At 45.9% G+C, this 72,089-nt stretch overlaps 1 protein-coding gene across 1 annotated transcript; it reads right to left on the bottom strand.

Annotated features, from left to right (window-relative positions):
* Window positions 1–30,606: 30,606 nt before the first annotated feature.
* On the bottom strand, window positions 30,607–41,357 carry LOC109751291 (tau-cadinol synthase). The gene is made up of 7 exons (XM_020310183.3): window positions 41,107–41,357; window positions 38,253–38,514; window positions 33,879–34,251; window positions 32,184–32,402; window positions 31,965–32,100; window positions 31,620–31,868; window positions 30,607–31,477 (listed from the first exon to the last, which is right to left on the bottom strand). The coding sequence occupies exons 1-7, from the start codon at window positions 41,203–41,205 to the stop codon at window positions 31,187–31,189; spliced, it is 1,629 nt and encodes a 542-aa protein (XP_020165772.1). The 5' UTR covers window positions 41,206–41,357; the 3' UTR covers window positions 30,607–31,186.
* Between the last annotated feature and the right edge of the window lie 30,732 nt (window positions 41,358–72,089).

The raw sequence follows: 72,089 nt of genomic DNA, 5'->3' as shown, positions 1-72,089 counted from the left end.
GGGAGTAGTTATGGGTATCCCGGCGTCGTGGTATCAGCCAAAGCTCTTTTTGACGTCAGCGACGGAGCGGCGCGCGCCGGATTGGACTGGAACGCCACTAGGCTAGGTCTGCTTCCGGCCGCCCTCGCAACGTGCAGGTGTGCAATGGGCGATGGGCCCAGACCCCTGCGCGCATAGGATTTAGACCGGCGTGTTGACCTCTCGGTTGAGCCTAGGTGGGGCTGCGACGTGTTAATCTTCCGAGGCCGGGCATGACCCAGAAAAGTGTGTCCAGCCAAATGGGATCGAGCGTGTTGGGTTATGTGGTGCACCCCTACAGGGAAGTTTATCTATTCGAATAGCCGTGTCCCTCGGTAAAAGGATGACCCGGAGTTGTACTTTGACCTTATGACAACTAGAACCGGATACTGAATAAAATACACCCTTCCAAGTGCCAGATACATCCCGGTGATCGCTCTCTAACAGGGCAACGAGGAGGGGATTGCCGGGTAGGATTATGCTATGCGATGCTACTTGGAGGACTTCAATCTACTCTCTTCTACATGCTGCAAGATGGAGATGGCCAGAAGCGTAGTCTTCGACAGGACTAGCTATCCCCCTTTTATTCTGGCATTCTGCAGTTCAGTCCACTGATATGCCCCTTTACACACATACCCATGCATATGTAGTGTAGCTCCTTGCTTGCGAGTACTTTGGATGAGTACTCACGGTTGCCTTTCTCCCTCTTTTTCCCCCTTTCCTTTCTACCTGGTTGTCGCAACCAGATGCTGGAGCCCAGGAGCCAGACGCCACCGTCGACGACGACTCCTACGACACTGGAGGTGCCTACTGCTACGTGCAGCCCGCTGACGACGACCAGGAGTAGTTAGGAGGATCCCAGGCAGGAGGCCTGCGCCTCGTTCGATCTGTATCCCAGTTTGTGCTAGCCTTCTTAAGGCAAACTTGTTTAAGTTATGTCTGTACTCAGATATTGTTGCTTCCGCTGACTCGTCTATGATCGAGCACTTGTATTCGAGCCCTCGAGGCCCCTGGCTTGTATTATGATGCTTGTATGACTTATTTATGTTTTAGAGTTGTGTTGTGATATCTTCCCGTGAGTCCCTGATCTTGATCGTACACATTTGCGTGCATGATTAGTGTACGGTCAAATCGGGGGCGTCACAAGTTGGTATCAGAGCCGACTGCCTGTAGGAATCCCCCTTTCCACACTCCTTGGCCGAAGTCGAATCTAGGCATTACAAAACTTTTACTAACATGGCTGTGTGTCTTACGGGCCCACGTCGCCATTGGGTGGTACTAGGATCTTTTACTCCTCGACCTTTACTCTGGGACTCCGAACTCTCTTCTACTCGGGTTAAACGAATTTACTAACTCTAACACTAGGATCCCGTGACCGCATTCACCCCAAAGTTGGATAAGCCATAGTTGTTTCTTAGAATAGTATTTTGAACAATTCACACACTGTCATTTGACTCCTTTGAAACGTCTTTGCTTTCAGATGGAACCCACGAGGCAGGTCGTGCGCCACACGACGGCCATTGGTGCCTCGGGATCACCTGCTGTGCTAGCTGAGATGATGACCTATCTGGGTTATTGGTGGCACCCTGAGTACACCGTCTACGAGGAGTACCAGGACTTTAACCAGGAGCAGTACCGTGCCATCGTCCACCTCTACTCGCGGGAGTATGACTCCACTACTGTGCTGCACACCGCACATGGTGTTGGTGTGACCATCGATATGGCTGTCCACGATGCTGCCTATGCTGCTCTGACACGTCTTCGTGGAGAGTATCGGGAGTTGGACACCTCCCCTTTCAGGCACATTGCTATCGCATCTGATGTTGGTGCAGAGGGATACTATACTGCTGCCTACTCCACTGTCACCCGAGAGCCCTTCTACCATCAGAACCTGGTTCTGCATGCTGATGGGCTGGATCGAGCTAACCGAGCTCTTCGCCACGAGATGTACACCACCCGTCAGCACCTTTACCGTGCTTTGACGCTACTGCACCCCTTTGTCCGATCTGGACAGCTACCGCGTACTGCGATCTACCCAGCCAGGACCGTGATGCCCCACGGTGTCGGTTGGCCAGAGGTGGGAGGCTACTCTCCCGCACTTGGTCCTCTTCTGCCACCTGAGCGTCGGGCTCTACACCTGAGTATCCGCGGCCCCCAGTCTGCTGACGTGGAGGGCTATCCGTTGCCTCACTACCAGCTGTCGGGCTACGATTACCTCCACAGTACCTCTTGGGACTGATGTAGGCTTGCTTGTAGTGTTAGATGCATTCGCCGCGAGCCTGTGTGCCGCCTATGTTGCTTTAGTCTATGTACTAAACTCTGTGTACTGAACTCTGTGTACTAAACCCTATGCATGACCCCTTTTGTAAGTTATGCCGACTACTATGTAGTAGCTATCGTGCTCCTTTCATTATGCATGTTTCATCATGAATGATTCTTGTCTTTGCAAATTTCTCAATGCTGAACTACCCCTGTTATATATTAGCAGGATGGTTAGACCAGGTGGTCGTGGTCGTGGTGGCAATGCCCCACCACCACCTGAGTACATGGCTGGTATGATCCAACAGTTCGAACTGAACCGCCAATTCATGGAAAATATGATGGCTCAGTTTCCTCGCCCCAATATGGACCAGCAACCAACCCCAGTAACTCTGCAGGATTTCATGCGCCTGAACCCAACTGTGTACCGCAGCTCAACTCAGCCTCTGGATGCTGATGACTGGCTCCGTGACATCACCTATGAGATGGAGTCTGCCGATGTAGCCCCTGCCAGCTATGTCAACTTTGCTTCCTTCTTTCTGAAGGGACCCGCAGCTCAATGGTGGGACAGCCACAGGCGTACTCTGCCAGCTGGAACAATCATCACCTGGCCAGACTTCCAAGCAGCTTTCCGTGCCCGCTTCATTCCTCAGGGAGTCATGGACCGGAAGAAGCGTGAGTTCCGCAACCTCACCCAAGGCAACAAAACTGTTGAAGCTTATCAGCGGGAGTTTCTGGACTTGTCTCGCGATGCTGAAGAGGACATTGCAACTGATGCACGCAGACAGGAGAAGTTCCGTGATGGCCTTCAAGCTGACATCAAGCTCGCACTTCTAGTGCATGACTTTGCTAATTTCGCCACCTTGGTGAACAAGGCGATCAATGTCGAAACTGGCCCGCAGGAATACCAGAGCTCTCACAGGCGTAACCGTGACACGGGCTCATCTTCGGGCTCGCCCTCACAGAAGCGTAAGATATGGATCCCGAACAGCATGTACCGTCCAAATGCATCTGCCCCAAGGGAGACCTATGCTGCACCTCGTCTGCCTCCACCACCATCTAGGCAGTCAAGACTTCCAGCCCCACCGTCCCAAGCCCCTGTTCCCACTCCCAATAATGGCTTGTGCTTCAGGTGTGGTCAACCAGGGCACCGTGCTAGAGAATGCAACCAGAACCAGAATCAACTGGCCCTTCCAGCAACTGGCCGTGGTAACAACCAGCCCCGCAACAACAATGCTAAGTCTTATGGTCGTGCTCATGCCAACCACGTTGATCTCAACGAAGCTCAAGACCAGCCTGCTACTGTGATGGGTACACTCCTCGTAAATTCAGTACCAGCATCCATATTATTTGATACAGGTGCATCACATTCATTCATGTCAGAAGATTTTGCATTCATGCATGGCATTAGAAGCGAAGACATGAATGCTTCACTATTAGTACACACCCCTGCGGGCCAATGTCGAACCTCCATGATTTGCAACGACGTCCCCGTTGAAATCGAAGGACTGGAATTTCTTGTCTCCCCCATCGCACTGAAGTCCTGTAGCATTGATCTCATTCTAGCAATGAATTGGTTAAAAGCGCATACTGCTTCAATCGTTTGCACCACTAAGACCGTCCATCTGCTACACCCTTCAGATGAGATAGTTACTTACCAAGCCCATCTGGTGCAAAATGCCGAGGCAAGGCTCTATGCATTGAATGCATTGAACGCTGCACCACTCGAGGGCATTGAAAACATTCCCGTCGTGCGTGAATTCCTCGACGTCTTCCCTGAAGAACTCCCAGGGATTCCCCCTGCTAGAGCTGTCGAATTCATCATCGACTTGAAACCAGGCACCACTCCTATAGCCAAGCGACCCTACAAGATGCCGCCGCATGAACTCCTTGAGCTTAAGGAGGAAATCGACAATTCTCTTCGCAAAGGATTCATTCGCCCAAGTTGCTCTCCTTGGGGAGCACCTTCTCTCTTTGTCAAGAAGAAGGATGGGACTAACCGATTGGTTCAAGACTACCGTCCTATAAACCAAGCTACCATTCAGAATAAATACCCTCTTCCTCGGATCAATGATCTGTATGATCAACTGGCGGGTTCGTCGGTGTTCTCTAAGCTCGACTTGAGGTTGGGTTACCACCAGATCCGTGTTCGCGAAGAGGATATCCCAAAGACCGCCTTCGTGACTCGCTATGGTTCATACGAGTACACCGTCGTGTCTTTCGGTTTAACCAATGCTCTAGCCACCTTCTCTCGTCTGATGAACTATATATTCATGGATTACCTCGACAAGTTTGTCGTGGTTTATCTGGATGATATCCTGGTATTTTCCAAGAACGAAGAAGAACATGCTGAACATCTTCGACTTGTGCTGGAAAAGCTACGAGAGCATCAACTATATGCCAAGTTCTCCAAATGTGAATTCTGGCTACCGGAAGTAACCTATCTTGGGCATGTCATCTCTAAGGATGGTATTGCCGTCAACCCTGAACGAGTCCAGGCTATCCTTGATTGGACTCCTCCCAAGAACGTTAAGCAAGTCAGAAGTTTTCTCGGTCTCGCCAGCTATTGCCGTCGATTCGTCGAGAACTTCTCCAAGATCGCCAGGCCTCTGACTAACCTGTTGCATAAGGGCGTCAAGTTCCAAAGGACAGATAAATGTCAGGAATGTTTCCAGGCACTCAAAGACAAGTTGACTTCTGCCCCAGTTCTAGCTCCACCTGATACTAAGAAGGACTTCGTCATTTACTGCGACGCTTCCCGTCAAGGATTAGGCTGTGTCCTAATGCAAGACCGCAAAGTGATTGCTTATGCCTCTTGGCAATTGCGCCCTCACGAAGAGAACTACCCAGTTCACGACCTCGAACTTGCTGTTGTCATTCATGCGCTGAAGCAGTGGCGACATTACCTTCTCGGTAATCGTTGCGAGATCTTCACTGACCACCAAAGTCTGAAGTATCTGTTTACTCAGCCAGACCTGAACCTCCGTCAGCAGAGATGGATGGAGCTTGTTGCAGACTTTGACTTGGGTATTTCCTATACGCTAGGCAAGGCTAATGTAATGGCTGATGCCTTGAGCTGCAAGTCTTACTGCAACCACCTCCAGGTTCACAAAGTTCAGCCCTCGCTTGTTGAAGAATTCAGGAAGCTGAACCTCCATATTGTTCCTCCGGGTGCACTCGCTCCCCCTCCTAAGGAGTTTGGCAAGGTGAACCTCCACGTTGTTACCCAGGGTTCCCTCAATACCCTAGTTGCTAAACCAGATCTCGTGGATAGCATCAAAAGGCTACAGAAGTATGACTCTGAAGCCCACAAGATTAAGCGCTACCTCGCAGAAGGAAAGCCCTCATTCTTCACTATTGCTGAAGATGGCACCTTATACTTCAAGGGCCGCCTAGTGGTGCCATGTGCAGAGAAAAACCTGGATATGACACAGGAAGTTATGAAAGAAGCTCATGATACGCCTCTATGTATCCATCCTGGTAGTACAAAGATGTACCAAGACATCCGTCAGAGATTCTGGTGGTCTAATATGAAGCAAGACATTGCTCGTTATGTTGCTGAGTGTGACGTTTGCCGTCGTATCAAAGCAGAACATCAAAGGCCTGCTGGAACTCTGCAACCTATCTCTATTCCTGAATGGAAATGGGACCATGTTGAGATGGACTTCGTCACTGGATTTCCCAAATCACAGAAAGGTAATGATGCTATTCTTGTCGTCATTGACCGGCTTTCCAAAGTTGCACATTTTCTGGCGGTCAAAGAAACGATCACTGCTAGCCAGCTGGCAACGCTCTATATGTCCAGGATTGTTTCGCTCCACGGTATTCCATTGGTTATCAGTTCAGACCGTGGCAGCTTATTCACTTCAAAATTCTGGGCAAGTTTCCAAGAAGCCATGGGAACTCATCTGTCATTCAGTACTGCGTTTCATCCTCAGTCGCAAGGGCAAGTTGAACGCGTCAACCAAGTTCTCGAAGATATGCTTCGAGCTTGTGTTATTTCCTTCGGCAAGAAATGGGAGGAATCTCTCCCGTATGCTGAGTTCTCTTATAATAATAGCTATCAAGCTAGTCTGAAGATGGCCCCCTTCGAAGTGTTATATGGACGAAAGTGCCGAACCCCTCTGAACTGGCCAGAAACTGGGGAACGTCCACTCTTCGGTCCGGATATTATTCAACATGCCGAAGAACAAGTCCGCATTATTCGCGAGAATCTCAAGACTGCTCAGTCACGTCAGAAGAGTCAGTATGACCGTCATCATAAAGACATGGTCTATCAACCTGGCGAAAAGGCTTATCTTCGAGTCACACCAATGAAGGGTGCTCACCGCTTCGGAATCAAGGGCAAACTAGCTCCTTGATATATTGGCCCATTCATTATTCTCGAACGGCGTGGAAAAGTGGCATACCAACTGGAGCTTCCACCGAACCTTTCTCAGGTTCACGATGTGTTCCATGTGTCATAGCTCCGCCTTTGCTTCAAGGACCCAATCCGAGCAGTGGATCATGAAGTGCTCGAATTGCAGCAGGACCTCTCCTATAAGGAGCATCCGGTCCGCTTCTCGACCAAGCTGAACGCCGCACACGTCAGAAGGCGATCAAGTTCCTCAAAGTCCAGTGGTCGCACCATTCTGAAGATGAAGCCACTTGGGAACGAGAGGATCGTCTGCGCAAAGAATACCCCGCATTTTTTTCCTTCTACCTCCTAAATCTCGGGACGAGATTTCTTGTAGTGGAGGAGATTTGTAACGCCCGGGTAATCAAGCCACAGTAATTCCCCGCTAATTATGCCACGTCACCTCGGTTACTGTTGTTAACCGTGCGATGATCCAAAACCGTTTCATAATTTAAATTCAATTAGTGTCAACAATAAAAGTTTTTCAAAATTTAAAACAAAATGTTCAGGCTATGTCAATTATTGCATCGGTAATTATGGTGAAGTAAACACATTTTTATAAAATGCCTAAATACTTTTAAATGAATTAAAACAGAAAAGAAATAATGAAAGAAAATACAAAGGGGAGAAACAAACAGAAAAAAAGAAGAGAAAACCCTCCCCCCACTGGGCCGACTGGCCCAGCTGGCCACCAGGCCGCCCGACCGGCCCACCCCTGCCTCAACCCTCGGGCCGGCCCACCCCGCGCCCCCACTCCCTTATCCCCCCACTCCCCAGGGTCCCGAAACCCTAACCCACCACTCTTCCCCTCCTTCCCCCCGATCCAGATCGGATCGGGGCTCGCTCGCACGCGCGCGCCTCGGGCCCGACGACCCCGCCGCCTGGACCTCGCCGGCGCCTCTTCCCCACCGGCCTGCTTCCTCCTCCCCCGCCGGCCTGCTTCCCCCACCTCGACGGCCTGCCTCCTCGTCGCCCGGTCGTCGCCGTCAACCGCCTCGCGCCCCGCTGCCAATCCCCCTACGGCCCCAGTGAGCCCCGCCTCGCTCCCTCCCTCTCCCTCGTGCGCTCGCGCTCGTCGCCGCGGTCCCCGCCGATCTCGCCCGCGATTGACGCGCTCCGGCCGCGTCCGATGCGCGCTCACCGCGCCGTGCCCGCGCCCGCACCACGCCCGTCCGCCACCGTCGCCGTCCTCGCCATGCCCATCGCTGCGCGTCCGCGGCCACCCGACTGGACCACGCTCGCAAGCCCCCCCTTGTCGTGGCCCCGGCTGGCCGCGCCCAGGTCCAGCGCCCGCGCTCGCCCGCGCGGCGACCGAGCCCGTCTGCGCGCTCGTGCGCGCCCACGGCCGTACGCACGCCCGCTCACCCGTGCGCCCGCGCCCACTATGGCCGAGCCCGGACAAGTCCGGTGCCCAAAGGGCCCGGGCGGACATGTCCGCCCCTGGCCTATGACAAACCTCGCACTGCTCACTAATAATAAAAATAAATAAACTTAATTAACTTATTTAACAGGAAATGAAAAAAATAAATAAAAATAAAATAAAAAAAATAATTGATTAAATAAGATAATTAATTAACTTATTTAATCATGTTAATATTAATTAATTAAGATTAATTAAACTAATAACTAATTAACCTAATTAACTATTGATAATTAACTAACAGTCACTGACAAGTGGGACCCACCTGTCAGGTTGACCAGGTCAACGGTCAACGTTGACTGCTGACGTCAGCATGACATCATGCTGATGTCATAAATCCAAATTTCGAATTAAATTAAATAATTAATTAAATTCCAGAAATTAATAAATTCTTTTGGAAATCATATCTTTTTATCCGTAACCCGGATGGAAATACTTTGTACATGAAAATTGCTCAGAACGACGAGACGAATCAGGATACGCAGCCCGTTCGTCCGCAACACATCCGTAGCATAGCAAACCTGTAACATTTCACCTCCGGTTCATTTGTCCAAAAACGCAAAACATCGGGAATACTTTCCCGGATGTTCCCCCCCTTCGCCGGTACCACCTACTGTCGCGTTAGGACACACCTCGCACTGCTCATTGTCATGTCACGCATCGTCATGCTTATGTTTGCATTGTATTTACTGTTTCTTCCCCCCTCTTCTCTCCGGTAGACTACGAGACCGACACTGCTGCTGCCCAGTTCGACTACGGAGTTGACGACCCCTCCTACTTGCCAGAGCAACCAGGCAAGCCCCCCTTGATCACCAGATATCGCCTATTCTTCTCTATACTGCTTGCATTAGAGTAGTGTAGCATGTTACTGCTTTCCGATATCCTATCCTGATGCATAGCCTATCCTTGCTACTACTGTTGTTACCTTTACCTGCAATCCTACATGCTTAGTATAGGATGCTAGTTTTCCATCAGTGGCCCTACATTCTTATCCGTCTGCTGTGCTATACTATCGGGTCGTGATCACCTGGGCGGTGATCACGGGTATATACTTATATACTATATACATGACACATGTGATGACTAAAGTCGGGTCGGCTCGTAGGAGTACCCGCAAGTGGATCTTTGTGGCGGAGCAACAGGGCAGGTTGAGACCGCCTAGGTGAGAGGTGGGCCTGGCCCTGGTCGACGTTCGCGGTTACTTAACACGCTTAACGAGATCTTGGTATTTGATCCGAGTCTGGCCATTTGGTCTATACGCACTAGCCATCTACGCGGGAGTAGTTATGGGTATCCCGGCGTCGTGGTATCAGCCGAAGCTCTTTTTGACGTCAGCGACGGAGCGGCGCGCGCCGGATTGGACTGGAACGCCACTAGGCTAGGTCTGCTTCCGGCCGCCCTCGCAACGTGCAGGTGTGCAATGGGCGATGGGCCCAGACCCCTGCGCGCATAGGATTTAGACCGGCGTGTTGACCTCTCGGTTGAGCCTAGGTGGGGCTGCGACGTGTTAATCTTCCGAGGCCGGGCATGACCCAGAAAAGTGTGTCCAGCCAAATGGGATCGAGCGTGTTGGGTTATGTGGTGCACCCCTACAGGGAAGTTTATCTATTCGAATAGCCATGTCCCTCGGTAAAAGGATGACCCGGAGTTGTACTTTGACCTTATGACAACTAGAACCGGATACTGAATAAAATACACCCTTCCAAGTGCCAGATACATCCCGGTGATCGCTCTCTAACAGGGCAACGAGGAGGGGATTGCCGGGTAGGATTATGCTATGCGATGCTACTTGGAGGACTTCAATCTACTCTCTTCTACATGCTGCAAGATGGAGATGGCCAGAAGCGTAGTCTTCGACAGGACTAGCTATCCCCCTTTTATTCTGGCATTCTGCAGTTCAGTCCACTGATATGCCCCTTTACACACATACCCATGCATATGTAGTGTAGCTCCTTGCTTGCGAGTACTTTGGATGAGTACTCACGGTTGCCTTTCTCCCTCTTTTTCCCCCTTTCCTTTCTACTTGGTTGTCGCAACCAGATGCTGGAGCCCAGGAGCCAGACGCCACCGTCGACGACGACTCCTACGACACTGGAGGTGCCTACTGCTACGTGCAGCCCGCTGACGACGACCAGGAGTAGTTAGGAGGATCCCAGGCAGGAGGCCTGCGCCTCGTTCGATCTGTATCCCAGTTTGTGCTAGCCTTCTTAAGGCAAACTTGTTTAAGTTATGTCTGTACTCAGATATTGTTGCTTCCGCTGACTCGTCTATGATCGAGCACTTGTATTCGAGCCCTCGAGGCCCCTGGCTTGTATTATGATGCTTGTATGACTTATTTATGTTTTAGAGTTGTGTTGTGATATCTTCCCGTGAGTCCCTGATCTTGATCGTACACATTTGCGTGCATGATTAGTGTACGGTCAAATCGGGGGCGTCACAGCTGCACAGCCGACACCTCCGTCACATTCAGCGAATGAACCGGAGGAGCCGGAGGAAACCGCAAAGGCCTTCCTGGAAATCTTGGCCTCGTCAAAGAAACCTCTCTATGAGGGTGCCAATCTGTCTATGCTGGATGCCATCTCGTAACTGATGCCAGTCAAGGCTGAGTACGGCTGTAGCCGAGGTTGCTTCGAAGCATTTCTGGGAGTATGGGCTAACAGCCTGCCTGAGGGCCATGAACTGCCAAAAAGCATGTACGCTACGAAGAAAATCATGAAGGCGCTCTCCATGGACTATGAGAAAATACATGTTTGTCCAAAGAATTGCCTTTTATTTAGGCATGAGTATGCGGATGACAACTACTGTAGGAAGTGCGGTTCCTCTCGGTATATTGAGGTGGTCGATAAGCATGGTCAGAAGCAGCAACTAAAAATCCATGTGAAGGTTCTTCGGTATCTTGATTTTATAAAAAGACTGCAGCGCCTTTTCATCACCGAGGAGTCTGCCAAAATGATGAAGTGGCACAAGGAAGGGAAAAGGTACAATCCAAAAAAATTTGTACATCCATCAGAAGGTGAAGCATGGAAGTCATTCGATATAGAGTACCCGGAGGAAGCAGCCGAGGCTGGGAATGTCAGAATTGCTATAACAGGTGATGGGTTCAATCCATATGGTATGTCATCTAATCCATACAGCTGCTGGCCCGTATTTGTTATAACGCTCAATCTCCCTCCCGGCGCCATAATGCAACGCAAGACCATGTTCCTGTCGCTTATAATTCCGGGGCCTGAATATCCGGGGAAGAATTTGAGTGTGTTTATGCAGCCGTTGGTGGATGATTTGCACCATTCTTGGTACTTCCCGAGGTTGACATACGACCGGCATCTGCAGAAAAATTTCTTGATGGAAGTTTGGCTACAGTATTGCATGCATGACTTTCCCGGCTATGCCCTGTTCTGCGGATGGTGTACAAGTGGAAAGATGCCTTGCCCAGTGTGCATGCAAGCCTTGATTTTCATTTGGATGAAGAAGGGTGGCAAGTATGTTGCCTTTGACCTGCATCGACAGTTCCTCCCTCCAGACCATCCTGATAGGGAAGACAAGAAGAACTTCACAAAAGGCAAAGTTGTCCATGAAGTAAACGAGATTCCAACATTTTATGGTGCGGGTGTGCTTGCTCAGCTGAAAGCTCTTAAGCCTGCCGGTGAAGGGAAAGGCAAAGGCAAAGGCAAAGGCAATGACAAAGGCAAAGCCACAGGCGAAGACGAGGGCGAGGGCAAAGGAAAAGGTAAAGGGAAAAATGTTTTGAAGGATATGGTGAGACGCACAACTGGACTCACATTACCCCCTTCACGCAGCTTCCCTATTTTAAGGACCTCAAACTTCCATACAACATCGACGTGATGCACACCGAAAAGAATGTCGCAGAGTCCCTTTTTCGCACGATCCTCAACATTCCTGATAAGACAAAGGATAATGTTAATGCTAGAGTGGATCAACAGAATATTTGTGATAGACCACGTCTACACATGCAGCCTCCCACAGGCAGTCGAAAATCTTGGTTCAAGCCAGATGCTGACTTCGTACTTAAAAAGGATCATAAGATGGAGGCATTCAAGTGGCTGAAACACGTCGTGAAGTTCACTGATGGTTATGCGTCGAATATAAGTAAGGGGGTCAATCTTTCAACGGGCAGAGTGACCGGGCTCAAGAGTCATGACTATCATGTATGGATTGAGAGGATTATGCCGGTGATGGTTCGGGGCTATGTTCCCGAGCGTGTCTGGCGTGTGCTTGCGGAGTTAAGCCATTTCTTCCGCACGCTTTGTGCTAAAGAAGTATGTCCTGAGAAGATAAAAGAAATGCATAAGAAGGCGCCGGAGTTGATATGCAAGCTAGAGAAGATCTTCCCGCCAGGCTTCTTTACTCCAATGACACATCTCATTTTGCACCTCGCGAATGAGGTATTGTTGGGGGGCCCTGTGCAGAATCGTTGGCAGTACGGCCCTGAGAGACAGAACAAGCATCTGAGACAGAAATGTGGAAACAAAGCTAAGATTGAAGCTTCCATAGCTGAGGCAGTTATCCTAGAGGAGGTGGCAGACCTCAGGACAGCCTACTATCCGGACCATGTTCCCACGTTGCACAATAAGGTGTCTCGATACAATACAGAAGAACCCAAGTATAAACCCAAGTTGCCTCTATTCATCGGGCAAGGTGGCAGGGCTGGATGCTCGACAACTTATCTCATGCCACGAGATGAGTGGGAGGATGTCATGTTCTATATCTTGCACAACATCAAGGAAGTTGAGGATGAGTGGCTGCGTGGTAATGCCGGACTACCTACACCACCTTCTATCGAGGCGCACAAGTGGCTCATTGAACCCGCGGGGACAGAGTAAGTGCCTCTCAATCATATTTTCAACACAAGACAACATTTTCTTATTGTACACATGGCAATCCTTTGATTCTTTTGCAGTAACTGGATCCTTCGCGGAAAGGGCCGTAAACCGAACGGCGTTATCACTGTCCTGTTGAAGGAGTTTTGGCCTGGCCTATTCTGCCCGCGGCCATACAGGGACCCGCAGCTGCGGGTTTTGGCCATGAGCTGGGCCCACTACGAGGCTCGCAGCAACGCGGAGTATGGGACGACCGCTAAGGCCGTGATCACCAAATTTTGGGTAAGTTCTCTTCTGAATCACTTGTCTTCAGTTTCGTTCATAGTTTATCATTGAATCACTCAACTCATGCCTTGTTTGCTTCTGGTTTATGCATGATTGCAACAACTCTATAGAGTTCTTGATGAGCACAAGGCCAGAGCCGACGTGGTCTTGCTTGCGGCTGCGAAGAAAAAAGCTCGCCAGTTGCAGTACGAGGTGCGCTGGGTTGCCGTCTCGCAGTACTACCACTCCTACCTGCACCAAAAGATGACCAAAACTCAAGCGCAGAAGCAACGACTTACCTTGAATAGGGAGCAGTTCATGATGGTAACTATTACTAACTTTTCATTGTTTCAAGCAGTCAACTATATGTTTCGTGCTCACATGTCATGCTTCCAAAATTTGCATAGGTTGTTCCTCGTTGGTGCTACGGAAGGCATGACGGATGGGCGAGTTTGGTGGATAGGTGGCTCGGCGATGATGCAGAGTTTGCTGCCAAGAGCATCAAGGCCCAGGCTAACCGTGGAAAAGACGGGACACACGGCCAAGGAAACAGGAACCACCGGGGCTTCAAGGCCATGAAGGTATATCTATATGCATGATGCATTTTTGTTCTTCTTTACCGTCATGTTCTTATGTATGGCTAACTTCTGTTTGACGTTGCAGGAGGACAAGTTGAAGAGGCCCCTCTCAGACATTGAGTCGTGGAAGCTGGCCCACGAGCGGAGTGATCCCAAGGAGGGCGAGAGCCAGTACTACGGCAAGACCGAGGAGCACCTAGAGTCTTACACTCAGCACTTTCAGAAGTTGCATCCGGATGTTCCTGTTGCTGAGGTCGCCCAGTCTCAGATCGATGACACGGCGGTGGTGGCCATCCAGGGGAAGTCACATGGCCGGTATCCGTGTTTCGTTGGCTTGATCACTCCTTCGATCTCGTACACACGACTTCGGTCTACCTACTCGAGCCAGTTAGAGAGCACGGGGCGTTCACAGACTCCCTTAGCCCGCCAGCATGCTGTAAGTACTTCCCCTTTATCTTTTTCTCTCTAGCATTCTCAGTTTATTTTCAGCATTGCTCACTTAGAAACAACCTAAATTATGTAGGCATATAAGGCCTTTGTCGAGCATAGGAATCTCGAGGTGCGAGAGTACTTGCAACGAGTGAAGGCAAACGATGATTACAACCGTCAGATGATGGCGGTTAGTTTTGGCCTCTTAAAACCAAGCTAAATTTTTGCACTTTCATTCCTTCTGACCTTCTAGTTTGCTTGTTTAACTAACATCCAGGCTATGTTGGCGTCTTGGAGTAACCGCACGGATCCACCACAAAATGGGACCCCCACCACCACCTGCGGGAGAACCCCCACACATGCCCACGTTCGATGAATGGGTGGCACTAGGCAGTGATAGTCCGGTTAGTACATTTGCCTAACTACTGACAAACTAGTTCTCATTCATTCAACACTATCATATCATATTTACCGTTAGGATCTTCTCTCAAACATGTAGGGGACCGGTGGCTCGACTCCTGCTCCATCGACCCCAGTCACTCCGATCTTCCAGAGTGATGGTGGTCGCGGTGGCGGTTTTGGCGGTGGCGATTTTGGCGGATGTGGTCTTGGCGGTGGTGGTCTTGGTGGTGGTGGTCTTGGCGGTGGTGGTTTTGGCGGAGGTGGTCTTGCTTGATGTCGATGATGATTCCGTGCATGTGGCCGTCGTGCCATACCTTTCATGTTCCTACTTTTATGATGTTCCATGTCTTGCACTACTTTTATGTTCATGAACTTTCGCCGGTGATGAGTTTAGATGATGAACTTGACTATGTTTAAATGATGATGATGGACTTGAGTATGTTTAGATGATGAACTGTCATATTTCTGCATAATCCCATATTATTGTGCTTTGAAATGCTGTCAAATGAATTGAAAAAGAGAAAACAGGGAAAATAAAAAAACAAAAAAAAACTATGCCTACGGCAAAGCTGTCGGCATATATAAGCCCAGGACTTCCCAGGACGCGCCACGTGGCAGAGCTATGCCTACGGTAAAGCCGTCGGCATAGATGGAAACATATGCCGACGGCTTTGCCGTAGGCATAGCCCTGCCGCCAAGAGGCACCAGGGGACGACACGTGGCACGGCTATGCCTACGGCAAAGCCGTCGGCATAGATTTCATCTATGCCTACGGCTTTGCCGTAGGCATAGCCCTGCCACCAGGAGGCACCACGGAGTGCCACGTGGCAGAGGTATGCCGACAGCCAAGCTGACGACATACCTCTGCCACGTGGCATTCCGTGAATCGTTAGCTCTTTAGACGGCGCCGTCCATTGCCGCCAGGCGAAAAACACTGCCGACGGCTAAACTATGCCGACGGCTGACGCCTGGCCGTCGGCATAGGCCCCTATGCCGACGGCTATACTACGCCGACGGTCTGACAGGACTACGCTGACGTGATCTACACCGACGGGGCTATGCCAACGGCAGCCGTAGACATAGATCTATGCCGACGGCAAAGGACCTATGCCGACGGCCCTGGGCTGTAGGCATAGGGCGCGAGTCCGGTAGTGATATCAATTATATCCTCTTCCATTTATACTCGCTGCAGAAAATATATCCACGTATGACAGAGGTGATGTCATGATCACCAGAGAGGAGAGGAGCACCATTCACTGCCACTGCAGCTCAAGATGCTCTTCAAATGATGAGCCATCGACTGTAGGATCTTGTCTACCAGACTTGGTAGCACTGTGTGTCGATCGGCGATGGGAAGATGACCAAGGTGGCTTTACAAGGTGATGAGAAGATGTGCCGGCCTCTCTTCATTGCTGGCGTGCTTCTCTAGTCCATTGCTCATGTTCGTGCGTTTATCTGTTACAGTGTCATAATGCATCATGTTTGTAAGAACGGATTTAGGGGCTGTTTCATTCAAGCTTTCCTGAGTGTTGTTTCTCGATCACAAAAACAGAGCATCCAGAGAATTTTGTAACTATATATATATATATTATGTGATCTTGTACCATGCGCAGAGTTTGCAGAGCACGCCGGGCGACTGGCCGGCTTCTATAAGATTGATGCTACATACCCAGAATCTCTCTAGTGTGTGGCGGCGTTGATGGCATCATCTCAGGAAGGAATGATACATGTTGTGCATGGGGACGTGGCTTCCATAGATTGCTGCTACATACCCAGATAGCACAATGAGCTAGGGAATTGGTGGTGATCTCCAACCCCACTTTATATATAAAGCAATGATCACCAACAGCTCGATACAAACGCACGCCACCACAACACATGCACACACTTAAGACAGGATACACAGGCGCTGAGCGCGGCAACACCACCCCAATCTACAAAGAGATGAAGCCACATATGACGCTCCATGGACTTCAAGGCGGCGCCTTCAGGAAGGATACAACACCGGAGCGCCGCCACCGTCCGTTTCGAGGATCAGAGTTTTCCCTGGAGCAACATGACGGGCAATGAAAGCCGCGACGACGCCTTCAAGAAGAGAGCGAGCTTCGCCATTGCCGGTCTGTCCAAAGATAGAACAAGTTTTTACCCCGGCCAACACTCATCGCCACCGAACGCCACACCCCGACTGCCACGCCGCCCACACGACCATGGCCACCGGGCAACAGAGCCACAGCCTCTTCCCAGGAGCACTGCGCTACCACCACCAAAGCCGCCGCCCCGGCATCCAAGGCCTTCACACCACCTACCCCGAGATCCGTCGCTACCCCAACCCAAGAGACGAGCGAAAAGGACCCGGGCTTTCGCATCCCTGGACGCCCCAGCGCCAAGACCCAATAGGCCGACCAAAACTGGTCTCCATCGCCCCGCCCTGCCGCACCGGGCGCGAGACGAGCTTGGTCCTGCCGCCGGGCGCGAGACGAGCTTGGTCCTGCTGCACCGGGCGCGAGACGAGCGATGGCCCGCATCTGAGAGAGGGCCAGCCCTTCGACTGAAGCAAAGTCTGGAAAACGAGGAGATGAAGTGAAGGTCAAAACGGTCCGACCACAGACGAGTCGACACCAGAGTAGAAGCCGGCCGTCGTCGCGGGCAGAGCCACCGTGCCACCAGGAAGCCATCGCCCATGCGTCGGACCTCCCACGCCGCCGCCCACGGCCGGAACAACAGGCACGCCAGGCCGCTGCCCAACCCGCGCCACCCACCCCGATCTCAACGCCAGATCCAGGACAAGCACGCCGCCACCCGCCCCGCAGCCGCGCAGCACCATCCCCACCTACCCATGGAGACACGAGGGGACCTACCAGGCCATCCGCCGGCCGAGCCACCACACCAAGAAGGGCACGGCGACGGCTCCCGCCCGTCCGCAGCCCGCACTGCCCGCATCATAGTTCACCGCCTGCAGCCAGATCTGGATCCCGCTGCACAGCCGCCACCAATACGGGCATGCACCACCGCCACGCAGCCGTCCGCGCGTTCGTCGAGGCCAGCCGCGACCACGACGAGACCCAGCACCACGCCGCCGCGCCCCACGAGCAGCGTCGCGCCACAGCCCGGCGGCGCCGTCCCGCGTCGGCCACCACCAAGGAGGGAGGAGGAGGCGCCCCGCCGCCGCCGGCGCTGCACCGGCTTTGCCCGGTAGTGCCCACCGGCGGCGGCGAGGGAGGAGGCGGGGGGTTGGGGGAGACCGCCGGCGGCGGCTAGGGTTGCCTCCCGATCGCTCGCGGGAGCGACGCGGAAGGGCTCTGCCTTTCTCAGTTTCCGCGATCTCCATGTTTGAACCACCGTAGGTTTCTCCATCTACACGTTTTGCGCATGGGGCTGAGCACCCCCGAGCATCTTCTGCGCTCATTGTAGGTGCATCCTCACCCTCCGGTGTACGTGTCATGTATCTATCATCATGTATTCTTACTGTTCTACCTATCATTAAAATGTTCTACCTATCATTGAAATGATACGCAGCTTGAGTATTTGTGAAAAGAAAGATAGCGAGGTTCTCTGAACCCACCACCATGTTCTTCTTTTTTTGACAATATTAACATGCCATGTTTTTTCGTTTTTGAGGGAATATCTGGTCTGTGCCCCGGATTACTTTCACCCGGATTACAATATGAACATGCCATGTTTTTCCGTTTTTGAGGGCCCATCACTTTCCGGGTTTGTGCCCCGGATTACGTCAGTAAGTAATGGTCGACGTACGTAGATGAGATGACCTCACCTCCATGAATCAACACTTTGGTTCTTTCCACGAACAAGCCCTCCACCACGTCACGTCAGACAACCTACCTCATCATCATATAGAAGACCATGAACCTTTTCTTTTTTTGCTTCTCCAACTCAGACTTTGATGCCAATTATTAGGTGCCTCCAGTAGACCAAGAATATGGACCTGGTCCCTAAGAGCATCTCCGATAGATGGTTCAAATGTAAAAATAACTAACTTTTGGACCGTCTGGTGCAAAAAACGCTGCTCCAACAGACGGTCCATATGCAAAAAAAATTGGACCGCGGCCTCCTCGTGATGTAAAATGCAACACCTCGTGATGCAAATATACATCACGAGATGCATCTGGTCCAAAACCAGTCGCCGCCCGCGAACGTCCAACCGCCACTTCATTTCCGTTCCCGCCCGCGCGCGTCCGCCCGCCCGAAGAACAGCCGGCCGGAATCCGCTGCCGCGACCGCCCAAAACTTCGCCGTCAGCGCCGCCACCACCCCACATCCCCTCCGCCGCCCTCCGCCCCCGTCGCCCCAGTCGCCTCCCCGCCGCCGCCGCCTGGACGCCGCCGAATCGAGTGGTAGCCGGCGCGGGATTCGGCCCCTCCGGCGGTCCGGCTGCCGCGGTAGGCCTCCGCCGGGTATTTTAGGCTGCCGTCGACCTCCTCCAGTCGGCCGTGAGCCTGTCCACGGCCGTTGCGCCGGCCGCACGACCGCCTCCCCGCCGCCATCCGCCCGGCTGTCCAACAAGTCCTCGCCGCACGCCGAGCTCCTCTTGGCCGGCCTCCAACCTCATTTCTTATCACCGCCGCCGTCCGGAGCCGACCGCAACCGTCAGCAGCAGCCAATCCAACCGGCGGCCAACTTCTTCCACCACGCGCACGAGGTGTTCGACGGAATTCCCCAAGGCATCTCTAACCGGTTTTGGACCATGAATTTGGACCATCTATTGGAGTTGCTCTTTTGGACCATGAATTTGGACCATCTGTTGGAGTTGGCCTTTTTTCAAAGCTCCAAAACGCACTTTTTTGCGGTCCAAATTTTACATCTTCAGTTTTGGACCGTCAAAATTTGGACCATCTATTGGAGATGCTTCTCTAGTAGACCACTTGTCCAACTAGGCCTGGGCTGCTGCCTCCCCTTAATTAATTATCCTCTAATTTTCTACTCCAACTGTGATAATAGGTGATGTTTGGTGGTTATGTGCCACTCAAGCTCCATAATGATATGCACTGCTGCACATTACTACTCCAACGGTGAGGAAATTGCATTAGTAATAAATTCATATGAATTTACAAAAGAATTAAGTTTTCATCAAACAAGAAGACCAAAACCTTACATGTCTTGTCTCTTCCACATTACATTCCTATGCCAAGGCTAGCAACCTGCATTAATTCATCCCTGGTCATCAAGGGCAAAATTCTTCTATATATCTGTGACCACTAATTAATGAAACATTGTTTGAACGTGCTAATTCATATATAACACTTTGAATTTGTGCCATAAGTTTTTTCATAGAACTGAATGGAGTCATAATATAAAGTCTCTATAATTAGCTAGCTATATAAACTTAGTTGTATGAGGATACGTGTGTTTTAAAATTTTGCTATTGGATTTCACTTTTTTTTCTTTATCTCTGCCAGTTCTCCTTTTGAGAGCAGAATTACTATAATTTGTCTATGGACCAAAGGGTTCGATCAGGATGTGTCATATTGGTTTTGGGAAGGCAAGCATACAAGTCGCTCGACAAAACAAATTTGTTGTGTAGATATTGATGTACTACAGATCCATTGTTGTATTTTACTAATATGCATAGTTGGATATTAGTACTTGTGATACGTGAGGCGCAATATAAGGTGAAGTGAAACATGGTGGACATGGCTTCGTGACAGCGCTCGTGGAGAAGATGTCAGGGGCGGTAGCGGACATGTCATAGAAGATGTTGGTGGCAGTGGCGGCGGAAATGGCCAAATGCGGTCCCTTGATGCCAATGAGAATGAGGCACAAATGGGGTTCCTCGGTGCTAGCGAGAAGGAGGCTGATGGGTTCCGTGGAGCAATATGATGTTGTGGCAATAGCGAATCAAGGTCCATTTCCAGCCGGAGAAGAACTGATGAATGTTGTGTGCGATTAATACATTCGTTCGTTTGAAGTGGATTTCAATTATTTTTAGTCTATTACTAGCTATATCTTTTTCTATACATATAAAATTTGGCATGCATTATGTTTACAGTTGCAACCATTAATTTTTTTAATAGCCCGTCGCTAGGCATGGGCATTTTACTAGTAGCAAGTAATGAACCAGAAATAATCACCCTATTCGAGCTGGGTACTTCTTGAAATATGTCTCACAATGATAATTTCAACATCCAAAACTTATGTATTCTAGAGTTTCCTATTTGCTTGTTCATGATCTTACACCAGAAACCATTATCAAGATATTTGCTAGAGCAAGCGGTTTCAGGATCTCTGTCATGATATTTTAAGATATTAAAGTATACAAAAACAAGAACACATTAATATACATACAATATATTTGTAAAAAGTAATACAGATTCTATAATAAATTAAAGCGGCATAGATTAACCATGTCTAGGCTTCGCATACTGTCTTGATTTTTTTCTCACATTTAGAAGGTTCACTTTAAAATATCTTATTAAGAGCCAACGTCCTGAAGTTAAAAAGAGGAAAACTTTTGTTTGTACAAACTTTAATGTAGTTTAAAGTTAGCATGATGCATTTGTATTTCATTATGATGGAAGCTAGAATAATATAACAAATAACATCATAGTTATTATTTTAAAATATTTTACATTGTTAACCATTGATAATTAATTTATAGAAAATATTAACTAGTTAAACTTATGGTTCTATAAAAATAAATTATAAAAGTTTAGTATAACCATTATTACTTTAAATAGCCTGGGACTCTCCAATGTGGTATGCATGAAGCTTCCATGGACGACACTCAGCAACGAGCTCGAGGGTAGAGTGTTAGCCGCGTCGCTCAGTTGGCTAGGAGCGTGGTCTTCTTGGGGCGACGCAGTGCTTCTCTGCGCCGCCACCACCACGTGCACCTGTCACTGTGGTATCGGTAGGTGGGTGGCAGATGGTTGGTTAACTCGCTAGCCTGGCGAGCAGATCAATATGGGCGGCTTCCACCATTCCACGCACCGACTGGCATTTACATAGTACATGTCTACACTCGTAAGGTAGCTAGTTGTAGGTGCATGCACACACACTCTATGAGTTTCACGCGCAGACTGCAGTGGCGCCGTCGGACTTTCAATTTGGGTATAGTTTAGTTCCCCAACATTGCCAGATTTAGGTATGCATAGTTTATGTGTGGAACGATGATAAACACCGTGATTGACACCTTGTGAGCTTAAGTTGTACGACTTATGTGTGTAATGAAGGAAGGCTTCATTAAAAGTTATGAAAGTGGCAATATGAAGGATATAATTTGGGGCTAGATGGTGAAAATTGAGCCCATAGAAGAATAGAAGACCCCTGTGTCATAACCTTGGCCATAAAGAAGCCAGTCGGCCAAGCCATGACATGGGCTGGAGTTAGTAATGGACTTGGCTCGTTGGAGCGGCTGGATTATAAAGGAAGCAACAACGAACGACAACGCCAGCGAATGAATGACTAAACCTTTTGAAGCTCCTCACCTTTGCTCTTGTTGCTCACCTCCTCCTCTTTGTATTCCTCCCATCTCCTTGTCTATTTCTCATCCCAAATCTCCATTGTATCATTAACTTGTATCAACGATTGGTACCGAATTTGTCTGTCTGTCCCATCTCTGTACTTGGGTCGTCACAACTTGGTAATCATAGCCCCAAAAATTTCCTCAAAATTTTGCTCCAATTGTTTGTTCCTCAACTCTCTCGGCCAGATTCATAACATCCGCTGCACTGGGTGTGATTTGCTTCTGTGAATCGCATGAAATCCCTGGGCTATGTTGGATCGGTTTGGAGTGGAGCAACATCAACATCCAAACCCTCAGAGCGGAGACAATAAAACAATCACCACCCACTTCCTGCATACCAGGTGTTCAACGAAATGTCGATCCAGCAAGAGGTGTTCAACGAAATGTCGATCCAGCAAGAGGTGTTCACCGGTGGCGTTCTCCGCATCACTGCACACCATGTGTGCTACCCGATCAGTGAGGTGACGTTGCAGATGTGTTTACGGTGTATGGCATGATGAAGATCTCCGTGTTCCAGATATTATGTTGTGATCCAAATTCAAGTATAAAGAGAAAGGCTAACTTCTAACGAGCGAGCGGAGCGAGGCCTGTCGCCGGGAGGCTTGGGCCAAAGTGGAGATAATTTGATAAGTTGTAATCCCCGACGTTTGTGACCTCCCCCATTATAGAGAAGATTTGCTGGCTGGCGTCCGTGGTTTTTTTCCTTTCGTGTTGGAGGGGTTTTGCACATTAAATCTCGTGTACCCTGATTGCTTTTCGTTCTTCGTCGTGTTGATTTGCCTGTCGTATCTCTAACACCAGAGAATCCACCATGTGGAGGCGGTGGTTCAACTTTGAACAAGAAGCGGGGCAGCGCGGGCTCTAGTCATGCATGGGGTCAACAGAGAATCAAGATTTCAATTAATGCAGGGGACTTACTTGCTGCCCCCAACTGTTTACATGTGAAACTTACCTAACTAGTTAGACAGAACTGTAAGTGCCTCGCTCTGATCGACCTCCTAGCTACTTCAGTCAGACGTGTGTGTACTGTTGGTAGCTAATCTCCGTTATATATTGCTCCATTTTGTAGATGAACCTCCTTGGAAGCAACCGATTGAGTTGGGTGAAAGGTGTGGCTGAGTGCAACAGGAGCCACACAAGAATGGTGTTATTCAAGGAGAGATGATGCTTGTTGTACTAACTAGCAAGCAACTCCTCTGGGCAGAAGGTTCATTCACGCAAGGTAATAAGGCCCTAGTAACTGCAAGAAGTACACAAGCTCCACAGAGCTTGTGTTTGTCTCCATGTTCTTATCAGGTTAATAGACCTCAAAACGTTTCAGAATTGGGTGCCAAGGAGGGTGATGAACTGAGTTGCAGCAAGTCCACGGAGCAACAGTTATGCAGATACAGATGCAATATGCCTGCTGGAGCCATGCCAACGAAGAAGAAGCGGACACATTGGGTAGGCTAGCACAAGTGTAGCCTGCAGCTAGGTGGTAGTATATCTGAAGCCCATCGCCTCGTGACGTCGCTCAGACTGAAATTGCTGCGATGAGTGTTTGCTAGTATATGATGGTAAGTATTTCGTCCATCCCGTATATTGCAAAGTATTCTGACCCTGTCCGGCAGTACTGTGCACTAGTAGTAGTTACATATTTCGTTTGCTGCTGCTGTTTTGCCAGGTGGTGTAACATGGACCGGGAGGTGCCTGCTTGCTGGTGTAACATCTAGTGTATAGTGATGGTTTCCCGAGCAGACGGCGCGCATTCAGCACACCCACGCTCTGGTGGCCGGGCACGCCACGCGGTCCCCGACCCCGTCTGCACCCAACGCTGCCCCGCCAGCTAACTCCAGCGCCGGCCGTGGCAAACGTCGTGGCCGTGGTAGTCCAGGGGCGTCTTCCTCGACCACACCACCGCCCTCCCGTGCGCCTGCTCTTCCAGGCCAGGCTCCGGGCGCCAACTCTTGGACTGGCCTGGTGCAAGCCTGGCCCATGCCCTGGCGCGCACCTGGCACTAGCCCCGGCGCACCTCCGCAGCAAGCCTACTACGCCGGCCTGACCGCGCCACCGTTCCCTCCCGGCTACGGTGCCTATGGCGCACCTCCCGGCTTCGGCTACAGTTCTCCAAGCGCCAGCTCCAGCACCGCGCCACCGCAGCCGCAGCCTTGGGACATGGGGCCGCTGCACACGGCTCTGCAGGCCGCATCTACTTCGGCTCCGGCTGCTGGGAGCACCTCGGACTGGTACATCGACTCAGGCGCGACGGCACACATGACTGCCAACCCTGATACTCTCCATTCCCTTTTTCCCCACTCCTCCCCTACTCAGATTGTGGTCGGCAATGGTGGTCATCTCCTGATCACCCACACCGGCCACGGCTCGCTGATCACCACCAATTCTCTGCTCGTTCTTCGCAATGTTTTGCTTTCTCCCTCTCTTATCACAAATTTGCTCTCTGTTCGCCAACTCACCCGTGAGAATCCTGTTTCTGTCGAATTCGATGAATTTGGGAACTTTAAATAGTCATGACGATATCCAGGCAACGATCATTATATAGGCATCACGTCCAAGATTAGTAGACCGACTCCAGCCTGCATCTACTACTATTACTCCACACATCGACCGCTATCCAGCATGCATCTAGTGTATTAAATTCATGAAGAAATGTAGTAATGCAATAAGAACGATACATAATGTAGACAAGATCTATTTATGTAGAAATAGATCCCATCTTGTTATCCTTAATGGCAACGATACATATGTGTCGGTTCCCCTTCTGTCACTGGGATCAAGCACCGTAAGATCCAACCCATCACAGAGCACCTCTTCCAATTGCAAGATAAATAGATCGAGTGGGCCAAACTAAACCCAAATATAGAAAAAGAAATACGAGGCTATAAGCAATTATGCATATAAGAGATCAAAGAAGACTCAAATAACTTTCACGGATAAAAAGATAGATCTGATCACAAACTCAAAGTTCATCCGATCCCAATGAACACACCGCAAAAAGAGTTACAGCATATGGATCTCCAAGAGACCATTGTATTGAGAATCAAACGAGAGAGAGGAAGCCATCTAGCTACTAACTACGGACCGGAAGGTCTAGAAAAAACTACTCACGTATCATCGGAGAGGCACCAATGAACATGATGCACCCCTCCGTGATGGTGTCTAGATTGGATCTTGTGATTCTGGACTCTGCGGTGACTGGAATTGATTTTCGTCGACTCCCCTAGGGTTTCTGGAATATTAGGGTATTTATAGAGCAAAGAGTCGGTTCGGGGGGCACCCGAGGTGGGCACAATCCACCAGGGCGCGCCTGGGCCTCCAGGCGTGCCCTGGTGGGTTGTGCTCCCCTCGAAGCACCCCCCGGACGCTTCTCCGGCCCACTGGATGTCTTCTGATCCAAAAAAATCAACAAAAAGTTTCGCTGCATTTGGACTCCGTTTGGTATTGATTTCCTGCGATGTAAAAAACATGCAGAAAACAGCAACTCGCACTTGGCACTATGTGAATAGGTTAGTACCAAAAAATGATACAAAATGATTATAAAACATCCAAGAATGATAATATAACAACATAGAACAATCAAAAATTATAGATATGTTGGAGATGTATAACAGCTGTCTTCAACAACTCGATGGCGTTCCTAGACTCAATCTTGATTGGAGTGTTCCCCGTGATAGGGAGCGCCGCCAACATGTTATCCACGGGGTTTAAAAAAATGACCCGCTGGTGTTTGGAAATGGCGAGGTGGAACTGGTGATGGGTTACGAACTGGCTCATGCTGTTGAGCCTGGGCCGCCCGCGGCTGCTCCGTCCCCGTATTCGGGGGAACGACCCGGGTCAGTTGAGGTATGATCGTGGCCTCCGGCGTACTGGTGCCAGCCCCCGGCGTCTCATGTGGTGTGGTGAACAGACAAGTAGGCTCATAGTTGAAGTGTAGCCGGCTCGCGTGCCTCCACTGATGCACCGCATCTGAAGCATCCTTTTGCAGACTTAGGTACAAGGCCTCTGCTTTGAGCTGATCGCCTCACTGCGGATGTGGGCCTGCACCTCAGCCATGCAAAGATTTTGAGCATTGATATCCTCCCGAACCTTAGCCATCTGCTCGCGGAGTTTAGCCAACTCGGTGTTACGTTCCGCCTGGTTCTCCACGGTTACTGGAGTTTCCAGGAGGGTCGTCATGGCAGCCCTCAAGTCGGCCATAGCTTCAGCCGACGTTTTGTTTGAGCCGGCCGTACCTGGTGCCGTGGTGCCAGTTACTGCACCAGCCGCTGTGGAGTCGAGAGTCGACGCCGTGCTTTCCATGTAAACGACCACCTGGTGTGGCGGCTCGGATGCGTCCAGGGTCGGCTCATCATCAGGGTAGCCCAAGCCTACCATCATAAAGCGGGAGGATCAAATCGGTCTCACCGACCGAGGACTCGCCATCAGAGTAGACGGGGGATTAACCGCCGGACGCCGAGTCATCCGCAACATCGACCGGCCCTTAGTGAAACCAATGAAGATGTGCTTGCTACCTCTTGAGCATGCGTTGGTTTTCCCTTGAAGAGGAAAGGGTGATGCAGCAAAGTAGCGTAAGTATTTCTCTCAGTTTTTGAGAACCAAGGTATCAATCCAGTAGGAGACTACACGCAAATCCCTAGTACCTGCACAAACAATCAAGAACCTTGCAACCAACGCGATAAAGGGGTTGTCAATCCCTTCACGGCCACTTGCAAAGGTGAGATCTGATAGAGATAATAAGATAAATATTTTTGGTATTTTTGTTGTATAGATTGGAAAGTAAAGATTGCAAAATAAACGGCGATAGAAATAGCACGTTGGCGGGAGATTAATATGATGGAAAATAGACCCGGGAGCCATAGGTTTCACTAGTGGCTTCTCTCAAGATAGCAAATTCTACGGTGGGTGAACAAATTACTGTCGAGCAATCGATAGAAAAGCGCATAGTTATAAGAATATCTAGGCATGATCATGTATATACTATATAGGCATCACGTCCGTGACAAGTAGACCGAACGATTCTGCATCTACTACTATTACTCCACACAACGACCGCTATCCAGCATGCATCTAGAGTATTAAGTTCATAAGAACAGAGTAACGCATTAGGCAAGATGACATGATGTAGAGGGATAAACTCAAGCAATATGATATAAACCCCATCTTTTTATCCTCGATTGCAACAATACAATATGTGCCTTGCTGCCCCTGCTGTCACTGGGAAATGACACCGCAAGATTGAACCCAAAGCTAAGCACTTCTCCCATTGCAAGAAAGATCAATCTAGTAGGCCAAACCAAACTGATAATTTGAAGAGACTTGCAAAGATATAAAATCATGCATATAAGAATTCAGAGAAGAATCAAATATTGTTCATAGATAATCTTGATCATAAACCCACAATTCATTGGATCTTGACAAACACACTGTAAAAAGTATTACATCGAATAGATCTCCAATAGAATCAAGGAGAACTTTGTATTGAGATCCAAAGAGAGAGAAGAAGCCATCTAGCTAATAACTATGGACCCGAAGGTCTGTGGTAAACTACTCACACATCATCGGAGAGGCTATGGTGTTGATGTAGAAGCCCTCCGTGATCGATTCCCCCTCCGACGGAGCGCCGGAAAAGGCCCCAAGATGGGATCTCACGGGTACAGAAGGTTGCGGCGGTGGAAAATAGGTTTCGTGGCTCCCCTAGAAGTTTTCAGGGTATAAGAGTATATATAGGCGAAAGAAGTAGGTCGGTGGAGCTATGAGGGGCCCACGAGGGTGGGGGCGCGCCTCCCTGCCTCGTGGCCGCCTCGTTGCTTCCTTGACGTCCACTCCAAGTCTCCTGGATTGCGTTTGTTCCAAAACGATCCTCGCGAAGGTTTCATTCCGTTTGGATTCCGTTTGATATTCCTTTTCTGCGAAAGACTGAAATAGGCAAAAAAACAGCAATTTGCACTGGGCCTTCGGTTAATAGATTAGTCCCAAAAACAATATAAAAGTGCATAATAAAGCCCATTAAACATCCAAAACAGATAATATAATTGCATGAAACAATAAAAAATTATAGATATGTTGGAGACGTATCAGTGCTTCTGGCCGGGTTGAGCCCGGGCGGGTTGCATGCGCTGAGCCGGCTCAACGATGTCGGTGCGCAGATGTCTGGCTTGGGTCCTGATTCGCCGATTTTGCCAATGAAGCGTGGATCTTGCCAAAGGGGACCCGGTACCCGTACTCTATTGAGTCGGCCTCGGGGCCCCAGCCTGAATCGTCGATGTAGAGCTTGCCGCGGCGACTCTTGGTCATGTGGCCGATCGCATATCCCTCGATCCCTGGGAGAGCTCCCTACAAGAACTCAACACCATAGGGCGATAGCCCCACGGTGGGCGCCAACTGTCGTGGTTTTGTCACGACAGATGTCCTCATGGAAGGACTTAGTCGTGAGGCCATCATAGCTAGGTAGTAGCTTGAACGGGGTTGATCGGAATCGAGAGACAAGGATTTACCCAGCTTTTAACTTAATCTTTCTACCTCAGGAGCTCCCCTTTATATATAGGTTAAGGCCATGGGTTTACAACAGAGTCCGAAACCCGTGACCTAATCTATTTCCTACTCATCATATTCCCCAAGTAAGGGAATTTTCATTATCTCTTCACATGAGCCAGCGTCCGAGACACTAGGCCATGAGCCGGCCTGCTTCATGAGTTACCTTCCGGGCCTTGAGTCTCCTGATCATCACGGCCCATCTGTTGAGCTTTTTCTCCAAGCCGCCACTGGATAACCCGGCCCTTAACGGGCGGGTCATACTATGGGGTTATATCCCAACACATTTGGTCCTTCAAGTCTCAAAATCGAGTAAGTTTAGTCTAAAACCAGATTTTAACCACTTTGACCGCCCAAATTTTGACCAGGACTGACCATATGAACAGAAAGTTTGAAAATAATTCAGAAAACATTAAAAAAATCTCATTTTTCCATCCAATATCCTTACATGCACAAGGAACGTGCCAATTTCATGGTCTTTGAACACTTGAGGAGCTTGTGGAAAAAAAAGAAAACCAAACAATCTACTCTAGGTGAACAGTAAATTCAAAAAATAGCAAAAAAATCAAACAAATCTGAAATATTTTGGCACTCAAGATACTTGGGCGTGCTACGTGGATAAAAAAATATGGACTTTGTACTTTTTTTCGAATGTACTGTCCATCCGGTCAAACCTGGTCAAAATCTGGGCGTCAAACCCGGTCAAAGTGGTCAAAATCTGGTTCTGGACTAAACTTAGCTGGTTTTGAGACTTGAAGGAACAAATATGTACCCAAAAATCTTGAGGGACCAAGTCTATACTTTATGGAAACTTGAGGGCCAAAACATACTTTTCTCTTTAACTATTTATACCCATTGCAACACACAAACAATTATCTAGTGTAGAGAAAATACAAATCGGTGACAAAAAGTCTCCGTGTGGATTCAATTCAGGGCCCACGATAGATTTTACTGTGTGATTTCTCTCCCCATTTTTCTCCGGTGGTTAACAGTTACCTTTCCTTCAAGGTTTTTATGGCACTTGTATCTTGTGGATGAAATTTGAAGATGAATTTGATTTTTGGAACTTATCTCAAAGTCGTTTAATAAAATTATATTTGGCGGAAAAAAATATATTTCAAAATTCATTGAAATCGTGGGTCTTGTTCATCACCTCGGTATTCAGCAACCATACACACTGCCTAGTTAATGTCATGCGACCAGAAGCAAATTATGTATAGTGCGGTCAATTAATTAGTAGGCCTTAAGGGTGGACGATGGAATTAATCCGTGTTGGTCTATGCCGTTCACACTCACACCAGCTTCATCATTCGCAACGTGTTACGTAGTGTAGCATAAAAAATTGCTTTTAGTTTCATGATGACGAAAGGACAAGAGCGGTGCACTTCTGTGGAATTCATCTGCAACCCGTACGTAACCCATAGGCTATATATACATCATGTAGATGGTAGATCAGGCTCCGTGGCAGGCATTCAGCACTGCAACGTACGTACGTTTGCAACAAGCTCGTGGTAGCAAAGGAGGCCATGGCCAAGAGCTTCAACGTAGGGCCACTGCTGCTCACCTTTTCCTGCTTCCCCTGCTTGTTGTGCTGCTACTCCATGATCTCGTCTTCTTCCCGGGCTTCCTCCGATGGTTTCATTGGATGCCTCTCGGACAACAGGGTCGCGGTGTTCACGCAGACCTCGGATTTGTTCATGCCGCTGCTCAACGCGTACATCAGGAACCCAAAGTTCTTGGCCAATACCGCCGTGAGGCCGCTCTACATTGTCATGCTGAATTGCCGACCAACACCCCACACATGCAGGCCGCGGTGCCCTGCGGCAGCCGAAACAATATGTCCATCCGCGTGCGCAGCGGCGGGCGGGCATGACCTGCGGCGCTGTACCGGTCCGTGCCGTGCCGTTCTGAACTTCTGATCCAAGCCCGGATGCCTTGTGTGCTGCTCCCCTTGTGTACTTTTTTTTAGGGATTGTGTACTACTTGTAGTCGGCTTTAGTGTGATGCACATTCAGGTCCCGCCCATGTACAAGACGCTTGGTGGGCCTGCTGCCATGGCAGCACTTCTGGATGATGTTGCTTTGTACTCCCTCCATTTCTAAATATTTGTCTTTTTAGAGATTTCAAATAGACTACCACATACGAATGTATATAGACATATTTTAGAGTATATATTCACTCATTTTGCTCCGTATGTAGTCACTTGTTGAAATCTCTAGAAAGACAAATATTTAGGAACGGAGGGAGTAGTATAAAACCCCGGGTCTATCTAGTGGTATTAGCTTAGTAAATACGTTGAGCATGTTGCGATGATGATACTACTGGAAGTATTTAAACTTTGATACTACATCACAAATAGCACAAGCTAACCGGCTTCCTTTCAAAATGTCCTGGCTCAAGATTTTACTCAATTCGTTCAATACCCTAAACTAGAAGAGATATTACGAGAACATGCACAAGTACATGTGTGATTACACTCTGAGTTTGAAATTTCGAATAAATAAAACACAAGATGTGATTATCTTATTGGAGAATAGAAATAGAAATAAACAAGGGGCATAAACATCCGCCAAGCTAGAGGGGGATTGGGTCGACGAACTGCTGCTTGACCCTATCTTTGTTCAAACGGCTGAATGTGTAGCGGTCCTTCTTGTGATGATACGTGAAGACCATGCTCTTGGTCATTCTCGCGACTCGTTCTACAAGTGGGAGCATCGCACGACGGTCAAATCGTGCCTGATTGGTAGTTTTCCATGCATCTTCAACCATATTATCCAGCACAGCAAAAGCTACATCACCCGTAACGTGGTACTGGTTGATATAGCTATCCACAGAGCTGGCCACATCCTTCTTGTTCTTTCCATTCTGTGAAGTGAGCACACACATATAATTAGTTACTCGATCTATTTTGCTAAAGTTTCAGTTAAAGAACATTTGGATATTATGAAGGGACATGTGTATAGCTTCTAACCAAGCATGTATATGTGTACTACAGCTATATATTTACCTTAAATGAAGTCATGTCATTCGCCAAACGTGCCACAACACTGCCAGCCATTACAGCATCGGTGCAACCGATGGCCCACTCGAATGCTTCCCTTGTAGCTTCGTCACCCATACCAACAAGTAAAACAACAGATAGCATCGCAATAGCTGAAGAGATGAGCGAGCACTTGAGGTGATTTTCAAAGCTTGGTATGTAACTGTTATGAAACCATTCAGATTCCTGTTGGTAAGACCTACACAAAGTTTGTATCTGCGTGCATGCATTGCAAGGTAGACAGTGTTGTTAGATTAATTAAGAGCTAAATTAATAAGATTCTGAAGTGTTTATGGTAGAATAAATATATACCGCTTTCCTACAATAAGCAACACGGTACTTATGATCAGGTTTCAGTTCATGCTCAATCTCTATGAAGGTATTCATCAACCTGACATAGAACTTTTTCAAGTACTCTGGTAATAGAAAAACAGCACTCTCGTCCCATCTGCATGTAGGGCCAGTTAGTTTAGGCCGTCACGCAAGTATGACATTATAGGACAGAATTGCCACAAGGAGATTAGTGCCCACCTTTGTATGGCTTCGGTGAGCTTTTCAGCCTCTTCCAAGGTAGCATGCATATCGAAAGTGTCATCTAACATGGAAGTCAGCACAAATACCTTTGCAAGGATTATTCGTGCATGTCCATACTGTTGCTCATAGTGCACAGTGTAGGACCAGAAGTAGCATTCAACTATACGATTCCGAGAGTAGCTTAGTTCGACCTCTTCATAGAGATCGTTTCCCCACCTAAAATCAACGTTAATTTGATGTTGTTAGAGATTTACTTCGGTATACCTTTTTACAAAATTTTATTTTTTGGTGCAATTGAATAACAGTAAGATTTACCCCTTTAATTACAAAGGGTATTGTGGTCATGGCAAAAGTACCCAACCCTCCTGCAACCCATGTTACGTACACAAGCCTCGTTTAGGCCCATCTGCTTTACGAATCTAAGGTTTCATTCTTAGTTTTCTCTCACACCCACACCCACAAATCAAACAAAAAGAAACGAGGGTTCTACGCTACATAATTACAAAAAGTTCATGTATTCGTCAAACCTAGCTTACGATCATGCAAGTTTATAGATTTGTTATTGTCGCTGCCATGAAAGTCATTGTCGTTACTGTAGTCACCGACAAAGTGCTGCAACTCAAGAAGGGGGTTGCGGTTAATTAGATTGGGCTCCCACGGATAAAGTGTTGCAATGCACATGGGCCAGACCCAACTACGTAGTTCTGCAGTGTGACACACTCTGGGTACTACCCATGTCCAAGTGACGTCAACTATAGATTCTAAAACAAAAGTGATGTCGACGTTCAAGATGGCACTTTAAAAAGTTCTCTGTTGCTTTCTATCACTTTCATGTATTCTTCAGTTCTTCATATTTGCTTCTGTTTTCTCTGTTCTTTTAGGCGACATACAATAATATATTTTAGAGATACATGAATGCTTATTTTTATATATGTTCATGTACTTTAAAAAGGTGTCAATGTATTCTAAAAACATGTTCGTCTATATAAAATATGTTCACTCATTTTTTAAATGCTCATGCAATTAAAAAGCACGTATGCATTAGAAAGATGTCCATATGATTATAAAAAAGATGTTCACATGATTTAAGAAATGATCTTGTAATTTTAGAAAGTATTCACACATTTCAAAAGAAGATGTTCCTGTAATTTAAAAGGTGTGCACGTATTTAAAATGCTGGATGTACTTTAAAGAAGTGTCCATGCCTGTTTTTAAACAATGTTCATGTAATTTAAAAGTTTTCGCACAAACAACAAATAGAACATAAAATAATATAAATCAATAAAAGAAGAAAACATAAAGAGAAAATGTAAAGGTAAAAGAAAAGGAAAGGAAAAACCCTGAAAACAAGACAATAAAAACTGGTGAAAACCTGGTTCCTAGGAAAAAACATAAAGAAAACCGCAAAAAATATATAAAATAGATGGGAAAAATCCCCCACGGTCGGGTGCCCCGTGTCGGTGATCCAGGTGTATCTTGGAACAAGAGAGATATAGAGCTTGCGCCAAATTACTCGTCAGCTTTTTTATTAGTGCCACATGGACTCCTAGAAAGTACAAAAATAACCTTTTCAAAGTTTTGTGAAGGGGGTGAAATGAAGAAAACCTCACATTGTTAACTTATTTTTTTTCTATATCTTGATAATTTAAGTTGGAGATCGAGCAACGATAAAGCTACATGTAGAACACGTACCGACAAAAATCCTTGAGCTCCCTCTGGTGAACACACTGCAAAAGATTAAAGTTGAGCTTTGCAAGCTCAAGCACGGAAGGGTTGCATGTTTGCTCTTGTCCATACTCTGCAATGTAATATGGTGCATCTATTCTCTTCAAAGTCCTTGCATATGGTATCTCAAGGTTTCGTTTGACTTGCTCCGATAAAGGGTACTCAAGATTGCCGCTCGTGGATTCAAGGTGATGCCTTGCAAATGAAATGGCTTCATCAAGTTCTGATTCACCATGGATTGAAAGGTAAGCTGCGTTGTATAAACATAATAGTGCCCTTGGTTCATTAGTTATATCCTTGTTGAAGCTCCCATCTCCGGCCTTGAATTTATTGAATACATCTGTAAGATAAATTAGTGGAATGTATTAGATGTTGATTCCTATTAGAGACGAAATGACAATTTAGCTTAAGGATAAAAGCAGAAGTGTTAGTTAGTTCATTATAGAACCCTAGTATCTTCTAGGTTGTTTGAATTTTTTTACATTTCAACAAGGTGCAGGACAAAAATAATTCTTACTTCTTGGGTAGCAGTGACGGGTCTAGAATTTGACCGCGGGGGCAACATTACAGAGGGTAGCAGTTTTTTTTTGTCAAAATACATTACAAATAGTTAATAAATAATGTATATAGAAATGAATGCACTGGTAAAAAAAGTTGTGCAAATTGATTGTGGGAGCCATGGCCCCATGACCTTACCCCTACATCTGCTACTGCTGGGTACTATGCAGATATTAGAGGAATAAAATATTTCATTACCTTATAATACTTCAGAAGAAGTGATGCTTCATATTTTCCAAGGAAGTGTATGAACAATTGTTCCTCATGTTATTATCACACAATCTGGTCAAATACGTCTTCAGGAAGTCTCATTGAATTGTATCTTATGTCGAATCTTGTATGTGTTTAGGTATAGTTCACTCTGTTTTGTGTGCCCTGATGTGTTTAGTTATAGTTCTCATTGTTTTATGCACTACCTGTAAAGACAATATTAGCATGTCGGTGACCACTAACGGGCATTCGGCCTAATGTTAGCAGTACAATTCACCTCAGGACGAGGCACATCATTGGTGATTGCACGATAAGAGCCTTGTGATGCCACAACTGAAAGGACGACGGACCACTCAATAGTGTGAGGAGCAGCCAGCCTTTAGTCGACACACTACTAACATATGTACCATTTCCATGCATGTGTAGAGATGCAGTGGGGCCAATGAATAATTTGTTCCCACTTCAGTACCAGAAGAATTTGGGGTCAAAGAAGAACATTTCTTAGTGTTCTCTTATCTACAGCCATACTATATACTCCTTCTGTTTCAAAATACAAGGTATATATATTTTATCTTGAGTAAATATTTATAATGTTTGACTAAAATATATATCTATTATATATATTAAAATTTTATGACGGGTTAACTAGAAAAAGAAAGACATGCTAGAAAATCTCACAAAAAAGCAAAGCATCATATCGTTATTTTTTTGGACCGTGGCTATCATTGTTAAATCTTAACTATGGATTTTAGGTAATATAATAACATGGATCTTCCTTTGCTATCCAAACTCAAGCCTCACAACAAGACCTCTCCCAGCCTCGCACATCCCTTACTAGACATGTCGACCACAGAGCCCCGTCGGCACCTACCCCTGCCCTCCTCCATCCCGTACTTCACAGCAACACAACTCATCCCTTTACGACCTTGTGCTTAATTAATCAATGACCACCTGATCAATGCTCTCTCAGATCATTGTCTAGTCCATGTCAAAAGGCCACCTTGCACCAGTGACAACATCAAATCATTGCCAACATGCACAAATTCATTGATTTCTAGGTATGTTCTAGCCTCATGGTAATTAATAAATGAGGGAGAGTTTGGTAAGAGCTGTGGCACAATAAATGCATTCACTCAAAGACCCTGTCCTACGTATTCCATCCCTTCCTTTTTAGTCTGCATATAAATTTTGGTCAAAGTCAAACTTTATCAACTTTGACTAAGTTGATAGAAAAAAATATCAACATTCACATGATGAAATCAATATTATTAGATGCATCATGATTCATGAAATTAATTTTCATATCCTATAATATTGTAGATGTTGATATTTTTTTCTACAAAGTTAGTCAAGCTTTGTAAGTTTGACTTTGACAAAATTTTATATGCAGACTAAGAAGAAACGGGGGTAGTAACAACAAAGCTCGTGGACTCTCCAACCTAGAAAGGGTTGATGAGAATTAAGAATGCCTTTTTTGTCAGAAAAGAATGCCTTTTTTATTACAGGCTCTTGCTCGGACCTAAACCCTAGATTTTAGGAAGGCACGTAGCTAGGGCACGCGTCTCTAAGCATACAATACCCAAACATACACAATATCATTCAACAGAAAGATATTTCCATTGCATCCGTTTTAGGTGAGGTTCGACCGAATATTGAGTTTTGGCGGGCTCTTGCTGGAGATACGTGGACGACATTTCCACATCTAGTTAATAGGTTGATGACAATAACCTGTCATGTGAAGTAGGTGTCTTCCATTCAAGGTTACATGTTCCGGGTATTTTCACCATGAAAACAATGTACACTGACGTCGTCATTAATGGCCATGTTCTGAAATTTATTTGAAAACTCAAAATCCATTTAAAGATAAATATTTTTATATGATATTTGCATAGAGAACTTTTCTTGACTAAAGATAACCTCAAAAAATGTAGGTACCAAGGTCACACAAAATGTTGTTTCTATCTCAACAATGAATCAATCCAACATCTATTTCTAGGTTGCACATTGGCCATACTTCTCTAACGTGTTGTTCATGTAGAGTATAATTTACCACCACCTACAAGTATAATTATTATGAATATGCTCATAAACTGGTTGCTCGTAATTCATCCTAGGCTAAAGGCTCAAGTCCTTATGGGGGTATGGGCTTTAGTTTAGCAAATATGGAACAGTCGTAATGATTGTGTTTTTAACAGTATGAAAATTCTATTTTTTTCACAAATTATATTCAAGGCTACCAGTTGGATCCATATGTGATACTATCTATGATGCACGGGAGTCGCACATCCATGGACTCTGGATGCAGCCAATGGGAGACGGGAGAACATGCTATATTCAAGGGATAAGGAACATGGTTCAATAATAGGATTAGTTAACCATGGTACATCACGTACTCTTAGTACCTTCTAGTTGTTTTAGCCTTGTAACTTTTTGTATGCGGGTGTTAGATGTTTTGGAACTTAAAACATATGGGAATTAATTGATGCAGAGGCCGGATTTTTCCCCTCTTGTTGGAAAAAGTTTCATCAAGGTGTAGCTCCTTTTGCTAATGTTGTTGATTTTCTGATGGATCCCCTAGCAGCATACTAACATACAACAAATCGAAGAGGTCATACATCCTATTTCCAATGTCACTATCCATCATGCCATCTCAGGTGATCACTATATATCTCTCCTTCCAACTTATAGTCTGCCAGTTAGTGTTTTACTACTTTCTATTGGTTTCTTGTATTTTATTTCATTTGTTATATTGATTTTTTTCTACTTTGAACCGTCTGATGATTTGTCAAGAATAATATTTTTTGGATGCATTGGAATATTGATATGAACTTCTTAATAAGCAATCGAACATGCATAGGGAAGCATATCTATTTAAGAAAAAAATGTCCCCCGAGAGTGGTATCCATGTAACCAATGTTGTACAAATTAGCTATGTAATTTTGTTTTTACAGGTATTATGTTTATTACTCAGCGAAATTCTTCTTATTTGCGAGACTAGAAAAGGTCCAGATCTTTGGAAGAAACAAAGATACAAAGAATAGTTTATCAATTTTTTAGCCACCTAAATTTTTACTCTCCAACACAACAACATGGTTATATACATGTTTGCATATTAATTGGTTGCCATTTTGTATACTCATAACCTCAAAATTCACTTTTGACAAACACTATGAGAAAAAGCTCGATAGATAGAGCTAAGTATAATTTCCAAAAACAAAGATGTTTCCCGTGCATTTGCATGGGCCACTATCCTGGTTATGAAAATGTCAACATCTACAAAATGTAGTCAATATATTTATATCATTTGGTGTTGTACATATTGAATTTTTTTCTATAAAATTTGTCAGAGTTTATAGAGTTTGGATTGAGACAAAATCTATATGCACTACATTTTGGAATAAGCGAGCATATAACTTACAATCCTCTATTATTTGGCCCTAACCTTGAATTCCAAATCTAATCATCAAAATAGTTTTGAAAATATAAAGTGACATGACAGATTGAGAAGAATTTACATATAAACATAAATTACATATGTATATGTATATATAACATATATATAGATATAGATACCTGGAGATACCCAAACCCCATGCTCCCGAAGCAAGCGAAAGCAAAGAGCAACCTCATAGAGGCCGGAACTATTGAATTCACTCTGGTGGATTTCATTTATCGCCGTGTTGATATGTTCTTCAAATAGGTGACCAATTCCGAGACGTTCGAGTGTGTCCACAAATGTCATTTTCTCTAACGGAGTATTGTTGAAAGTCTTAAACAACATCTGTACATCCTCCTTCAATTTGGCCACTTTCACATGCATGCATTCTTCAGATATCTGCATGCTTAGATAACTTATGATTAACCAAAAGGTAAAAGGGGATACATCGAATGTAAAGAAATATGAAATGCACATTATTAATACCACCTTATTTTGAGTTTATGTTGTTTCTTAAGAAATAATTATTACTTTTACTACCATTTACTTAATAATATATTTTCTACATAATGTTTAAGCACCAAAAAGTGCACGACGAAGGATTTTATGGACATTTTAGAGGTGGGCCCCATTGCAACCATACCGTGGCGGAACTATGTGGGCCTCACATTGCTCACAGTGGGCTCTTTCGAGTGCAAATTAATTTCGGGACACTGTCTTATAAATATAAGAGGCCAAACATGGAAGACATTAGAGGATTAGAGACTTTGAGAGGCAGCATAAGGGGTCAAGAAGGCACGGTGTGGTGGCATTTCGTTTCCACCATCAACACCATCACCGCGAATTTATAAAGATATTTGAAATTGGTTTGCCTTTTGTACTTGTCAAGGTCAATTAATGGACTCAATGCAAGACACGTGCCGATGTGCCTTTGCAAAGACAACTTATGGATAGATAGAATAGACAACCATATAAGAGTACACTTGCATATTGGTTAGTGAAATTACTAGTACATATATACTCCCTCCATCCCAACATATACCACATCTTAGTTTTCACATTTTTACTCACAGCGCAACACATATCAGGAAATCGAGGCACGATGAGCCAATGACCCATCTTAACTCCTTCTTTGTATGCTACTTCAAAGTAATGTGGGCTATATTTTGGGACATGGAGAGTAGTGTACATAATGTTTTAACAAATTTGCTTTTTTTGCAAAGAACATGTTTGATTTTTCTAATTACATATTTTTAAGAAGCATTAGGTATGATGATCTGGGAAAAAAATACAAAAATTGGTGCTCTGGTTGCATTCATGACAGGGTTTATAAGATGCTATACAAATGATTATGTGAAAGTTAGCTATACAGAATTAGTTGAAACATGATACAAAATAAAATAGAAAATAAGTAGTTATGCAATTAAATAGATGTATTTGGTATTTCTCGGCCCACCAGGTTCTAGTTTGCAGTATCATGATTGTGACATTATTGAAGATACTAACGTGCACATGCATATTTGTAGATCTCTAAACTCTATGGTTGCACATAATTTCTGAAATAAGTAACCACTAATGATAAATCAATATAAATATCATTGACTTAGAAATAACTATAAATAAATACTTCCTTGGGAAAATTCCTTTGTTATGATACGTCAAAAAAATTAGCTTCTCAAGTAAAACAATGTTGCGGTCATTTGTAAATGAGTATGTAATTAGACATCATAAAAAGTGGCAGTTGGATATAAATCAACATACTAAAAGCCTCTAGCTAGGACAACACTTATGCTATAAACCTATAAGTCTCGATTTAAACATCAAGTTCTCGTAGAAGTTCTCAAATATGGCATGAATAGACTTTCTAAATCATCAACCAGATATATCAATAGATAAAACGTGTTGGACTTTGTAATCATGATACAAATAGGTGAATAAGATATAGGAGTTAGGCATAAGCTATAACCTGTAGGATACTACAAGGTGTGTGGATATAGGTTACAAGTAGAGTCTGAGTTAGATTTGTATATCCTAAGCTTCTCATAAAAGCGTTGAGGCCACCTCTTGTAATCGAATCATGAGGAACTTTTGGCATGTGGGGTGGCCTAACAGATGGTGTGCCTTAGTGAAACCGGTGTTGCCCAAATTTAACCAGACTGGGAACGAGTTGAGTGTTCCAGAAAAGCGAGTCGAGCAAAAGAGTCATTTTGTACCATGATGTCTGACTCACCCCAAGTGCATTTTCAGTAGTGGTTACTAAGATGGTTGTAGTAACTCGTGTATGACCTCAATATCGGACTATTATATTAAAAGCACAACACTGGAAGATAGAAGGGCTGTTCTAGAAATGCGCATTAAAAAAATCCGCTTGTCGATCTGGTGGACCATCTCTTTATTAGTAGATGATAACTGTCAGAACTACATAACGGTATCAGTAGATCGTACCTGCTAAATCTGCATAATCGTGCCTAAAAAGATCACATCCATTAGATCTTCATAATACTACCTAAGCAATTCATAACCGTTAGATAAACATCACCGTAACTAACTGGTCTCATATGTTAGATCTACATAATTGTAATCAAATAGACCCAATCCATTAGATCTACATAGCCACACCTAAACAGATCACTTACATTAGATCTTCATAATTGTATCTAAACATATCATAACCAGTAAATCTTTGTATCTCATAGAGAAGTCACAACCGATAGATCACCATAGTTGCAGTTGGATAGATGTTACACACAATACATTTTCAAGTGCACATCTTAATTATTAGTTCAACTAGACAAGTACATGTTACATCTGATTTAAATGTAAATGAGTGTTTACTACCAAAACCGGAAGCTTGAAGGTGTGTCTAACACTTATAACGCACTAAGGATGGTGCACTCGCATTTACTAGGCAAACGAACAACCATAGTATAGCCATGAAAACCACAAGAGATTGTCAGTTATGCTAATTTTGTAACAGAGAAAAATATATACCGGCAGCGGGTCTGGCTCGTATTGGATGAAGAAGGCATCCCACACCGATGCTTCGAAGATGCTGACCCTCTCGGGAGTGGTCGTAGCGCCAGATACCATTTGGAATATACTTATTTGCACAAGTATCTTTGTGTTTAGTTTTGCAGGAATTTGCAAGAGTGGCCTTTATATACACGTTGGTAGCCCACACGTGGCCGGGTTTTGCAAGAGTCATCCAAACACATTCACATGCAGTTGACAGGCTAAGGAAATGTCGGTCACTAGTGTCCAAACTAGTCGACTGAAGGCAACCTGTCACGCGCGGAAGTATTTATGCTCCAGACCACATAGCTAACCACTCCATCCGTCACAGTTTACAGGGCGCGCTGGAAAAATCTCTGGGACCAAAGTGGTTAGTGATTGGAGTACTGAAAATAGCATCGGTTATTAATTAGGACGCCTAATTAGTGGAGAAATTAAAATGCAGTGTGTCCCACAGCCAATAAACGAGCAGTCCTAGCGCATGCAGTGGTGGAGGTAAAGGACCGCATGCATGGGATGCAGCCTACGCCCACTCAAAACGACCTAATTAATTCAATATTAATTGCTCAAATCTCCTGCAACCATTCGGACCGTGCTGCCACACCGCGGAAGCCATGCAGCGCCGTATATCGGTCCGCGGCGCGGTCCGGACGCATTTTCTCCCGCAAATTAAAGACAAAAATGGGAGAGCTTTGCGGGAGTCTGGACCGATCCCAAGCCAACTTCTGACCAGCCTGCCTCACCAAAAACTCCTCCCCCCTCCCGCACATTTTCGGTTAGCGTCGCTCCAGAGGATCAGTAATCACATTCATGCCCGGCCAGAGCGGACGTGGTCGCTCAATGAAGCCGGCATTAAAGCGGCGCACCGGCCGAGAGAGCGCCGCCTGCACCAGGAACTGCGCGTTCAAACAACACGAGACCACCCGTCCGTCCTTGTGTCACCCACATTATAACCTGCAATCAATATGGTTGAATTCTCATTTATCCACTGGACCTGGTCTGAAACGAATGGAGCTGCATGTATGTATATATATAGCCAAATCAGGTCAAGCATAATATCCACTTGTCACTGTTAGAAGGAATATGAGAGGTTCGGTGGAATAGTTTATTGTATTGCTTGAGCCTCGTGGGCATATATATAAGAGTACAATGATCTACTTGGAGTACAAGACAAGGCAGGAACAAATCCTAATCTATCTCATCTTTCCTAATAACCAATATACTCAACATCCCCCCGCAGTGACAATGGTAGCGACGCAGATAGTGAGACTGGAGAAGAATCCAAAGGCAAGCCCACGGACACCCCCCACAGTCGTAACGGTCGACGCATCGCGGAAGTTGTGGCTGGAGTGGAAACCCGACGAGGTTGCTCAAGCAAGGCGGTAGCCCTTTGTGCTGTTTGTCGAAGTAGCCGAGAGCGTACGGTGGTGTAGCCGTGGTCGAGGTAGCCATGCGAAGAATGCCGTGGTTGACGTCGAGTCGGGGTAGCCAGTGCCAAGGAAGCCGTGGAGCCGCGGGCGCATGGAGGCGCCGAGTTAGTCATGGGCGCAATGGTGTCGAAGTAGTGGTGCGCCGGGAGTTAGATGATGTTGACGACGCGTCGCGCCGGGTTTGCAAAGCCCGGAAACACATCGTGGACGAAGGCACACATCGGTGTTGCCAACACCGATCATGCGTAGACGGACGAAGACGAAGTTGACAAAGTGCCGCACCAGGCTTGCCAGGCCCGGGGAGACGTCGTGGACGAAGGCATGCGTCGGTGTTGCCAGCACCGGGCATGCATAGACAAGGACCTGCACGAGCTGTACGCCATGTCAGAGAAGTCGGAGAGGCCAGCAGAGAAGGACTCGACGACGGTTGCGGCGCCAATCAGCGCGGGGGCCGATGTTGCCCGCGGTTGTCGGAGTAGACGAAGTGGTCGGGGTAGATGACGACGATGCTAGCGACAGGCTGGTGTTGGACGAAGACGAACGGGGTGGACAGGCGGCTGCGGCGGCTATGTGGGTAGCGGCGGCGGTGGCCGAAGAAGAGCAGCGACGTCGGCCTGACGGCGGCGGCGGTTAGGTTAGAAACGCGGTCGCGATGCTCGAAGGAGGCGAAGAACCCGACAGCATGACGAAGACTGGCGCGGACGGTGGCGTTCCCGCGCCAAGGGAGGTAGCGTGGCGCACCCCACGTGAAAGTCAACGCGCCGTGACGGCGGAGTGGACCGCGGGCCGCGACGCTATGGCCCGAAGGGGCGACGCAGCGGCGACGGGCAGGTCAGGGCAACGGTAGGAAGACCTCGGGGCGGCGGCGAGGACCGCGGGCCGCGGCGCTACAGCCAAAACGGGCCGGCGCAGGGGCGGAGCGCGGGTCGGTGCAACCGCGGGGACGGCCTCGGTACGGCGGCGGGGACCGCGTATCGCGGCACTACGGCCCGAAGGGGCGACGCAGCGGCGACGCACGAGTCGATGCAGCCGCGAGGAGAACCACGGGTCGGCGGTGCTGCGGCCCAACGGGGCGACGCAGCAGCAGCCCGGTGCTCGATCGGCGGAGAGGCGCGCGGTACTCGGGACGATCTTCACGGGACCTGCGGAGGCGCGCGTAACCGACGAGCCAAGTTGGTCGCGCGGTGTAGGTGAGGTGGATCGCAGCGGCGAGCGGGTGATCAAGCCGATAGCGCGCAAGGTCGGGGACGCCGCTCGATGGAGGCGGGGTGGCGGCAGAGTCCGAGATGAAGCCGACGGTGGAGGACGGCGTGTGACGTCATGCGGACGAGCGCGTCAGCACCGGCACCCGGGCTGCCAAAGCAGCGCCGGCGCCCGGGCAGCCAAAGCAGCGCCGGCGCCCGGGCAGCGAGGCCCGAGCGACCAATGTAGCAGCGGGGCCCGAGCTGAGGCAGCCGACGAGCCTAACACAGTTGGCCTGACGCAGTCGGGGACGAGGCCGTCGAGGTAGAATGTAGGGCCGCGCCGTGCAGACGCGGCGGAGGCGGGTGGCGTGGATCGACGGGCGGATCGGCGTGCGAACGGCGGCTATGATGGGCCGCCGCATGGCGAGGCCGCCAGGAGGGCGATGCAGGTGTGCCGGTCGGAGAAGGCGGTGACGGCCGGCGTTAATCGACGAGTGGGCCGGCGCGCGTACGACGGCCGTGAGGGGCCGTCTGTCGGGCGAGGCCATCGGGTCGGTGAAGAGCCTGCCGGTCGCGCCGGTGTCAGAGTAGAGGCGGACGGGGGTCGTCGACGGCGGCGGGCGACGCAAACCGGTCAAGTTTAGATCGGAAAACCAAAAAGAAAAACGCCGATCAAAACGACTAGCGAGAGAGCGAAAAAACCCGGAGCAAGGGCTCGGGAAAAAGACTCACTAGGACACAGCCGGGTCAACACGACCAGTGGACGAACCCTAGGTACGGGCGGCACGGCCCCGGGCGGCGGTCATGGAGGCCGACCACCCTGGGGCGGCGCGGAGCGGAAGCGGCTGGCGACGGCTAGGGTTGGATCGGTTAGGCTGATACCATGTTAGAAGGAATATGAGAGGTTTGGTGGAATAGTTCGTTGTATTGTTTGAGCCTCGTGGGCATATATATAAGAGTACAATGATCTACTTGGAGTACAAGACAAGGCAGGAACAAATCCTAATCTATCTCATCTTTCCTAATAACCAATATACTCAAAAGTCACGCCACTGATCAAGGACGAGTAACCAGTGGTTGTTGGCACTCCCAAGCTTGTGTGTGTCTCATGTTCATTTCACTATATTCTTCTCCATTGAGCATTAAAGGTAGCATATGTTCACATTTTATCTTCAACAGCCCCCCTATTAACTAAGCGGTGTATCTTTCTTAGCTGCCAATTCACAACTGCCCCGAGAGCTACGTCCTCATCTTCTTCTACCCGACCACCTCTTCATTGCTGATCTCTTTTTTTAGAGAAAAGGCATACGCCCGACTTTATAAATAAAGCCACCAGGCAGAGTCACGACACAGCCAACCAAACATCACATAAGCATAGTAAAATTTAAGAAGTACGAGTACATGGCAACCAGCCAAACATGGCACGCAGGCCAGCCTAGAGTCCAAAAGAACAAGAGTTTAAGCCATCCTCCTAGATCGCCACAGCAGGGAAGAAGCCGTAGATCTCATCTTAGATAACATGTCGTCGAAAGCCTCTAAGTCCACTTCCTTAGTCAATGATCTCCACTGCTGCAAAAAGACATTGGCTTTAATTAAGCAATTCACAGGGTTAGCCGGAAAAATATGCTCGATAGTGAACTTGTTTCTAGTAGTCCACAACGACCAACATATCGCTGCCCAACCAACCCAGAATACCCTCTTAGACCGGCCTGATAAAGTACTGACACAGCGCCGCAGGTCCTCGAAGGAGGATGGATTCCAATTAACATGAAGCCAATGTCTAATACAACTCCAAAGGAATTTAGCCAATGAGCAATGAAAAAATATGTGCTCGGTGTTTTCAAGAGCCCCACATAAAGCGCATCTATCAGAGCCCGGCCCGTTCCTCTTCCTAATTTGATCAGCCGCAGGGAGTTTACGACGGAAAGCTTGCCACAAGAAAATTTTTATCTTAGGAGGAATACGTGCCGACCAAATATCCTTGAATTTCACTGTATGGGCACTCGAGATAAGTTTGGCGTACACGGACTTAACTGAGAAACGCCCCGAAGAAGAGTGAGGCCAGACAACCGAGTCATCTTCCTCCGAGAGCAAGGGGAAGCAGGCAGAAAGACGTTGCCAATCATCCAACTCCACAGGAGAAAGGGTTCGCCGGAAGTCAAGGTCCCAATTGTGAGCCGAGAGCTCAGAGATAGAGATCTCGGGAGAAGAGCAATACGAGAACAGGGTCGGGTAGGCCACCGCGAGAGTGGTATCCCCAACCCACCAATCTAACCAAAAGCGAGTGGACTTACCATTCCTAACTACAAACTTAACGAGGGACCGAAATATCGGGCGAACTTTAACAAGTTGACGCCAAAACTGAGAACCACCTGAGGAAGAGGCAAACATGGGGCTCGAGGAGGGGAAATACTTAGCTTTGAGAAGAGATAGCCAGAGGGGGCGCTCCTCGAGGAACATAATTTTCCACCACCATTTTATCATGAGGCACTTGTTCATGACCACCGTGTTAATGATGCCTAAGCCCCCATGTTCTTAGGCCTACATATTAGATCCCACTTAACCATCCTATATTTGCACTTATTGTCAGAGGAGTTCCAGTAAAAAGCACCCCTATGCTTGTCGAAACCAGCGTGGGTCCCTCCGGACAGGAGATAAAAGCCCATTAGAAACATCGGAAGGGAGGAGAGGCACGCATTAGTGAGGGCAACCTTGCCCGCCTGGGAATTATAACGGCCTCTCCACGGCAGGACTCTGATCCCTACTTTAGTCACTGTCGGGGCAAAGTATTTTGCCAATAGCTTGAGAGGGGAGATTGGGAGACCCAGGTATTTGAAAGGGTTAGAACCAAGGGAGCAGTTCAGAAGATGCGCCACTCTCTGAGCTTCAGAGTCGGGTACCCCAGTCACAATTACTTCGCTCTTTGAAAAGTTAATTTTAAGACCCGATAGCGCTTCAAAGCATAGGAGAAGGAATTTCAGGTTCGTGAGACTGGCCTCATTAAGTTCAACCATAATAATGGCGTCGTCCGTGTATTGAAGGTGAGTGATGCCATTGGGTATCAAGTGAGAGCTAACAGGTGTAATGTGACCAGCACTAGCTGCTCGAGAAAGGATATGAGAAAGAGCATCCGCAACGAAGTTAAAGAGAAGGGGGGACGCCGGGTCTCCTTGTCTAAGGCCCCTACCGTTAGCAAAGAAATTACTAATCTGCCCATTAACCGCCACAGCCGTGTGCCCTCCCGAGACGAGCTGCATAAGACGGTGAACTACCGCACCCTTGAAACCTTTAGCAAGAAGGACTTGGCGAAGAAAATTCCAGCTCACCGAGTCATAAGCCTTCTCGAAGTCAAGTTTAAGAACCACTGCCTTAGTGCCCTTGGTCCGCAAGTCATGGACAATCTCATGCAAGCATAGAACACCATCCAGAATAAATCTACCCTTTATAAACGCCGTTTGGAAAGGGCTATGACGCGATGGGCGATCGGAGAAAGCCTTGTAGCCAGACCCTTAGCCGGGATCTTCGCAAAGTTGTTAATTAAGGCAATGGGCCTAAACTGGGAGATCAAGTCAGCACCTTTGACCTTAGGGATGAGAGTGAGCACCGCGTAATTCAATCTAGAGATGTCAATAGTTCCCAGCCAAAAACCTTGAATAATTGCCTGAATGAGGCCTTTTAACTGAGGCCAGAACTGCCTAAAGAAAGGGATGGAGAAACCATCAAGCCCGGAAGCCGCGTTAGATTGGCAGTTCGGATCGCATCGAAGATCTCCTCTTCAGAAGGGGGAATCATCAATCCCTCGTTTTCATCGCTCGAAATCTGTTCGAGGGGAGACCAAAAGGTAGGCGCCAACCTAAAACCCACCTCGGGTTTAGCAGATAAGAGAGTAGAGAAGAATTGAACCACGTGTCGCATAATCACAGATTGATCAGAGACCTTGACGCCATCGATAAGGAGGCTATCGATCAGACATCGCCGACGTCTACCGTTCGCGATGGCAAAGAAATAGGACGTGGGCGAGTCACCCTTTAAAGTCCAATTAATAGTGCCTCTTTGCTTCCAATACACTTCCTCCTGACGATGAATACCCAAAAGTGCCTCTTCAAGACCGTATCGGATCTGCCACTCGGCCTGGGAGAGGCCTAAGTTGTCCGCGCGAGCATCAAGCACATCAATTTGAGCAGCCAGCCTAACTTTGTCACGCCTTGACTCAGCAAAGTGATTTTTAGACCAACCCCGAAGGAATCTACGAAGAAAATAGGAGCATTGATGCCAGTCTTCGATCGGACCAAAAGATCGGTGGTTAGAAAACAGGAAAGACGAAATCTTTTGCGCAATCTAGTCAGCAAAACCCTCAACATGGAGCCAGGAGGCATCGAATTGAAACCTCGGGAAGGCAACCGAACGAGTACCATCATCAAGAATCAGAGGGGAGTGATCCGAGCCCACTATAGCCTGGGCTCTGAGAATGACACGGGGAAACAACGAATCCCATCTAGGACACAAGAAAACCCGATCAAGGACCGAACGAATGGGAGATGTTTGGCGATTCGTGATCTCTACTTCTCATCTTGTTCATTTCTGTTCACATTGTATTTTTCCAGCATAGTTTGTTCATTAGGCTTCTCGTGTTCTAGTAATCAGGCAACATTACCGCTTGGTTATATTTTAAACCTTTTTTTCTATCTAAGCATACATGATGTGTTTGAGCGCGCGCACCTTTGAATATTGCGCATGAGTACAAACTATGAACTCACTTACTCCCAAATTTTGAAACAACGAAAACTAATAATAGCAAACTGAAGTCTGTACTGCAGTGTGCTTCATTCTGTTCTTGAAACACCCTCCAAGTTCATCTTTGGATCAAGGGTGTGAGCTTCATTTCTGACATGTTGAATGCATACAAAATCCAAAACCCGAAATCATCTACATGTGGGAAAATTATCGACACAATTTGGATAATTATCATGTATACGAAATGACGAGCAACCAGTAGGCTGCCTACATTATTTCAACAACATAGTGAAAATGGGCAGTAAAATTATTATGTCTCTTTATCTGTCCAGCATTGCACCATGTCGTGATGTATTGACGAGGATCAGGCATCACGACAGCATGTATTGAGATGACAGCTTGTAAAACACTCAACAATCATCACAACCAACGCATCTGCTCCAGTTCGGTGAGAGTAATATCACCACCAACTCAAGAATATCATGAACCCGTTGTTGTACTCCTCATTTGATGCTAACCAACTGACAAGTTCATAATGTTTTGGTACCATGTCAATCTGGCAGTGCTTAAAATGTAGAAAAAGGAAACAATGACGAAAATTCTCTGAGTGTGATTTGTCTCCCTCGTTTTATGTCCTTTAGTACGTACTGAGTGAAAACTGTATAATTATACTATCAAGCAAAGGGACAACGTTTTCTCTTTAAGGTCCATCAACTCCACACATTTTATATCCAACGATGAAGTTTCTTTTTTGTGGTGAAGAACTACCACCAAGGAGTGAATGCTATAGTGGCTTAGACCAACAATTATGTACGAATTAAGTGTCGTACCATTTTCTTATCGATCTGTATATGTAGATTCATTTTTGTTTGTTTGGGGATTTAAAAATGTTAAGAAATATCACTCAATTACTGTAATAAATCGAATCCTTAGTTTTCTTATGAGCATACATAATTTCCTGAAATTTATTATAATAAAACTACATGGAATTAATATTGTGGAATTCTCGGTTATACTTTTAAATTTTGTTTTTTTAACTCATAAAATAGCATGGAAAACCATGGATATAGTTTTACAGAAGACTAAAAAAAGTATCATGAATTCTTAGTTTTCTTAGAAGAGGCATAATTTCACTAAATTGGCACACTAAAATTTCATAGGGTTAGTACTGTCTGATTCCTAGTTATCCACTCAATAGTTGAATTCTAGAAAATCACGTGTTGTTCTGAAAAATAATCCCCAGAATTAATATCATGGACTTGCTACCTTTCTGAAAAGAAAAAATATTTCTTGGTATTAGTACACTAAAATTATTTTGAATTTGTATCATGGAATTCTTGGTATCCCACTAAAGAAATTTTGAGAATCATGAAATGTCATGAAAATAACTATATTTTTTGTAAAAAGATCTTGGAATTAATGTAATGAAATCTTAAGTTCACTTAGAACTTGCATAATTTTCGGGAATTGTAGCGGTCATCTTTGGTATGGGCGGCTTGTCTTGTCTTTGTAATTTAGATTATGTGCCCACTCGTCAGTTCCCAGCGAGAGTAACCACATACTCCCTCCGTTTCTAAAAGGAAGGCATACAACTTTTTTACATTTTCTCTTGAAAAGTAAGGCCTATAGTGATATAGACCGATTACAAACCAACATGAGTGGGTGAACACTAGCATGATTGGTGGGCTTTGTTTTATGCTTGTATGTATGTAGCAACATGCATGCTTTGTTTTTTAGAACCTATTAGTAGTCTTGAAATTTGGATGTATAACAACCTGGGTTAGAAATAGAATAGTCTCCATCTCGGACGATTTGACTCCAAGAGCCAAAAATAGTAATATCCATCCTCTTTATGAAATGTTGGCTAACAAACACCGAACAACTAAATGCATCTGGTCCACGGTGAGAGTAGCACCCCAACAACTCGAGAGGGTGGCAGGACACTCAATCAAGCACTAATAGTACCATCTCATTGAATGCTAACCAAACGACATGTTCATGATGTTTTGGTACCATGTTAGTCTGGCAGTGCCAAAAATCAAAAGAACTGCACACACGACTCCTTTGAACCGGATGATCAACGACATGTGATCCAACGACCATGGTCCACTCAACACACATGATGGAAGGCTGGGTTGATCTATCATGCAACTAATGTCGTCTGTATAGCAACGTTCGCCAAAAATCTGGACAAACAAAAGACCAATCACGAAAAGTCGCCACACATGATTCAATTCATGGTACCTTGGTTGAGCAGACTGCCACGGGGAATTTTTCTCCCTAATTTTGTGTCCTTCAGTAATGAGTGAAAATGTATAATTGTGTATGGACAACGCTATCACCAGCATTCTCATACTTACATTTTATAGTCCAACACTATTTTATTTTGCGGGGAACCACTAAAACCAAATTGTGAATGCTATTAGGATTAAACCTGACGTCCGAGTACACGTCGATGTACCAATCCGAGTAGTAGTCCAAGTATTCACCGAATAGGTTAGCTATAGGGCTAGTTAGCTTCTATATATATCTATGTACCCCACGTTGTAATCTCACCGGAAGACAAGGAAAAGTTCAAAGCAATAAAGCGTATACCAGGCTCGAGACGGGCCTGTGGCAATACACCGATTCGTGCCTTCGCTGTGTTCGTGTGAGAGTTCGCCGAGACGTTACTGTTGACGGAAGGATCGATCGAATCGATGAAAGCTAGATCCGCTAGCTCACGTACGTGAAGTACCGTGACGTGCGTGTGCACTGTTTATCAATTAAGCTGCTAGCTTGCTTGCTAGCGTGCACATACGTTTGCGGTTGCTCCCGGTATTTTGGTCTAGCGATCAAAAGCCAACAATTGGTATCTAGAGCCTCGACGATCTACGATGACGGATAGCGACGCTGAGTCAGTCAAGTCCGGCAACAGCGGTTCCAAGGGAAACAAGTCCGGCGACGGCGGTTCCAAGGCGAACAAGAACGGCGACAAGGTGAAGAAGGGTGGCAAGTCAGCGACGAGTGGTGGCGGAAAGGGTGGCGCCAACGTAATCGCGCATCGCAACATCCCCATCCAGTACCCGATGCTCACCGACGCCAACTACGGCGTGTGGGCAGTGAAGATCAAGATCATTCTTCGAACCCTGCGAGTGTGGCAGGCCATTACGGACGACAACGTCGACGAGGAGTGCGACGAAGGTGCCATGGCAGCCATAGCGCAGTCTGTGCCAGATTCCATGCCGATGACATTGGCGGAGTTCGAGACAGCAAGAGAGGCGTGGAACGCACTCAAAGAGATGAGGATCGGAGAAGATCGCGTCACGAAGGCTCGGTCACAAGTGCTGAAGCACCAATTTCACAAGTTGCAGATGGAGGAAACTGAATCGGTGAACGACTATGCCATGCGTCTGACTACTCTGGTGGGAGAGATCCGCGCGCTTGGTGCAAAGCTCGACGAGACCGAGATTGTGGAGAAGTTTTTCAGTTCGGTGACTGATAAATTCACTTACATCATCGGCACGCTCGAGCAGCTTTACGACATCGACGACATGACCATAACGGAGGCGATCGGACGCTTGCGGACATGGGAAGAGAATGCTTGTGGCTGTCGGAAAGGCAAAGGAGGAGGTGATGACCAACTCATGTACTCACGCACAGATTGGGAGTCCTCAAGTAGCAAAGGAAGGCGCAACGTTGGCGAAGGCTCAAGCAACGCGAAGCGCGGCGGACAAACCGAAGAAAGCAAAGGAAAAGGCAAGCCACAAAGTCGTGGTAGGGCGAACCGATTTAAAGAGCGGAAGCCACAGAACTTGGATATGTCCGAGGTCAAGTGCTATAACTGCAACGAGATGGGTCACTTTGCGAAGGATTGTCCGGAGCCTAACAAGCGAGAGATCAAGGCAAATTTGGCGAAGCAGGAAGACGAACATCCAGGTCTTCTGATGGACGAAGTTTGTGATCTCGTCCAAACAGCGGTTGTGAAACCAAACCGGAAGGTGCTACTTCATGAGAAAAAGGTAACACCAAAGTTATCCGGGAACCAGAACGTGTCATGGTATCTAGGCACAGGTGCCACTAACCACATGACGGGCTGCAAGGAGAAGTTCCTCGAGCGAGAATATGATGTTCAAGGCTCGATCAAGTTCGGTGATGGTTCAAATGTGGAGATTTATGGGCAAGGTTTTGTCCTCTTCGAGGGTCTCAAAGGAGAACATCGCATACTAACCGGAGTGTACTACATCCCACGGCTTCGCAACAACATCATCTCTGTCGGGAAACTTGATGAGAATGGATGCAAGGTGGATATTGAGAACGGAGTGATGACGATCTTCGACAACCTCCGAAACGTGCTAGCGCGTGTGAATCGCACGCGGAACAGGCTCTATATCCTCAACCTTGATCAATCTCAACCGGAGTGTTGGCTCGCCAAGAGTGATGATGATTCGTGGTTATGGCATGCTAGATTTGGACACATCAACTTCTATGCCTTGAACAAGATGTCGAAGATGGAGATGGTATCTGGGGTGCCGTTTATCGACCATGTTGATCGAGTTTGTGATGGGTGCTTGGTTGGAAAACAGCACCGCAGGCCGTTCCCTGCTCAGTCTACCTATTGTCCAAGTGATGCACTGATACGTCTCCAAAGTATCTATAATTTTTGATTATTCCATGCTATATTATATTCTGTTTTGGATGATAAACGGGCTTTATTATACACTTATATTATTCTTGGGACTAACCTATTAACCGGAGGCCCAGCCCGATTTGCTCTTTTTTTTTGCCTATTTCAGTGTTTCGCAGAAAAAGAATATCAAACGGAGTCCAAACGGAATGAAACCTTCGGGAACGTGATTTTCGGAACGAACGTGATCCAGAGGACTTGGAGTCTACGTCAAGAAATCAACCAGGAGAGCACGAGGGAGGGGGGCGCGCCCTCCACCCTCGTGGGGCCCACGTTGCTCCACCGACGTACTTCTTCCTCCTATATATACCTACGTACCCCCAAACTATCAGATACGAAGCCAAAAACCTAATTCCACCGCCGCAACCTTCTGTACCCGTGAGATCCCATCTTGGGGCCTTTTCCGGCGCTCCGCCGGAGGGGGCATTGATCACGGAGGGCTTCTACATCAACACCATAGCCTCTCCGATGATGTGTGAGTAGTTTATCTCAGACCTTCGGGTCCATAGTTATTAGCAATATGGCTTCTTCTCTCTCTTTGGATCTCAATACAAAGTTCTCCATGATTCTTGTGGAGATCTATTCGATGTAATATTCTTTTGCGGTGTGTTTGTTGAGACCGATGAATTGTGGGTTTATGATCAAGTTTATCTAAGAACAATATTTGAATCTTCTCTGAATTCTTTTATGTATGATTGGTTATCTTTGCAAGTCTCTTCGAATTATCAGTTTGGTTTGGCCTACTAGATTGATCTTTCTTGCAATGGGAGAAGTGCTTAGCTTTGGGTTCAATCTTGCGGTGTCCTTTCCCAGTGACAACAGGGGCAGCAAGGCACATATTGTATTGTTGCCATCGAGGATAAAAAGATGGGGTTTATATCATATTGCATGAGTTTATCCCTCTACATCATGTCATCTTACTTAAAGCATTACTCTGTTCTTATGAACTTAATACTCTAGATGCATGCTGGACAGCGGTCGATGTGTGGAGTAATAGTAGTAGATGCAGGCAGGAGTCGGTCTACTTGTCGCGGACGTGATGCCTATATACATGATCATACCTAGATATTCTCATAACTATGCTCAATTCTATCAATTGCTCAACAGTAATTTGTTCACCCACCGTAGTACTTATGCTCTTGAGAGAAGCCACTAGTGAAACCTATGGCCCCCAGGTCTATTTTCCATCATATTAATCTTTCAACACTTAGTTATTTTTATTGCCTTTTATTTTACTTTGCATCTTTATCATAAAAATACCAAAAATATTATCTTATGATATCTATCATATCTCACTCTCGTAAGTGACCGTTGAGGGATTGACAACCCCTTTATCACGTTGGTTGCGAGGTTCTTATTTGTTTGTGTAGGTGTGAGGGACTTGTGCGTGATCTCCTACTGGATTGATACCTTGGTTCTCAAAAACCGAGGGAAATACTTACGCTACTTTACTGCATCACCCTTTCCCCTTCAAGGGAAAACCAACGCAGTGGTCAAGAGGTAGCAAGAAGGATTTCTGGCGCCGGTGCCGGGGAGATTCGTGCCAAGTCAAGTCAAGTCAAGACATACCAAGTACCCATCACAAACTCTTATCCCTCGCATTACATTATTTGCCATTTGCCTCTCATTTTCCTCTCCCCCACTTCACCCTTGCCGTTTTATTCGCCCTCTCTTTTCTGTTCGCCTCTTTTTCGCTTGCTTCTTGTTTGCTCTTGTGTTGGATTGCTTGCTTTTCACGATGGCTCAAGATAATACTAAATTATGTGACTTTACCAACACCAACAACAATGATTTTCTTAGCACTTTGATTGCTCCTCTTACCGATGCTGAATCTTGCAAAATTAATGCTGCCTTGTTGAATCTTGTCATGAAAGATCAATTCGCCGGCCTTCCTAGTGAAGATGCCGCTACCCATCTAAATAGCTTCGTTGATTGGTGTGATATGCAAAAAAAGAAAGATGTGGACAATGATATTATTAAATTGAAGCTATTTCATTTTTCTCTTAGAGATCGTGCTAAAATTTGGTTTTCGTCTTTGCCTAAAAATAGTATTGATTCATGGAATACACTACTGGAATCCACTTCTTTGCCGTCTGCCACTTCTTTGCCGTCAGCTAGCGAACGACAAAGAAAGGCTTTGCCATCAGCCACCAGAAAACTGACGGCAAAGAGGCAGCGGACGGTAAAGGATGGCTTTGCCATCAGCATATCTGACGGCAAAGAGGGTGGGTGGCGGGCGTACGGGGGCGACCTAACGGCCATCTTCTTTGCCATCTGCTGGCTGACGGCAAAACATCTTTGCCGTCCATCAGCAGACGGCAAAGAAGATGGCCGTTAGTTCGTCCGTTTCCCCCGGCCCCACCCCACTAGGTACGCTCTTTGCCGTCTGCTGGCAGATGGCAAAGAGCTATGACCTAGCAGATAAGGGGCCGCGCTCGCGCCCGATCTGTCCATTCCCTCTCTCTCCCTGCCCGAGCCGCCCCGACCCCTCACCCCTGCCGCCGCCCGCCCGGCCCAGCCGAGTTGCCGCCGCCGCCCCGCCCGCCTGGCCGCGCCTGAGCCGCCCCCGCCCCACGCCACCCATGTCGTCGGCCGCCCCGCCCTGCCCGTCCCGAGCCGTTGCCGCCCAGACGAGCAGCCGCCGTCAGCCGCTACGCCCTGCCCACCCCGCCCGCCCGGCCGCGCCGCCCCCGTCCCGAGACGCCGGCCGCCCCGCCCCCGTCCCGAGCCGCCGCCGCCCGGCCGCACCACCCGGCCGCACCGCCCGGCCCTGCCCCGCCCCTCATCGTGGTGAGTTTTTTTCTTCTGTTTTTTAGATTTAGTTTATATTTGTTTAGTTTAGGTTAGTTTAGTTTATTTAATTTAGTTTAGGTTAGTTTAGGTTAATATAGTTTATTTTAGGTTACGTTTAGTTTATAGTTTTGTTTAGGGTTTTTTTCCTGTTTTTAAGAATAATCAAGAAAGATGAAAAAAAGAAAAAGAAGAAGAGGAAGAAGAAGAAGAAAAAAGAACAATAAGTAGTAGAAGAAGAAGAAGATGAAAAAAAGAAGTAGAAGTTGAAGATGAAAAAAAGAAGTAGGAAAAGAGGGCGCCTGGGGACGAGCGAGTTAGGGGGTTCCTCTGTGTCGATGGAACCCAAAATAGCAAGTATCGTCGGTGCGAGGTACATGTGGCCGTCGGTGTCGAATACTACATCCACGTCCCACAAGTGACGCCAACGTCCGGCGTCCAAAGCAACTGTTCTCAGCGTCGATGGCGGTCGAACACCATTGCGAATTTGTCTGGCAGCCTCTGCGATGACGATTAAAAGGCAAGTGTTGAAACTTGAAACACCCAAACTGACTCAAGTCGGTTTGGTTGTTTGAAATTTCAAAACTTGGGTTTAATCCTCATCGCAGAGGCTGCCAGACCAATTCGCCAAGGTGTTCGACCGTCATCGGCCACCAGAACTATTGTTGCGGGACGCCGGGCGCCGACTTCACTTGTGGGATGTGGATCTAGTGTTCAACGCCGACCGCCTCATGTAACTTGCACCGATGGTAGTTGCTATTTAGTTTACCCGGGGACGAGCGGGTAAGGGGGTCGCTATGTTACTCATCTTTGGATTTAAATGTGCAGTTATTTCATCGCTGCGAGGGTCTAGTGTTCGACGAGCTCCGCCCCTGCGTTCGTTGGTGAGCACAAATGACATCTCCCGATGAAACTTGCTAGCTATAGGTGTCAATCATCAGTATGCGTAACCACTATGCGTCTACCGTTCGAAAGGGTTACATCTATAAATATGCATGCATTTGCATATTGATAATCGTGATTCTTTCGAATTGTCCAACGTTATCCATGGACAGCCCGAGTATGTGTAGATTGGGTTCGTTTACCCATATGCTCAGCTCCGGATCCGATGCAGAATTTCGTCAGTGCCTCCCTGTTGTTCTCCGGGTACACATTCTCTCTGCTTATTGCCGAGACGTGTATCAGGAGAACAGCGGGGAGGTGCTGCCGAAATTTTGCGTCGGATCCGGAGCAGAGCATGGGAAAATGAACCCGATCTACACATACTCGGGTGGGATTAGGACCTATCTTTACCTATTAGCGTGTAGGTTGCATGGACGTAATAAAACTGACAAACTCCATTAACTGATGGATATGGTTTGCTTAATTATGTATATATTTCTTGTGTGTCCAGTAAGAAGTCAATATGAGTGATCGTGCATGGATGTACACCGGTTACACTAGTCAGAAAGTTTGGACCGAGGAATGGTTAACAAAAATCAAAGGGTTTGTTAGAGCCGCATTTGCAAATGGCCAGGAATTTTGCTGGTGCCCCTGTGCCCGTTGCGACAACTATAAAAAGAGGGACGAGCTTGAAATGAGTAAAGAGCTGCAGAAGTTTGGTTTTACGCCTGGTTACACGGTCTTGACATTACATGGTGAGTCTGCCCAACGTGCCAGAGCCGAGGTTCATCGTCGCACTGATGAGCATGGTACCGGGACCGCAGACATGGTGCAAGACTTTGACGATGCTCGGGACTCGGACGAGGAGATGGAGGAATCTGCAAAGGCCTTCACTGAAATGTTGGAGTCCTCAAAACGTCCTCTCCATGACCACACCGAGCTTTGTTAGCTGGATTCCATCTCACAAATAATGGCTTTGAAGGCTCAATTCAACTTGGGCAGAGAATGCTACGACGCAATGATGACATTATTCGGATGATTTCTACCCAAAGGCCATGTGCTACGTCCAAACGTGTACTAGTCAGACAAAATCCTCCGTGTTCTTAAGATGCCCTATGAGAAGATACATGCCTGTGAGAAACGATGTGTCTTATTTAGGCTTCAGTATGAGGACTTGAACTATTGTCCCATTTGCAATTCTTCCAGGTATGTTGTGGTAGACAACGGTATGGGTGAGAAGACGCAGACCAATACCCGTTAATGTTCTTCGGTATATGCCAATCATACCAAGACTTCAATGTCTTTTCATGGTCGAAGAGACGGCCAGAGAGATGACATGGCACAAATCGGGCAATAGAACCGAACTAGATGCAGATGGGAATGTGATGATGGTGCACACATCGGATGGTGAAGCGTGGAAGCGCTTCGGTGCATTACATAAGGAAAAAAGGCAGATCCAAGGCATCCTCGAGTCGCCGTCAGCACAGATGGGTTCAGTGTGTTTGGTCAGATGGCAGTCCCATACAGCTGTTGGCCCGTGTTTGTCATTCCACTCAATCTCCCACCCGGGCAGATTATGCAACGAAAGAATATTTTCCTGACGTTGATAATTCCAGGGCCCAACTATCCGGGGAAGAATATGAATGTGTACATGCATCCGCTTAAGGACGAATTGCAAGAAGCTTGGGATAATGGGTTCAAGACATATGATGCCTTTAGCAAAAAGAACATCATAATGCGTGCCTGGTACATGTACTCGACGCATGACTTGCCAGCGTATGCGCTATTCGTTGGCTGGTGTGTGCATGGAAGGTTCCCGTGCCCCACATGCAAGGGAGCTCTTGAGTTTCGTTGACTGACGGCAGGGCGCAAGTATAGTTGCTTCGACTTGCATAGACCGTTTCTACATCCTGGCCATAAGTTCAGGAAAGACAAGAAGAACTTCATCAAAGGTAGAGTTGTCAAACACTCTGCACCACCTGTGTTGACAGGCCAGCAGACCCTAGATCAGTTAAACGCTCTCGAGCCAGATCCAGAGCGTCCAGGGTATTTCAAGGGGTATAATAAGGAACACGCCTGGACTCACAAGACATGCTTCTGGGATCTGCCTTACTTCAAAGACCTCCTTTGCCCACACAACATCAACATGATGCACACTGAAAAGAATATCGCTGAAGCCATTTTTGGTACATTGTTCGGCATAGAGGGGAAATCAAAGGATAATACTAAGGCTAGAGTCGATCAAGAGGAGCTATGTGATAGACCGTTACAAAACATGAAAGAACCGAAAGGAAAGGGGATCAATTGGACGAAGCGAAAGGCATGGTTCAAGCTTGGAAGGCCAGCTTTGAAGGAAATTATTTTGTGGATGAAAATGCAGTTGATGTTCCCCGATGGGTATGCAGCAAATCTAAAGAGGGGAGCGAGTCTTCAAAAATTGAAAATATTTGGTCTAAAAAGTCATGATTGGCACATATGGATTGAGCGGATGATGCCGGTGATGTTGCGTGGCTTCATCCCTGAGGATGAATGGCTAGTACTGGCAGAGCTGAGCTATTTCTTCCGTGTTCTTTGTGTGAAAGAACTATCGCCTGGCCTCCTAGAAGAAATGGAACAGTTGGCGCCGGAGTTGATCTGCAAGTTAGAGAAGATCTTTCCGCCAAGCTTCTTTAATCCAATGCAACACTTGATTTTGCATCTCCCGACAGAGGCACGATTGGGGGGGCCCGTGCAAAATCGTTGGTGCTACTCAACGGAGAGGATGCAGAAGACACTTCGAGCAAAATGTAGAAATAAACGTAGAATAGAAGCATCGATGGCGGAGGCATTCATCACTGAGGAGGCGGTAAACTTCGTGACAACACACTACGAAGCCAAAAATCGTCATTTGCATAATCCGAAGCCTCGGTACAATGCTAACGAACCTCAAAAGGGTCAATCCAACCTCAGCCTATTCAAAGGGAATCTCGCACCAGCCAGTGGTTGGAAACTAGTAAGGTTGGATGTTGAAGAATGGCGGACCATTTCGCTGTATCTCTTCAACAACCTAACAGAAGTGCGACCGTACATCGAGTAAGATCTCAGTACATTGTTTCACAACTTCTAATTCCTTTGAACTTCTCTTATTCCTGGATATTTGATGCAGTCGATACGTCGCCATATTCTCATATGGAGCGGTGATCCAAAAGGATTCCGTCGAAGAGTATGAGCTTCTGGCAAAACAAGGAGCCGGATATCCCGGTTTCATCTCTTGGTTTAAAAAACGATAATTTTCATTAGACCCTTTCATTTCTTTGGCTAATTTGCGACTAATTCAACAATCCTTTCGTATTAAACTTGTAGGCTAATTCAGAGATTATGGATGCCGAATTGAGACAAGTAGCTAATGGTTTTGACTATAAGGTCCGTTCATTTGACAAATACGACATCAACGGGTATCGCTTTCGTACCTATGGCAAAGAGCTATCTATGGCCGACCGAAAGTCTACAAATTGTTGTGTCTCTGCTATCGGCGAAGGAGGTATCGAGTATTATGGAAGAGTTGAAGCCGTGGGCCTGTCAAAGTGATCCAAATCTCAGTGGTTGGGACGTCGTTTATGAAGTGCCGCCACGTGTTAGACCACCTCCCCCCAATGAAAAGGATTATGAACCTCACATTAACCAGGACACATATGACGAAGGAGAATTCGTCCAAGAAACACGTCTTTCCAAAAAACGTTTCAAGAGCCGCTCTACTCCACCCCAGAACATTGAAGTAGACAACGATAGTGATTCCGACTTCACCCCTGAGCCGGAACAAGAAGGGCTGGAAGAAGAAGAAGTTACTGCTGCAGATGACCTGTCAATGCTTGAACGATTACATAAAGGTGGCCTTCCACATGATGATGCATTTATTAATGATGATGATGAGCACGTCATTACCGATAGTGATGATGATGATGCTTTTATTAATGATGATGACGAGCACGTCATTACTGATAATGATTATTAGGTATTCAAATTTTTATGTTGTACTTGATTTATATAGTTATTTGTATGATTGTATGATTTATATAGTTGGTATTTATAATTTTCTTACTTTGTATGATTGTTTCTTATACATAGTGCCATGGTCTTGATTTCCGTCCCGGTCGGCCCTCGCCCGCTTTATGATTCGGATGTGGTAAATTCTCTTTCATAACTATTTGTTGCATTTCGCATTTATGCAAATTATGGCCATCAAGTTGACATAGAGATATTTTAATCTAGGAGGTATGTGAACCGGAATTTGAAACGGACCCTCTTGTCGAGAAGTTAAATTTAGTTGAAAAAGAAAATGAGTATTTGAAAGAAAAAATTAAAAGAATTGAAGAAGGGAAGATGACATTGGAGTTGTATGTTGCCGATGCCACCGATGATCACAAGATGAAGATGAATGCAATGCGCTTGAAGATGGATGCAATGCGCCCGAAGCTTAAGAAGATTAGAAAATATGCCATTGATAATGAGGCTTGGTATGATTATGCCGTTGGATCAATTGTTACCTTAGTTGCGATCTTCATCACATTTGTTGTGATGAGGGTAAGTTTTCTCTAGTGTTTTGCTTTACAAATGGATACTTAGCTTATTTTCCTCCTAAATGGCATAATTACCTAAGTTAGATTAAAAAAGCTATACTTAGCTTATTCAGTTCATTTATGACATACTTAGCATACTTAGGTAAAAAATGGCATGATAATCTTTGTTAGATCCAAAATGATATAGACTTAGCTTATTTTCCTCGAAAATGACGTAATAAACTTACTAAGCTCCAAAATGACCTATTTACATACCTTAGCTCTAAAATGACCTACACTTAGCATTTTCACCTAGCTTAGAAATAAAATGACATTTTTACCTACCTTAGTTAGAAGAAGAAGAAGATAAAGAAGAGGAGAGGAGAAAAAGAAAGAGAAGAAAAAAAATCTTCTTCTTCTTCTTCTTCTTCTTCTAACTACTCTTCTTCTTCTTCTTCTTCTTCTTCTTCTAACTAGTCTTCTCCTTCTTCTTCTAACTTTCATCTTTCCAATTTGCAGATTTGCTTTACATGAGGAAGCTTGGATTCATGGAGTGTACTATTCTGATTATGTTCAATATGTATGCATGGATATGTTGTTCGAAACTAGTTTCTGGTTATGCATGTATATATGGATATGTTGGACTTTGTTGAACTATGTTGGATTTAATGAAATATGATGTTGGATATATATGTTGTTGGATTTTTATGCCGGATTGAATTTAGCTTCTAGAAATCTTTTAGATTCGGCCGCGGGAGGCACTTTTATGGAAATCACTTTAGGAGAAGCTACTAAACTCCTAGATAATATTATGGTTAATTATTCTCAATGGCACACCGAAAAATCTACTAATAAAAAAGTGCATGCGATAGAAGAAATTAATGTTTTGAGTGGAAAGATGGATGAACTTATGAAATTATTTGCTACTAAAAGTGTTTCTTCTGATCCTAATGATATGCCTTTGTCTACATTGATTGAGAATAATAATGAATCTATGGATGTGAATTTTGTTGGTAGGAATAATTTTGGTAACAACGCGTATAGAGGAAACTTTCCTAGGCCGTTCCCTAGTAATTCCTCTAATAATTATGGTAATTCCTACAACAATTCTTATGTAAATTATAATAAGATGCCCTCTGAATTTGAGACTAGTGTTAAGGAGTTTATGAATTCACAAAAGAATTTCAATGCTTTGCTTGAAGAAAAATTGCTTAAAGTTGATGGATTGGTTAGGAACGTTGATAGAATTTCTCTTGATATTGATTCTTTGAAACTTAGATCTATTCCACCTAAGCATGATATCACAGTCTCTCAAAGCCCTGAGAATTTCCCTTGATGAGTGCAAAGAAAGAACCGCTAGGATGCATGCTAAGAAAGGTTGCTTTGTGAATGCGTGTTCTTCTAGTTTCTATGAGAATAAAGATGAAGATCTAAAAGTTATTGATGTGTCCCCTATTAAATCTTTGTTTTGCAATATGAATATTCATAATGATGGGACTGAATATGAGCCACCTTTACCTAGAAGGCGTTCCAAAAATTCGGAGTTTTTAGATCTTGATGCAAAAATTGGTAAAAGTGGGATTGAAGAGATCAAAACTTTAGATATCAATGAACCCACTATTTTGGATTTCAAGAAATTTAATTATGATAATTGCTCTTTGATAGATTGTATTTCCTTGTTGCAATCCGTGCTAAATTCTCCTCATGCTTATAGTCAGAATAAAGCTTTTACTAAACATATCGTTGATGCTTTGATGCAATCTTATGAAGAAAAACTTGAGTTGGAAGTTTCTATCGCTAGAAAACTTTATGATGAGTCGGAACCTACTATTAAAATTAAAATTAAAGATCATGAATGCCATGCTTTGTGTGATTTGTTAGGTTTCCGCGAATTTGATGATTGCTCTTTAAACTTACACCTTGCGGATTCCACTATTAAAAAACCTATGGGAGGAATTAATGATGTTCTTATTGTTGCAAATAGGAATTATGTGCCGATAGATTTTATTGTTCTTGATATATATTGCAATTCTTCATGTCCTATTATTCTTGGTAGACCTTTCCTTAGAACGACTGGTGCAATTATTGATATAAAGGAAGGAAATATTAGATTCCAATTTCCGTTAAGGAAAGGCATGGAACACTTCCCTAGAAAGAAAATTAAATTACCATATGAATCTATTATGAGAGCCACTTATGGATTGCCTTCCAAAGATGGCAATACCTAGATCTATCTTCGCTTTTATGCCTAGCTATTGGCGTTAAACGATAGCGCTTGTTGGGAGGCAACCCAATTTTATTTTTGTTTTTTGTTTTTTGCTTCTGTTTAGGAATAAATATTTGATCTAACCTTTGGTTATACTTTTTTTTATGTTTTAATTAGTGTTTGTGCCAAGTTAAACCTATAGGATCTTCTTGGATGATAGTTATTTGATCTTGCTTAAAATTCCAGAAACTTTCTGTTCACGAAAACAATTGTTAAAAATCACCAGAAGGTGATAAAATATTGATTCCAATTGCTGATGATCAATAAACAAATTGTCTAGGTCTTCCTATTTTGGCTGAAGTTTTTGAGTTCCAGAAGTTTGCGTTAGTTACAGATTACTACAGACTGTTCTGTTTTTGACAGATTCTGTTTTTCGTGTGTTGTTTGCTTATTTTGATGAATCTATGGCTAACAAAATAGTTTATAAACCATAGAGAAGTTGTAATACAGTAGGTTTCAAACTAATATAAACAAAGAATGAGTTCATTACAGTACCTTTAAGTGGTGTTTTGTTTTCTTTCGCTAACGGGGCTCAACAGGTTTTCTGCTAAGTTTTGTGTTGTGAAGTTTTCATGTTTTGGGTGAAAGATTTGATGGATTATGGAACAAGGAGTGGCAAGAGCCTAAGCTTGGGGATGGCCATGGCACCCCAAGCTAATCTAAGGACACCAAAAAGCCAAAGCTTGGGGATGCCCCGGAAGGCATCCCCTCTTTCGTCTACTTCCATCGGTAACTTTACTTGGAGCTATATTTTTATTCACCACATGATATGTGTTTTGCTTGGAGCGCCTTGTATAATTTGAGTCTTTGCATTTTAGTTTACCAAAATCATCCTTGCTGCACACACCTTTTGAGAGAGACACACATGATTCAGAATTTATTAGAATACTCTATGTGCATCACTTATACTTTTTGAGCTATATAGTTTTTGCTCTAGTGCTTCACTTATATCTTTTAGAGCACGGTGGTGGATTTGTTTTATAGAAACTATTGTTCTCTCATGCTTCACTTATATTATTTTGAGAGTCCTACAAAACATCATGGTAATTTGCTTTAATTGAAAAATTAGTCCTAAAAGTAATAGGCATCCATGACTAGAGAAAAAATTATCTTCTGAGTGTGTTGAATACTATGAGAAGTTTGATGCTTGATAGTTTTTTTGAGATATGAAGATGGTGATATTAGAGTCATGCTAGTTAAGTAGTTGTGAATTTGAGGAATACTTGTGTTAAAGTTTGTGATTCCCGTAGCATGCCCGTATGGTGAACCGTTATGTGATGAAGTCGGAGCATGATTTATTTATTGATTGTCTTCCTTATGAGTGGCGGTCGGGGACGAGCGATGGTCTTTTCCTACCAATCTATCCCCCTAGGAGCATGCGCGTAATACTTTGCTTTGATAACTTGTAGATTTTTGCAATAAGTATATGAGTTCTTTATTACTAATGTTGAGTCCATGGATTATACGCACTCTCTTCCATCCACCATTGCTAGCCTCTCTAATACCGCGCACTTTTCACCGGTATCATACACCCACCATATACCTTCCTCAAAACAGCCACCATACCTACCTATCATGGCATTTCCATAGCCATTCCGAGATATATTGCCATGCAACTTACCACCGTTCCGTTTACTATGACACGCTTCATCATTGTCATATTGCTTCGCATGATCATGTAGTTGACATCGTATTTGTGGCAAAGCCACTGTTCATAATTCTTTCATACATGTCGCTCTTGATTCATTGCATATCCCGGTACACCGCCGGAGGCATTCACATAGAGTCATATTTTGTTCTAAGTATTGAGTTGTAATTCTTGAGTTGTAAGTAAATAAAAGTGTGATGATCATCATGATTAGAGCATTGTTCCAAGTGAGGAAAGGATGATGGAGACTATGATTCCCCCACAAGTCGGGATGAAACTCCGGACGAAAAAGAAAAAGAAAAATAAAAAAGAGGCCATAAAAAAGGCCCAAATAAAAAAAATGAGAGAAAAAGAGAGAAGGGACAATGCTACTATCCTTTTTCCACACTTGTGCTTCAAAGTAGCACCATGATCTTCATGATAGAGAGTCTCCTATGATATCACTTTCATATACTAGTGGGAATATTTCATTATCGAACTTGGCTTGTATATTCCAATGATGGGCTTCCTCAAAATGCCCTAGGTCTTCGTGAGCAAGCGAGTTGGATGCACACCCACTTAGTTTCTTTTGTTGAGCTTTCATATATTTATAGCTCTAGTGCATCCGTTGCATGGCAATCCCTACTCACTCACATTCATATCTATTGATGGGATCTCCATAGCCGTTGATACGCCTAGTTGATGTGAGACTATCTTCTCCTTTTTGTCTTCTCCACAACCACCATTCTATTCCACATATAGTGCTATGTCCATGGCTCACGCTCATGTATTGCGTGAAGATTGAAAAAGTTTGAGAACACCAAAATTATGAAACAATTGCTTGGCTTGTCATCGGGGTTGTGCATGATTTAAATATTTTGTGTGGTGAAGATAGAGCATAGCCAGACTATATGATTTTGTAGGGATAACTTTCTTTGGCCATTTTATTTTGAGAAGACATAATTGCTTAGTTAGTATGCTTGAAGTATTATTATTTTTATGTCAATAGTAAACTTTTATCATGAATCTTTCAGATATGAATATTCATACCACAATTAGGAGAATTACATTGATAATTATGCTAAGTAAGCATTCCACATCAAAAACTCTGTTTTTATCATTTACCTACTCGAGGACGAGCAACAATTAAGCTTGGGGATGCTTGATACGTCTCCAACGTATCTATAATTTTTTATTGTTCCATGCTATATTATATTCTGTTTTGGATGATAAACGAGCTTTATTATACACTTTTATATTATTTTTGGGACTAACCTATTAACCGGAGGCCTAGCCCGATTTGCTGTTTTTTTGCCTATTTCAGTGTTTCGCAGAAAAAGAATATCAAACGGAGTCCAAACGGAATGAAACCTTCGGGAACATGATTTTCGGAACGAACGTGATCCAGAGGACTTGGAGTCTATGTCAAGAAATCAACCAGGAGAGCACGAGGCAGGGGGCGCGCCTACCCCCCCTGGGCGCACCCTCCACCCTCGTGGGGCCCACGCTGCTCCACGACGTACTTCTTCCTCCTATATATACCTATGTACCCCCAAACTATCAGATACAGAGCCAAAAACCTAATTCCACCGCCGCAACCTTCTGTACCTGTGAGATCCCATCTTGGGGCCTTTTCTGGCGCTCCGATGAATTGTGGGTTTATGATCAAGTTTATCTATGAACAATATTTGAATATCCTCTGAATTCTTTTATGTATGATTGGTTATCTTTGCAAGTCTCTTCGAATTATCAGTTTGGTTTGGCCTGCTAGATTGATCTTTCTTGCAATGGGAGAAGTGCTTAACTTTGGGTTCAATCTTGCGGTGTCCTTTCCTAGTGACAGCAGGGGCAGCAAGGCATGTATTGTATTGTTGCCATCGAGGATAAAAAGATGGGGTTTATATCATATTGCATGAGTTTATCCCTCTACATCATGTCATCTTACTTAAAGCATTACTCCATTCTTATGAACTTAATACTCTAGATGCATGCTGGATAGCGGTCGATGGAGTAATAGTAGTAGATGCAGGCAGGAGTCGGTCCACTTGTCGCAGACGTGATGCCTATATACATGATCATACGTAGATATTCTCATAACTATGCTCAATTCTATCAATTGCTCAACAGTAATTTGTTCACCCACCGTAATACTTATGCTCTTGAGAGAAGCCACTAGTGAAACCTATGGCCCCCGGGTCTATTTTCCATCATATTAATCTTCCAACACTTAGTTATTTTTATTGACTTTTATTTTACTTTGCATCTTTCTCATAAAAATACCAAAAATATTATCTTATCATATCTATCAGATCTCACTCTCGTAAGTGACCGTTGAGGGATTGAAAACCCCTTTATCGCGTTGGTTGCGAGGTTCTTATTTGTTTGTGTAGGTGTGAGGGACTCGTGCGTGATCTCCTACTGGATTGATACCTTGATTCTCAAAAACTGAGGAAAATACTTATGCTACTTTACTGCATAACCCTTTCCTCTTCAAGGGAAAACCAACGCAGTGCTCAAGAGGTAGCATGCACTCGAGCTGCTCCATGGTGATCTATGTGGCCCTATCACCCCAGCAACTCACGGAGGAAAGAAGTATTTCTTCCTTGTGGTAGATGACTACTCGAGATACATGTGGGTCGTTCTCCTACGAGCTAAAGATGAGGCGTTTGAAGCGTTCAAGAAGCTAAAGGCTGCAACGGAGATGGAACACAAGCTGAAGGTTCGCGCTCTACGGACAGATCACGGCGGAGAGTTTACGTCGAACGAGTTCAACGACTACTGCACGAAGATTGGCATAAAGAGGTTCCTCACGGCACCTTATACGCCACAGCAGAATGGGGTTGTTGAAAGGCGCAATCGAACCGTCGTTGACATGGCGAGAAGTTTACTCAAGAGCAAGAACTTGCCAGGGACTTTTTGGGGAGAAGTTGTCTCAACGGCGGTGATCGGCAAGACTCCGTATGAAGCAATTTACGGACGGAAGCCGAATGTGTCTCATCTACGGACATTTGGGTGCGTGGCCCATGTGAAGACGGCAGAGCCACATCTCTCAAAGCTTGCCGATCATAGCACCAAGATGGTGTTCATCGGATACGAGAGGAGTTCCGGCACTAAGGCATATCGCTTCTACGATCCATGAACCAAGCGTCTACGGATTTCACGCGACGTAGTGTTTAAAGAAAACCAAGCGTGGAATTGGAGCACAGCAGCCGACGATGCTCCAAACGGTAACATATTCACAGTTGAATTTTCAACTGATGATGATGCAGGGGAGGACGTCCAGGTGGTTGGCAAGACACCCAACCAAGGTGACCACAATGGTAGTGATCATCATGGTGCCGACACCAACGACGACGTGCATGGGTCGCGAGGTGATAGCGACAACGACGCGCACGACACAAGCGCAGATCTCGACAACGAGGCGCATAGTGACGATGACAATCAAGATGATGGTCACCGTCACGACGACTACGCCGATGACCAGGATGCCAACGATCCGGCATCTACCACGTCCGAGACTCAATGGTCATTCTCAAGTGCATCGACACTGACACAATTTGTGTCGTCTCCTTCGCAAGCCACAACTGATTCTTCCGGGCCTCATCGCTACAAGACCCTCAAGAAAGTCTACAAGTACGCAAAGACAGTTACGCTCGAGTACTCCGATTTGGGTTTGCTCGGAGTTGAGGAGCCGGCGAACTTCGTAGAGGCGAGCAAAAGTTTAAGTCGGATGCACGCCATGGATGAGGAGATGAAGGCGATCGAGAGCAATGGCACGTGGACTTTGGTAACCCGACCTCCGAACCAAAAGGCGATAGGTTTGAAGCGGGTTTACAAGTTAAAGAAGGACACGAAGGGTGCCATTATGAAGTACAAGGCAAGACTCGTTGCAAAGGGCTACGTACAACGTCAAGGAATTGACTATGAGGAGGTGTTTGCACCGGCTGCTCGAATCGAGACGGTAAGAGTGCTCCTAGCTTTGGCAGCACAAGAGGATTGGAAGGTTCATCATATGGATGTGAAATCCGCTTTCCTCAACGGCGACCTCAACGAAGAAGTGTACGTGGAACAACCCCTCGGCTACGAGAAGAAAGGAAAGTTACAAGCTCAAGAAGGCACTTTACGGGCTGAAGCAAGCGCCAAGAGCTTGGAACGCAAAGTTAGACCGAAGTTTGGTCTCGCTCGGGTTCAGAAGTTGTCCCCTCAAGGATCAGAAAGACAGTCGACCAAGCACCGAAGAACAGGTGAAGGTTGAAGACGCGACCAAGAAGAAGTGCTGCTGTCAAGCTATGAACGAGCCACGAAAGTAAAGTCGCTCTCTGGAATGCTGCAAGGAACAGCGAAGGCAATGCCGACGATAACACCTTCAAGAAGCAGCAATCGCATTTGGGATCCAGGTCGCATCGAATATGTCATGTTTAGGGGGGTGAATATTAGGATTAAACCTGACGTCCGAGTACACGTGGATGTACCGGTCCGAGTAGTAGTCCAAGTATTCACCGAATAGGTTAGCTATAGGGCTAGTTAGCTTCTATATATATCTATGTACCCCACGTTGTAATCTCACCAGAAGACAACGAATAGTTCAAAGCAATAAAGTGTATACCAGGCTCGAGACGGGCCTGTGGCAATACATCGATTCGTGCCTTCGCTGTGTTCGTGTGAGAGTTTGCCGAGACGTTACTGTTGACAGAAGGATCGATCGAATCGATCAAAGCTAGATCCACTAGCTCACGTACGTGAAGTACCGTGATGTGCGTGTGCATTGTTTATCAATTAAGCTGCTAGCTTGCTTGCTAGCGTGCACATACGTCTGCGGTTGCTCCCGGTATTTTGGTCTAGCGATCAAAAGCCAACAAATGCTATAGTGGTTTATAATAATTATGCACAAATTAAGTACCGTAACATTTGTTTATCTCTCTGTTTGGTTGACACCAGAATTTTTGAACTAAGTAGTATGGATTATGTATATCCTATATTAATTTCTGTTTGTATGCTGATTTAAGAAAATCAATAAATAGTTGCATGTAAATCTCAGTTTTCTTATGAACATGCATAATTTCCTGAAACTTATTATAATAAATTACCTGGATTTGCTATCGTGGAATTCTCAGTCATATTCTTAAAATTTGAATATTGGAAAAACATCAGGTAGCGATGAAACCATTGGATGTATATTTGCAAACTTTCCTAGAAAAAGTATCATTAATTTCTTAGTTTTCATAGAAGAGGCATAATTTCTCGGAATTAGGATGTTAGAATCTCCCACAAATAGTACTCATGTTTATTTCTAGTTGTTCACTTAGAATTTGCATTCAAGAACATCACGGGTTGTTTCCCAAAAGAAATCCCAGAATGAATACACTGAATGCCTCAGCTTTGTTAGAAAAGAAATAATTCCCCTCTAAAAAATAAATAATTTCTCAAAAATATAGTATAATAATATTCCTTGAAATTAGTATCATGGAGTTCTTGGTGAAACTGACAGCCGTGTGATTCTCGTGGGTGCAAATAGTAAAAGTAGTAATAATATGTCAAAGACTTTGGAGGTAGGCGAAGTCAATTGAAAATTTCAGATTCAGGGGTTATAAGAGCACTTTCTAGACACTCACTTTCACCCTCTCTCAAGCTGCTGCCTGCCCTGTTCCTCACTCTTCACCTCCGGCATCGCCTACTCCCTCCGCCTCCTCCCCAGCGACCCAGCTCCCACTCTCACCTCGGCCACGGTGGTTCCCAGCTGCACCGTAACGCCGCCGTACAACAGCAGGTCAGACCCCCCCCCCCCCCCCCCCGGTCCAATCTCTTTCTCTCTCTCTCTCTAACCCATTGTTAGGGCCGACTGTTGGATTTGTGCGTTTTTTATTTTGGGTACTTGGATTTGTGAGATTTGAATGCTCCAGGATCAAGGCCTAAGTTTAGCTGAGAAATACACAATTTCTCTTTAAGCATTATTATGTGCTTTCCCCGTCGCAGATTGAGAAATAAATAAAGGACTGGACTAACTTCAGACTAGTTGAAATTTGAATTTAGATAATAAATGGACGCTGATAACGCCTACATGTGTGGCAATTTCAAACGCTGATAACGCCTACAAGTGTGTGGTGTAAGCAGGAGGCCGCCCACACGGGCCATGTGTGGGCGAATATTAGAATTGCCCACACGTATGGGTGTAGCTACTTCGTGCCACACGGTGAACAAGTACTGTTCATCCAACCCCACGTGTGTGGCACGAAGCAAAAATGCACACATGTCCTGGTGCAACTACGTTGGTTACCCCACAGGATGACGCTTTAGTTGCCATCCGGGATGGCAAATGTAGTTGTAAAAGCATGGCAACTCTCTCTATTTTGGTTAACTATAGTTGCCATGTCTAATTTATGGTAGTTGCCGCGTGCAATCATACCATAGTTGTCATGTGTGCTTACCTAGTTGCCATGTATGATTAATCGTAGTTGCCATGGGTGTTTACCTGGTTGCCATGTACGCGTAACTACAGTTGCCATCTACCAATGAATTATAGTTGCCATGTGTGTTTACCTAGTTGCCGCATGCGTGCAACTGCAGTTGCCATCTATCACCATCTGAGCGTCGTGTGGGCGAAGACACGCTCGTCCACACGCGCGTGGACTGGTTAGTGACTGTGTGGGCGGGAACTGGTTCGCCCATACGGCGCAGCTGGCAACCGCGCGCTGTGGGTCGTGTGGGCGACCGCTCTAACGCCCACACAACGCTATGCCTACATGGCACTCAGATTCCTTTAGGATTCGTGTAAAACAGAATCAAGATGGATCAAGGCGGATGTGCAAATATGCCACACGTGTGAGCGTTATCATTTGGGTAATAAATAG

Source organism: Aegilops tauschii, chromosome 2 (assembly GCF_002575655.3).
Source record: "Aegilops tauschii subsp. strangulata cultivar AL8/78 chromosome 2, Aet v6.0, whole genome shotgun sequence".
NCBI lineage: Eukaryota > Viridiplantae > Streptophyta > Magnoliopsida > Poales > Poaceae > Aegilops > Aegilops tauschii.
Note: the sequence above shows the minus strand (reverse complement) of the source record. Positions and strands in the feature narration are given on the sequence as shown.

Coding starts and splice junctions, on each gene's coding strand:
- LOC109751291 (XM_020310183.3), bottom strand. CDS start 41,205: ATGGTATCTGGCGCTACGACCACTCCCGAGAGGGTCAGCATCTTCGAA. Junction 38,515..41,106: donor ACGAGCCAGACCCGCTGCCG/GTATATATTTTT, acceptor CTAAGCATGCAG/ATATCTGAAGAATGCATGCA. Junction 31,478..31,619: donor ATGACATGACTTCATTTAAG/GTAAATATATAG, acceptor CTCACTTCACAG/AATGGAAAGAACAAGAAGGA.